At 45.6% G+C, this 56,490-nt stretch overlaps 1 protein-coding gene across 1 annotated transcript; it reads right to left on the bottom strand.

Moving 5' to 3' along the window:
* Window positions 1-12,218: 12,218 nt before the first annotated feature.
* On the bottom strand, window positions 12,219-49,990 carry LOC137353228 (homeodomain-interacting protein kinase 4-like). The gene is made up of 3 exons (XM_068019305.1): window positions 49,474-49,990; window positions 22,809-23,953; window positions 12,219-12,858 (listed from the first exon to the last, which is right to left on the bottom strand). The coding sequence occupies exons 1-3, from the start codon at window positions 49,988-49,990 to the stop codon at window positions 12,679-12,681; spliced, it is 1,842 nt and encodes a 613-aa protein (XP_067875406.1). The 3' UTR covers window positions 12,219-12,678.
* Window positions 49,991-56,490: the final 6,500 nt, after the last annotated feature.

Below are 56,490 nucleotides of genomic sequence, written 5' to 3'. Positions count from 1 at the left end.
TTTCAAATGGATGTATCCCATGGCAACTATCTGCAGAAGAGCAGGGGAGTTCTCCCTGGTGTCCTGGCCAATATTTATCTCCCAACCAACAGCTAAAAACAGATTATCTGGTAATTATCTCATGGTGGGATCTTCCTGTCTGTAAACTGGCTTCTGCATTTAACTGCATAGCAATTCTAACTTTGCATCAAAGCACTTTGGAGTGTCGGTGTTCGCCTTTCCAACCATTCTTTGTTCGAATCGCCTCAGTCTTTACTAGAATGGTACCGAGGATGAGGGACGTCGGTTATGTGCAAATACTAGTGAAGCTGGGGTTATTCTCCTTAGAGCCGAGAAGGCTAAGCGGAGAATTGAGAGAGGTGTTCGCAATCATGTGCTGTTTTAATAGAGCAAGTGGGGAGGAACCATTTCCTATGGCAGATGGTGAAAGGAAAAAGAACCAGTGGCTCCATGAGAAAACATTTTTTTACACAGCAAGTTGTCGTGATCTGGGATGCACTCTCTGAAAGGGTGGTGGAAGCAGATTCAATAGTAACTTTCAAAAGGGAATTGGATAAATGCTTGGAGGAGGAAAATTTGCTGGGCTAGAGGGGAAGAGGGCCGCATTAGATAGCTCCATCAAGAGAGCTGACATAAGCTTGATGGGCTGAAGGGCCTCCTGTGCTGCATCGTTCCATGATCTGATTTCCACCCTGCTCACAGTACAGAGATCACCCTGGTCAAAGTCACCCACGACATCATCCTGACTGTGACCTCTCATTGGATTTGACATAATCGAACATTTCATACTCCTCCACCACTTCTCTTCTGAGTTCACTTTCATGACACTGCACATAATTAATTCTATTTTTACCAATCCCAATATAACGCGCACATCACCTGCAATGGCTGCTCAACCTATCCCAAACGGTCATCTCAGGAAAAACTCAAGTTTTGGTCTTTGACCCTGTCATATTCCTCATTGTCCCCCAGTGACATTATCTGTAGGCATGGGGCCAGGTTCCCTGTCTATACCAATGATGTCCAACTCCATCTCCCCACTACCACTCTCAGCTCTACAACCAGCACTGTGCTGTCAGATTGCTTGTCTGGCATAAAGTCAAGGATGTAACATTGACAAGGCCAACCAAAAACTCACTGCCCTCAACCTAGCCCCACCTCCCTGTCCAGTTGCTCAGGCTGAATTTGATGTGTGCAGCCTCAGTGTCCTGTGTGACCCTGAGCTCAGACCTGTATCCTGTCACTTCTGTAACACTGCCATCCTCTGCTATTGTCTCACTTCCATTAGCATTGAAATCCTATCCATGCCTTCACCCTCTCCAAGCTTAATGTCTCCAACCTCACCCTTCTTTCAGTTTCTCCCGTCATGAACTCTGAATTGCCCAAAATTCTTCTGACACGTGCTGTTCTGCTCTAAACCTGCCCACTCATCGTCGCTGTCCTTTCCAATTTCCACTGTCTCCTGTCACTCAAAACGGTTTTGCAAAAGGGAAGTTGTGTTTGGCGCATTTATTAGAGTTTTTTGAGGGTAGGTTAGATAATGGGGAACCAGTAAATGTAGTGTATTTAGCTTTCTAAAAGGAATACAATAGGTTGCCTCACTAAAGGTTAAGATGCAAGATAAGGACTCATGGAGTTTGGGGTAATATATTAGCATGGATACAGTGTTGGTTAACAGACAGGAACTAGAGAGAAGGTATAAATGGAGCATTTTCAAGTTGGTAGGCTGTAACTAGTAGGGTGCTGCAAGGATCAGTGCTGTTTACAATCTATATTAATGACTGAGACGAAGAGACTGAGAGTAATGTATCTAGGTTTGTTTGATGATACGACGCTCGGTGGGAACGTAAGCTGTGAGGAGGACACAGAGGCTGCAAAGAGATATAGACGGGTTAAGTTAGTGGGCAAAAAGATGGCCGATATAGTATAATGTAGGGAAGTGTGAATTAATTCACTTTGATAGTAAGAATAGAAAAGCAAAATATTTTTGAAAAGCCCTTGCAACTTCTAAATGTTGATGTTCAAGGAGACCTGGATGTACTTGTACAAGGAACACAGAAAGTTAGCATGCAGGTACAACAAGCAATTAGGAAGGCAAATGGCCTGTTAGCCTTTATTGCAAGGGGATTGGAGTACAAGAATAAGGACATGTTGCTACAATTGTATAGGGCTTTGGTGAGACCACACCCGGAATACTGGGCTGAATTTAAGGAAGCCATGGAGGGCGGGTATGGTGGCGTGGGTGGACAGAGAATCTCAATGCAACCATCCACCTGGAAATCTGGCATTGTGACGTTGGTTGCGGATTTTGGCAGCGGCGGGAGAGCACAATGGCAGCATTGCCGTCGCAACACGACGAGAACCTATTTTCAATTGCTGAAATGCCGATTTACATGCATTAAAAGCGATTTAATGATGGGTGAGCAATTCTGTGAATGGTGGGTGGCACTGACGTGCCTTCAGGTTCACGACTAGTAAAACCTGGCAGCACTAAGGCGAGAGGGCATATTGCCACGATGGGTAGACAGCTTTGAGCATTGTGGAATAGGGGAAGAGGAGGGTTTAAAGGCCATTGTGGGACAGTGTTGCTGCAGGCTCTGCGGGGAGGCGGGGGGGGGGGGGGGTGGGGTGTCCAGAGCTCTGCAAGGGGGTCTGGGTTCTGAGAAACCAAAAAGTTGATAAAAAGGGAAAAAATAGAATTTGTGAGTAAACTAGCCATCAATATAAAAACAGATTGTAAGAGCTTTTATAAGTACATAAAAAGGAAGAGAGTAGCTAAAGTAGACATTGGTCCCTTAGAGGCAGAGACAGGAGAAATCATAATGGGGAATGAAGAAATGACAGAGGCATTGAACAAATATTTTGTGTCTGTCTTCACAGTAGAAGACACAAGTTCCATACCAGAAATAGGCAGTAACCTAGGGCCTAAAAAGAGTGAGGAAACTAAGGATGTTGATATCAGCCGAGGAAAAGTATTGGAGAAACTTGAGGGACTAAAATCTGACAAGTCCCCAGGACCAGATGGCCGACATCCTAGGGTTCTAAAAGAGATAGCTGCAGAGATAGGGGATTCACTGGCTATGATTTTCCATAATTCCTTAGATTCAGGAATGGTCCCATTAGATTGGAATTTGGCAAATGTTATACCGCTTTTCAAGAAAGGAGGTCGAGAGAAAACAGGGAACTACAGGCCAGTTAACCTAACATCAGTCGTTGGGAAGATGCTGGAAACTATTATTAAAGAAGTCTTAACATGGCACTTGGAAAAGCATAGTATGATTAGAACAAGTCAGCATGGTTTTACTAAAGAGAGATCCTGTTTGACAAATTTATTAGAGTTTTTTCAGGATGTAACTAGTAGGGTAGATAAAGGGGAACCAGTAGATGTGGTATACCTGGATTTTCAAAAGATATTCGATAAGGTGCCACATAAAAGATTAATAGGCAAGATAAGGGCTCATGGTGTTGGGGGTAATATTGTAATGTGGAGAGAGGATTGGTTAACAGACGGGAAGCAGAGAGTGGGCATAAATGGGGCATTTTCAAGTTGGCAGGCAGTGAATTTTATTTTTATTCATTCAGGGATGTGGGCATCGCTGGCTAGGCCAGCATTTATTGCCCATCCCTAATTTCCCTTGAGAAGGTGGTGGTGAGCTGCCTTCTTGAACTGCTGCAGCCCATTTGGGGTAGGTATACCCACAGTGCTGTTAGGAAGAGAGTTCCAGGAATTTGACCCAGCGACAGTGAAGGAACGGCGATATAGTTCCAAGTCAGGATGGTGTGTGACTTGGAGGGGAACTTGCAGGTGGTGGTGTTCCCATGTATTTGTTGCCCTTTTCCTTCGAGGTGGTAGAGGTCGCGGGTTTGGAAGGTGCTGTCTAAGGAGCCTTGATGCATTGCTGCAGTGCATCTTGTAGATGGTACACACTGCTGCCACTGTGCGTCGGTGGTGGAGGGAGTGAATGTTTGTGGATGGGGTGCCAATCAAGCGGGCTGCATTGTTTTGGATGGTGTTGAGCTTCTTGAGTGTTGTTAGAGCTGCACCCATCCAGGCAAGTGGAGAGTATTCCATCACACTCCTGACTTGTGCCTTGTAGTTGGTGGACAGGCTTTGGGGAGTCAGGAGGTGAGTTACTCGCCTCAGGATTCCTAGCCCATGACCTGCTGTTGTAGCCACGGTATTTATATGGCTACTCCAGTTCAGTTTCTGGTCAGTGCTAGCCCCTAGGATGTTGATAGTGGGGGATTCAGCGATGGTAATGCCATTGAATGTCAAGGGAAGATGGTTAGATTATCTCTTGTTGGAGATGGTCATTGCCTGGCACGTGTGTGGCACAAATGTTACTTGCCACTTATCAGCCCAAGCCTGGATATTGTCCAAGTCTTGCTGCATTTCTACTCAGACTGCTTCAGTATTTGAGGAGTCACGAATGGTGCTGAACATTGTGCAATCATCAGCGAACATCCCCACTTCTGACCTTATGATTGAAGGTAGGTCATTGATGAAGCAGCTGAAGATGGTTGGGCCTAGGACAGTACCCTGAGGAACTCCTGCAGTGATGTCCTGGAGCTCAAATGATTGACCTCCAACAACCACAACCATCTTCCTTTGCGCTAGGTATGACTCCAGCCAGCGGAGGGTTTTCCCCCTGATTCCCATTGACCTCAGTTTTGTTCGGGCTCCTTGATGCCATACTCGGGCAATTGTGGGGTGCCGCAAGGATCCGTGCTCAGCTATTTACACTCTATATTAATGACTTGGATGAAGAGACAGAGAGTAATGTATCTATGTCTGCTGATGATACAAAGCTCGGTGGAAAGGTAAGCTGCGGGCACAATGTTGAGAGGCTGCAAAGAGATATAGAAAGGTTAAGTGAGTGGGCAACAAGATGGCAAATGGAGTATAATGTAGGGAAGTGTGAAGTTGTTCACTTTGGTCATAAAAATAGAAAAGTAGAATTTTTTTAAAAGGACTGAAACTGGTCAGGGAATCTAGAACACGGGGGCACTGTCTCATGATAAGTAGTCGCTCATTCAGGACTGAGATGAGGAGAAATTACTTCACTCAAAGAGTTGTGAATATTTGGAATTCTCTACCCCAGAGGGTTGTGGGTGCTCCATCATTGAATATATTTAAGACTGGGATAGATTGATTTTTGGTCTCTCAGGGAATCAAGGGATATGGGGAGCAGGCAGGAAAGTGGAATTGAAGCCCAAGATCAGCCATGATCATATTGAATGGCGGAGCAGGCTCGATGGGCCATATGGTCTACTTCAGCTCCTATTTCTTGTGTTCTTGGCTCTGCAAAGCGGGGGTGGGGTAGGTGCTCATTGTGGGTGTGGTTGGGTGTTGGTCAGTATAGGTATGGCTAACTGATGCATTATGATCCAGAGCATTCCTAAATGATCACTGTAATAAAAAAAGTTTGCTCACACTGCTGGAACAGATGGTGGGCCAGTATCCAGGCTGGGCTCTGAGGTCCATCAGCGACTGTATCAGCAGAATTGGCACATCCTCAGATGCCAAGACAGGAGGCCAGACGGGTAGAGCAACACACGAAGGAGACAAGAGACAACCTCACAACGACTTGTTTGTGACCATCCTGGTGTCCATTCACAAAAAGTGAAATGAAAGCTTAGCTTAATGCCTGAACTCTGTCACCTCCATCCCATTTGTGGTCCCTATCTTGCGAGTGGCTGCAATGCACACTGATGATCATGGGAGCCCATGTGTTAACTCGGGCTCTCATCACATTGACGTGTTAATGAGGGCTGTGGTCACAGTGGCATAGCCCTAAGGGGGAAGGGGAAGTCATCAGCTCACAATTACAGCATAATGGCACATGGCTTTTAGACGATGAAACATATATGCTACACCCATGAGACCCAAAGTGTTGCTTTGTGCTCTTCTTAATACATTAGCAGGTACTGCAACAAGGTTTGATCCTTGCAGCAGCAGCTGGGCTGGAGACAGGCTGCTGATCAGGCTGCCCCTTGGCCTGTGATGATTCTGGTGGGCGTTCTCTGGCTGTCTGAGGCCTGGTCGGCCCCGGCTGCCTGGGGATGTCCCGGAATGGTGCCGGTCTCTCCTCATGTGCCGCAGCTGCTGGAGCTGGACTCTGTGGTGGAGGGGCTGAGGAGCTACTGTTCACACTCAGGGTGCCCTGAGGGGAGACCCCAGCTGTGGAGGATAGTCACTCTTCCTTTCTTAGAAGACTCTCTGGAGCCTCCTGCTCACCAGAGAAGCACCAGGAGCTGCAGAAACTGTGTCGGGCTCATGGCCAAGGCAGTGGTGTGCAGCTCTGCACACATCTGTGGCATCTGGCTCGTCATGAGAAAATAAAATTTAAAAAAGGGTCTGGCAGTGCTCAAGGGTTTCTATTTCAATGCAAGGAGGATAGCAAATAAAGCAGATGAGCTGAGGGCACAGATAGACACGTGGCAGTATGATATCATAGCTATTACAGAAACATGGCTTAAAGAGGGACAGGAATGGCAGTTCAACGTTCCTGGTTACAGGGTTTTCAGATGCGATAGGGAGGGGGTTAAGAAAGGAAGGGGAGTGGTAATTTTAGTCAAGGAAACTATTACAGCTGTGAGGATGGATGATATGTTGGAAGGTTCATCAAATGAGGCCATATGGATTGAGCTAAGGAACAAAAAAGGGGCAAACTGCTGGGAGTGTACTATAGACCCCCAAACAGTCAGCGGGAGATAGAAGAGCAGATATGTAGCCAAATCTCTGAGAAGTGCAAGAACAATAGGGCAGTAATAATAGGGGATTTTAATTACCCCATTATTAACTGGGATAATTTTAGTGTGAAAGGAATTAAGGGAGCAGAATTCTTGAGGTGCATTCAGGAGAACTTTTTGCCCAGTATGTAGCAAGTCCAACAAGAGAGGGTGCAGTTTTAAACTTAGTTTTAGGAAATGCAGATAGGCAGGTGGAAGGAGTGGCAGTGGGAGAGCATTTTGGTGGCAGTGATCATAATTCAGTCAGTTTTAACATAACTATGGAAAAGGACAGAGATAGAACAGGAATTCGAGTTCTCAATTGGGGCAAGGCCAATTTTATTAAACTGAGGAGTGATTTAGTGAAAGTGAACTGGAAACAGCTACTTGAAGGTAAATCAGTGTCAGAATAATGGAAGGCATTCAAAGGGGAGATTCAAGGGGTTCAGATGTTCCCACATGTTCCCACAAAGAAAAAGGCTGAGGCGGCCAAATCTAGAACCCCATGGATGTCAAGGAGCCTACAGGGCAAGAGAAGACAGAAAGGGAAAGCTTATGTCCGACACCGAGAATTCAATACTACAGAAAGCCGAGAGGAGTATAGAAAGTGGAGGGGTGAAATCAAAAAGGAAATTAGGAAAGCAAAGAGAGGGCATGAAAGAATATTGGCAAGCAAAATCAAGGTGAACACGAAGATATTTTATCAATACATTAAGAGTAAGAGGATAACTAAGGAGAGAGTAGGGCCCATAAAAGACCAGAAAGGTAACCTATGTTTAGGAGCGGAAGATATTTGTATGGTTCTTAATGAATACTTTACATCTGTCTTCACAAAAGAGAGGAACGTTGCAGATATTGTAGTTAAGGAGGAAGAGTGTGAAGTATTAGTTGTGATAAGCATAGGGAGAGAAGAAGTATCAATGGGGTTAGCATCCTTGAAAGTTGATAAGTCACCAGGACCAGATGAAATGTATCCTAGGCTGTTAAAAGAAGCAAGAGAGGAAATAGCAGAGGGTCTGACCATCATTTTCCAGTCCTCACTGGATACAGGTGTGGTGCTGGAGGATTGGAGAATTGCTAACGTTGTACCTCTGTTTAAAAAATGAGCAAAGGATAGACTGAATAATTACAGGCCAGTCAGTCTAACCTCAGTAGTGGGAAAAATATTGGAATCTATTCTGAGAGGCAGGATAAACTGTCACTCAGAAAGGCACAGGTTAATCAAGGATAGTCAGCATGGATTTGTTAATGGAAGATCTTGTTTGACCAACTTAATTGAATTTTTTTTGAAGAAGTAACAAGGAAGATAGATGAGGGTAGTGTAGTTGATGTGGATGTTAGCAAGGCTTTTGCCAAGTTCCACATGGCAGACTAGTCAAAAAAATAAAATCCCATGGGATCCAGAGAAATGCCCCAAGGTGGATACAAAATTGGCTCAGTAGCAGGAAGCAAAGGGTAATTGTTGATGGCTGTTTTAGCGACTGGAGGGCTGTTTCCAGTGGCGTTCCGCAGGGCTCTGTACTGGGTCACCTGCTTTTTGTGGTGCACATTAATGATTTGGACATAAATGTAGGGGGCATGATCAAGAACTTTGTGGATGACACAAGGATTGGCTGTGTGATAGATAGCAAGGAGGATAGCTATAGGCTGCAGGAAGATATTGATGGTCTGGTCAGATGGGCAGCAAAGTGGCAAATGGAATTCAACTTGGAGAAGTGTGAGGTGATGCATTTGAGGAGGTCAAACAAGGCAAAGGAATACACGATTAATGGTAAAATGCTGAGAAGTGTCGAGGAAGTAAGGAACTTTGGAGTGAATGTCCACAGACCCTTGAAGGTAGCAGGACAGGTAGATAAGGTGGTTAAGAAGGGATATGGAATTCTTTCCTTTATTAGCCGAGGTATAGAATACAAGAGCAGGGAGGTTATGCTGGAACTGTATAATTCATTGGTCGGCCACAACTTGAGTACTGTGTGCAGTTCTGGTCACCTCATTACAGAAAGGATGTAATTGCACTAGGGAGGGTACAGAGGAGATTGACGAGGATGTTGTCAGGACTGGAAAATGCAGCTATGGGGAAAGATTGGATAGGCTGAGATTGTCTACTTGGAACAGAGAAGGCTGAGGGGAGATCTGATTGAAATGTACAAAATTTTGAGGGGCCTGGATAGAGTGGAGGTGAAGGATCTATTCACCTTAGCAGAGAGGTCAGTGACAAGGGGGCATAGATTTAAAGTGATTGGTAGAAAAATTAGAGGGAGATGAGAAAAAACTTTTTCACCCAGAGGGTGCTGATGGTCTGAAACTCACTGCCTGAAAGGGTAGTTGAGGCAGAGACCCTCAACTCATTCAAAACAGAGTCTGGACGTGCACCTCAAGTGCCGTTAGCTGCAGGGCTATGAACCAAATGCTGGAAGGTGGGATTAGAATCGGTGGATTGTTTCTCAGCCGCCACAGACACGATGGGCCGTGGCCTCTTTCTGTGCCTTAAACTTTCTATGATTCTATGAGGATCACCAACCTCTCGATGGTGGAAACCACGCCGGAAACATGGCAGCACTCAGGGCATAGATGGTATCCTCCATCGGCCGCTCATGGCTGCGCATGACCGCTGGGCACCTCCCCCCCCCCCCCCCCCCCGCCAGATGTTGCCTTACGTCTCTCTGCAGCTCCAGCATGCCCTGTGCTGCCGACACCAAAGGCTCTCATAATCCTGGGGCTAAACACGGTCTTGGCCACCCACAATCCTCTGATATCAGATGCCTTGGCTGTCTCGGCCTCAGCCAGCTGCTCGGGCACTTGTGTGGTGCTCTCACAGCTTATGACCCTGATTCTAATGCCAAGCAGGTATCCACCAAGGTGAAAGTATCTGCACTGGTTGAAGGTGCAGGAGAGTCATGGGATGGTGCTGATCCTCCTCAGAGGTGGAGTTTTGTCCCCATTCCATTGGGGTTTCCTATGGACAGCGACCTGCATGAGAGAACACAAACATGTGTGGGTTAGGATGAACGAATCTCTATATGCCAACCATGCCGTTTGGGGGTTGCCAGAAGTGATCTGTACGCCAATGGAAGTCAATCCTCACTCTCTTGCGTGGAGACTCCAGTCTCACCATCTGCTACCGAGGGGCCGCCCTGGGTCCCCGCTACTTCAAGTGCCTCCTCCTCAGCCGTGGAGAGAGGCCTGATGTCTGGGATGCCTCCGCCAGTCTCCCTGCTGTTATGACCCCTCTTGTCCTGCAAATGGAAAGAGGGAGATAGTCATACTTCGCAGAGAGATCAACATGACAGCTCTGCTAGTGGCATCACCTTGTCCCCTACTGGGGTATCCTAAGTAGCTCATCCTCCCGTCAGCTCTCAGGGGAGCTAGTGGGGGTGAACTGTGAAAGAGTTGCCTGTGGCCGAGATGCAGCCACGCATCTGTCAGGGTGAGGGTGATGCTTAACTCCCTTTGCCAGCGTTTTTGTGGTGCCTCCTTCCCCATGTTCCGCTTCATCCGCATAGGCTCATGCAACCCTCAAATGGAGAGAGAAAAGGTACAATCACCTTGGCGGAATGACCCTCTTGCGGCACTGTACCTACGTTTGGAGGGATGGTGGGGGTGACCCCATGGCTGCTGACCTCCTCAGGGATCTCTGTCCAGGCTTGCTTGGTCAGACGGGAGGACCTCTTCTTGCCGTCGCTGAGGAAGAGGACCACCCCCCCCCCCCTTTCCCTTGCAGCCTGCAGGAGAATTTCGAGGGAGGCATCACTAAACTATGGGTCCACTCGATGTCTTCCTTCTGCCACGGTCGCTGCAGGCTCGGTTTCAGCTTCCTTGCCTATCAATATGATGCAGGGGTCCTGCAGCACCAGTGACAGCTGAAGTGTTCCTGGGGCAGCAGGTGCCACTGTGGAAAGAAGTTGTTTTCAAAAGGCAGAAGTGAATGCAGAGCCTGCAGGCCTTTAAATATGGTCCCACCACCTCCGCCGGGGTTATCTGGCGACGTGTCTCGCCTCCAGCCAGGTGACTATGTTAAACAGCAGTCCGCCGCATGATCGCGATGGGGCGGCCATCCACGTGACAAACGGGAACAGCGCCCATTTCTGGGCCTGCTCCGGTCACTAAATCCAGCCCTTACTGTGCAGAAGTTGGCCACCCGTGTTTCGGGGATTGTAAAAGTGACTACGCTTAAAAAAATACGTTGTGGGCTATAAAGCATTTTAGATGTCCTAAGGTTGTGACAGGTGCTACAAAAATGCAATTCTTTCTTTTCTTAATAATCTGGAGTCAAAGGAAAGGGAGTGTGAGGGATGGAGTCATAAGAATGAGGGGTGCGAAAGATGGGCAGATAACCAGAGGCAGAGGACAGGAGGATATATGGAAGGAGCTGCAAACAGGTGTTGAGGGGAAGGTATGGGTGGAAGGGGCTTTAATCTGGATTTGGAGGAGTGGAGGTTGTGCGTGGGAGGGCACAGTATAGTTGGTGCAGTACTTGACATGTTATAATTTGTGCAATAATAGGGAGGTTATAATTGGTGCTGGGATGGGCACAGTATAATTGGTGCAGTATTTGACACATCATAATTGGTGCTGTAATTGTCACATTATAGTTGGTGCAGTATTTGGCATGTTATAATTGGTGCAGTAATAGGGAGGTTATAATTGGTGCTGTGATGGGCACAGGATAATTGGTGCAGTAATTGGCACATTATAGTTGGTGCAGTAATTGGCACGTTATACTTGGTGCAGTAATTGGCATGGTATAATTGGTGCCGTATTTGGCACGGTATAATTGGTGCAGTATTGGCACGGTATAATGGGTGCCGTAATTGGCACGGTATAACTGGTGCTGTAATTGGCATGGTATAATTGGTGCAGTATTTGGCATGGTATAATTGGTGCTGTAATTGGTATGGTATAATTGGTGCAGTGTTTGGCACGGTATAATTGGTGCTGTAATTGGTATGGTATAATTGGTGCAGTGTTTGGCACGGTATAATTGTTGCTGTAATTGGTATGGTATAATTGGTGCAGTAATTGGCACGGTATAATTAGAGCAGTAATTGGCACAGTGTAATTGGTACTGTAATTGGCATGGTATAATTGGTACAGTATTTGGCACAATATATTTGGTGCTGTATTTGGCACAGTATAAATGGTGCTGTATTTGGCACAGTATAATTGGTGCTGCAATTGGCATGGTATAATTGGTGCTGTATTTGGCACGGTATAAATGGTGCTGTATTTGGCACAGTATAATTGGTGCTGCAATTGGTACAGTATAATTGGTTCCTGGTACATTCATTGCCAACATTCTCTCTCTGCTTTCCCACCCGTGGGTGAGGTACCAGGGAATCATCAGCCCTGGCTGCACCATTTGCCAGCAAGAGACACTGCTATCGAAACTGGCGAAACAAAATGTGTGACTCAGGTCGACACCAGGGAAGATTATTCAGCCCAACAAACCTGATTGATTTTCAAACAGTTTTATTAATAATACACAATACACAGAGTGCATTTCAGAGTATAACACTGAAAAACTGGATAACAGATCAAAGCTTTTTGTCCAAACCTCCCAAAGTTCCGGGGTATTGAGGTCGACTTCAGAAATGGATTTGATAAAACTCTTATACTCAATCGCTTTAAACTGGCCACTTTATTGACTGAAAGACCCCCAAATCTCCTGTCTGCTCCACTCCAACATTATCCGGCAACCCACCGTTTTGATTTCCGGCCTGGCATATTTTAGCACAATATATTTTAAATTGCTTTCATTGGATCGAGTTAGAGATGTACATTTTCACCATGCTTTATTATAAAGAAAATGATGCTTACAGTTGAGAATTTAATGACGGTTTATTTTGTGGCAAAGATGCAAGGCATTTGTCATATTGAAAAATCATTAGAAGTTTTTTTTTGATTGGCAGAGGGCGCTCTTTATGTTAGGCTATCTGGGCAAGGAACCTAATGCTGATTTTCCATGTGGACATAATTCTGGTAACTGTTACTTCGTGGCTGTATTTCGTCGTATTCAATCGAGACAGAATCTGTGCTGTCAGGACTCCAAGTCTCACTGTCGTTATTTAACCATTCATGGTCGTAACTATCGGAGTTTTCGGAATCCTGTCGGCTCGCTTGAGCTCTCTAGGAGGAATAATAAATATGTAGTGATCAATACATGTGGAAAGCACTCTTGTCTAACTGCTCGTCAAGTCTCACACCCGCTCTCGCCTCAACTAGACAGTTGGACAGTTTTGGGACGTGTTCAAATTGATTCCGTCCTTGTACCCGATTGACTTTGACGTCGTATTCATAAAACAGCCACATTTACTGCCCATCCTTAATTGCCCTTGACAACTGAGTGGCTTGCAAGGCCATTTCAGAAAGCAGTTAAGAGTCAACCATTGCTGTGGGTCTGGAGTCACATGTAGGCCAGACCAGGTAAGGATGGCAGATTTCCTTCTCTGAAGGACATTAGTGAACAAGATGGGTTTTTACAACAATCGGTGATAATTTCATGGCACCATTACTGAGACTAGCTTTCAATTCCAGACAAGCAATTGCTAGCTTCCATTGTCACAATTATCTCATTCAGAAAAGTGGAGCCAGCCTTGCAGACATCCCTGAATCACTCGAAGTGCAATCGCTTGGGCTCAATCAGAGTGCTCAGCACAGAGTGCTCATAAAAGGAGTACATCATAAACAGAGTGCAAAAGTTAGGAATTTGGTGCAAGTAGGAATTGCGTGCAGAAGGGGAAGGAGATGTTGCTTTTTGCCTTCAATACTTGTAGTGTAAGTTTTGAGGCAGTAAGCATTTTATAAAAGATTGCCCAGCGTTTTTGTGCTTAGTGCCAGTTAATGTGTAGGAAAAGAAAAGACATACAACAAGCTAAAAAATAGATGTAAAAAAGTTAGACTACGATATGGCAGAGAAGATTGTGAGTCGGGACTGCATTTCTGTGAGAGTTTGTAGACAGTGAGACTGTTCAGAGTGAACACATCTGCCGTATATGTCTCCATCTCGACTCTCTCCGGCTCGAAGTCATTGCACTGAAGTGTGGTGGAGACACTATATAAGTGAAGGGGAACAATATCTGGACAGTTTGTTCCAGACTTTGATAACATCTTGTAGAGAGGTGAAGGTTCAGAATAATAAGGAATAGCATGACTGAACACCTTGAAAATTTATATATTTTTAGATTTGCAAAGGGTAGGTCATGTCTGACGACCCTGATTGAATTTGTTGAGAACATGGCTATAGTAGTAGACAGTCAATGAATATTATTTATATGAACTTCCAGAAGGATTGGATAAGATTCCTCAGAAGAGACTGTTAACTAAAGTTGAAGCCCATGGAACTCAAGGCAAATTATTGACCTGGTTAGGAAGTTGGCTGAGTGGAAGGAGACGGTACTCTAGTTGACACAAGTTGGAGCCTCAACTATTCATCGTATATAGTAATGACTTAGATGATGGGTTAGGATGCCACCTATCCAAATGTTTTTCGATGACACAAAGATAAGTGGCATTGTAAGCAGTGTAGATGGAAGCATAAAGTTGCAAAAAGAAATTGAAAGTTTAAGTGAATGGGAAAAAGCGCAAATGAATTTCAATGCAGGCAAATGTGAGGTCATTCATTTTGGATCTACAAAAGGGTAGGACAGGGTACGTTTTAAATGAGGAAAAGTTAGAAACAGTGGAGGTCCAAAGAGACTTAGGGTCCACACACAAAGATCATTAAAATGTCATGAACTGATATGGAAAATAATCAAAAGGGCCAATGGAATGCAAGTCTTTATATCTAGAGACTGAGCTACAAGGTGATAGAAGTCATGCTTCAGCTCTACAAAGCCCTGGTTAGACAACACCTGGAGTTACTGTGAGTAATTCTGGGCACCACACCTTAAGAAGGATATATTGGCCTTGGAGGGAATGCAAAGTATATTTACCAGAATAGTACCTGGACTCCAAGGGTCAAATTACGAGGAGAGATTACATAAACAAGGGTTGTATTCCCCGGAATTTAGAAGGTTAAGGGCTGATTTGATTGCAATTTTCAAGATATTGTGGGGAAACGATAGGGTAGATAGGGAGAAACTAGTTCCACTGGTTGGGGAGTCTAGGATTAGAGGGATTGGTTTAAAAATTAGAGCCAGACGTTTCAGGAGTGAAATTCAGAAACACTTCTACACATAGTAGTAGAAATTTGGAACTCTCTTCCACTAGATTAATTGTTAATTTTAAATCTGAGATTGATAGATTTTTGTTATCTATAGGTATTAAGGGATATGGGGCTAAAATATATGAAGTTAAGTCGCAGATGAGACATGATCGCTTTGACTGTTGGAACAGACTCAAGGGGCTGAATGGCCTCCAGCTGTTCCTATGTTCCAATGTACCTATAATTGATGAGTCTATAATTGTGCATTGGCTGACTGTAGAAGGTTTAGGACATGCAGTATGGGAGCTTCTCAAAAGATAGTCAAACACTGTGCTAAAATTGTTGTCCACAATGCATCCATAATTGACATGAAGTCCAAACCCAAGAATCTCATTGCTATTGAGATAATGTCGAGCATTTCCAAAGTTCTAGATCTGCTGCAGCAGAATTATACAAATCCCATTCTTGGTGATGTAGCAGTTGCAATTCGGCCTTACTTTGAAAATCAACATGATCAGTGAGAGCTGCAGCATTTAATGTACTGGGGAAGCTTAATCTGATTTGGAACTGCGGAAATGAACCCTCCATTTATGGAGCACATTAACTCCACCTTGATCAGCTTGTTGCTGCCCCTCAACAATGAGAGCAATGAGGTCATCAAAATCTACAAATCAGCACTGAATTTCTTTGGCCCAATAATGAAGTCAGAAAATATATGCAAAATGTTTCAAGAGCTTCCATTGGAGGAGACGGCCCTGGATTATGAGGAATATTTAAGCAACATCTCCAGGCACATTGACAAAGGCTTGCTGAACCAGATCGCTTTCTACATAAGGAGCTGTGCCGTCTTCATCGGGAATGTGCTACCTGAGATCAGAGGAAACGCAGTCACGTTTCTTGGTTTTCTCATGGATAATGCACCACCAGATTATATACTGCACCGAAACATACCAATTAACCCAACCAGTCCATGCCAAAAATAATGTTTCTCTCAAGCCTGCACCCCCATCCTTCCTTATCTAACTCTATCAGTGTAACTCTCTACTCCCTTCTCCCTCATATACTTGTCTAGGTTCCCCTTAGTTGCATTGATGCCATTCGCCTCAGCTATCTCCTGCGGTAGTGAGTTCCACTGGGGAAAGAAGTTTCTTCTGAACTTCCCATTGGATTTCTTGTTGACTATTTTATATCGATGGCTCTAGTTTCACTCTTCTCCACAAGTGGGAACACTCTGGTCTGGGTTTTTACTTACTTAGGCCATTAGGAGTGGGGCGGTCAGTAACTTTAAGCTCCACGGTGTGTGCATGACATCACCAAGCAGTTGGGCAGGAAACTGGTTGTTGGAGGCCACGGAGCAAGGTAGATCTGCGCCCGGTGAGGAGTGGGGGGGGGGGCGCATGCTCATGGTGACGGGGGGTTGTTATTGGAGGTGGTGGTGCAGTGGGGGGGGGGCAATCATAGGAGTAGGAGGGGGGTGTGGATTGATCCCAGGTGGAGGGAGAGTGTCCTATCCTGGGTGGAGGGAGTGGGTCGATCCCGGGTTGGGGGAGCGGAGGAGGTTGATCTTGAGGGAAGGAGATTTTCAATCCTGGTGGGGGCAGGGAGGTCGCTCTCAGCTAACTGGGGTTGGGGCAGGGGGTATAGGTGAAGGAAGTCCATCTCAGCCAGGTATGGGGTGATCTCAGTGGTGGAGGAGGGAGGGGGGGGGATACTGCCAACCCCAGGGTCCCGGTGAGAGGGGCACTCAGAGGCCTGGGGATGGTGATTGGAGGCCTGGGGGTGGGGTGGAATAATCGGACACCTGGGGGGAGGGGAATTCTGAAGCTTGAGGCTGGGCCAGAGGTCTGGAGGGAAGAGGTTGAAGGTTTGGGGGCCAGGTGGGGAATGTGGAGGCCTGTATTTTATAATATGGCAACCAGAACTCTATACCATACTTCAAATGTAGTCCAATCAAGCTTCGATACGTTTAGCATAATTTATTACAGATCACCGTCTATAGCGCAGGTTTGTGATGAAAGTGTCAGAATCGAAACAGCCTATGGCAACGTGTTATCTCTACATCGATTGTGACCTATCAGAACAAAATTGTCGTCAGGGGACAGATGAGTTTGGAAAGAATGAGTTTGAAGTAGAGAGGTTCTGCTTTCAGAAATGATCAGGTGGAGGCAAATATCACCATGGAAACAGCGTGAGCCAATCCTACAGATGACATGAATGTGCCAAGGGGGGGAGATACAGGATTTTTGCCCTCTTGCACACTATTGGCTAAAGATTGGCCTACACTGTTTCTCAGGCGTGGGGGGTCGTGGTTTGTGACCTGTGCCCCCCAGTTCCGTAGGAGGTGGGCAGCACATAAATTTGATGCTGCCAAATCATTACCATGCTTGCAGCACAGGGCCTGCTCGCTGCCTCTGTGCTCAGCAGGGGGCCGAGCAGTATTGTGCAGACAGCAGCCGCCCTTCTGCTCTTAAATGCAGTCTGTCCCTCTTTAAGGGAAGCTGCACTGAATAATATTGCTGCAATTTAAAACAGGGAAAATGGAACACCAGGGTAGAAAGAGGGTGATGGATGCGGCACTGGAGGCATTAGCGGTGGAGGTGGGGGGGAGGAGAGACATCATGTTCCGCAAGGGGCCAGGAGATCCTCAAGGACCATACTCAGACGAAATGGCCAGGGAGGTGAATTTCCAGAGTCTGGACCTGAGTACCGACAGCAGTGCCACAAGAAGTCTAATGACCTCATATGGGTGGTCAAAGTCAGTCAATGCCTCATCACATGTCATCTCCTAATCCCCGCACCACCAATCTCTCACTCTCCTCGATGCCCCATCACTCACCCAGCAGCACTCCCTAGCACTCTGGCCTCACATCCAGATACTCCACCCCACCCTCATACATGTTCCAATGCTGCCAGCCTCACCCCCACTCCTCGCTGCCTCCACATACCTCCAGCTATTTATCGACGGTAGGAGCATCGCCCAAACACAGTGCAACACAATCACTGAAATTCTTCCCCCTCTCTTACAGGGCATGGTGGCCCGCAATAGAAAAGGAGCAGAGCAGAACCAGTGACAGAGGTGGGGGAAAACAAGGACACCCGCAACTCCTGAGCCCTAAGGAAGAGATAGTTCGGTGCCGCATGGGGCTGACAGCAGCAGAGCCAGTATCACCCGGCTTTGCTGAGAAGGTTAAGAATGATGGTGTATTCCTCCCTTCTCAACTCGCAGCTCACCCTCATCCTCTATCTGGCTGCTGATGGTGCGCAAATGGACCTCTTGCTTCCCACCCCACCCCCATCACCTCATCCAACTTTCCCCTTCTGATTCCTGCTTTCAGACACCCAAGAACTGCCAGCTGCTCAGGCACAGCAGCCCCAGGAAGAACAGAGAAAGCAACAGCACAGCGCTGATGAAGAGGCCCCGTCACTTGAACTCCGACACTCTCAGCCATCAGCTCAGACACTGGCGCTTATAGAGAGTTAGGATCATCAGCACATGGTCGGTCACCAGGCACAAGTGGGCTGCAGGGAGGCCAGGGATAAAGTTGGCTTGTTTGACCAACTCCCCAGAGGGCAAGGTCACAGACGAGTTCTGCTGCAGAGGACCGATGCAAAATGTCTGCTCAATTCATCTGCCATCTCCTTATTATCCATTATTAATTCCCTGTCGGAGGTGCCATGTTTTGGATAAGATGTTAACCGGGCTGAGGGCCAGGCATTCACAGTGGGCACTAATGAGTACACCTTTTATCTCCCAGGATGGAATTGAAGGATCTGGCCTGGAAATTGGTGCTGTCTTTCCGACGAGATGTTAAACCGAGACCTCCATTTGCCCTATCGGGTGCAAAAGATCCCATGACTCTATTTTGGAGAAGAGCAGGGGAGTTCTCCCCGGTGTTGTGGCCAATATTCATCACTCAATCAACATCACATCTCGTCATTATCGCATTGCTGTTTGTGGGAGCTTGCTGTGGGCAAATTGGCTGCAGTGTTTACGACAACACAACAGCAGCTTCACTTCCAAAGTACGTCATTGGCTGTAAAGCGCTTTGGGATGTCCAGTGGTCGTGAAAGGCACTATATAAATGCAAGTCTTTCTTTGCAGAGTGAATTCATTCAATTGACCAGCGTGGTCTGAATTAGGAAGCCTGGGGCTATATCAGCCAGTAGGGCTGTGTGACCTCAGGATACTCTTACTTCAAATGCTTCTAAGACAGGCAGGGGACACCCACGCAGGCCACTCTGGCAGCATTGCCCTCAACTCCAGGAGGGCACAAGGCTTAGGAGGCACCATTTACAGCAGGCAATCAAATTTGCACCGTATTTCCCTGTAACAGACAGCTCTAACTCATTGGAAAATGAAATCGTGAATAAAGAAAAGACTTTATTTAAAGAACTATCTGTCAGTACTTAAAAAAATATTAGTTACTGAAGAAACGCTTTTACTAACTGCTGCCCTCATTCCGTGCTGTACTCGTTCCTGCATCGCTGCAGGAGTTCCTCAGGGTGGCTGCAAGAGCATGGAGCATGGCCTGGGCGGAACCTCCCAGGCTGCTGCCGGGCTGAGCATGTTTGCAGCCTAGCCGAAACATTGCTGTAGACAGCCTGTGCCCTTCCATGTCATGTTGGGTGGCACATAAGGTTTCCAGAGCATGCTGGCATCTAACTTATGTCTCCTTCAGACTGATCGTGAGGTCAAGTTTCTGACTAGTACCTGAGAAACGGTCTACAATGACTTGGAGGTTCTCTTCTATGTGGCCAAGATGGTGCCAGTCAACTACAAGCAAGAGCTCCAGGACAAGTTCCCTCAGAGTTCTTAGTTTTGGATGACAGACCGGTGGATATTGTACAATTTGCCATCTGTCCTGAAGCAAATATTCACTCCTTTCTCCAAGTTCCTGGCAGCATAAGTGAGTGTAGATGCTAAACAAGGTGAGAGTGAGAACACCGCCCTGTTTAGAACATAAGATGTAGGAGCAGGAGTAGGCCATTCGGCTCTTCGAGCCTGCTCTGCCATTCAATAAGATCACAGCTGATCTGATTGTGGCTTTAACTTCACTTTCCTGCCAGCTCCCCGTAACCCTCGACTCCCTTATAGATCAAAAATCTGTCTAACTCAGCCTCGAATATATTCAATGATCCCGCCTCCAATGCTGTGTGGGGTAGAGAATTCCAAAGATTAACGACTCTCTGACAGAAAAAAAATTCTCCCCATTTCTGTTTTAAATGGGATCCCTTATTCTGAAACTGTGCCCCCTAGTTCTAGATTCCCCCACAAGGGGAAACATCCTCTCAGCATCTACCCTGTCAAGCACCCTCAGAATTTTATATTTCATTAAGATCACTCTTCATTCTACTAAGCTCCACTGAGTATAGGCCCAACCTGCTCAACTGTTCCTCATAAGACAACCCCATCATCCTTGGAATCAACCTAGTGAACCTTCACTGAATTGCCTCCAATGCCTCCTTAAATACGGAGCTCAAAACTGTACGCAGTACTCTAAGTGTGGTCTCACCAACGCCCTGTACAGATGAAGCAAGACTTCCCTACTTTTATGCTTCATCCCCCTTGCAATAAAAGCCAACGTTCCATTTGCCTTCCGAATTACTAGCTGTACCTGCATGCTAACTTTTTGTGATTCATGTACGAGCACATTCACATCCCTGTGTACTGCAGCATTCTGTAGTCTCCATTTAAATAATATCTTTTCTATTATTTACCAAAGTGCATAACCTCATATTTTCGCACATTATATTCCATCTGCCAAATTTTTGCCCACTCACTTAACCTATCTATATCCTTTTGCAGGCTCTCTGTCTCCTCCTCACAACTTGCTTTCCCATTGATCTTTGTATCATCAGGTAATTTGGCGACAATACATTCTGTCCCTTCATCCAAGTCATTAATATGGATGATAAATAGTTGAGGCCCCAGAACTGATCCCTGTGGCACTCCACTAGTTACAGTGTACCAACCTGAAAATGACCCATTTATCCCGACTCTCTGTTTCCTGTTAGTTAGCCAATCCTCTATCCATGCTAATATATAAGCCCCCAACACCATGAGCTCTTACGCAGTAATCTTTTATGTGGCAACTTATCGAATGCATCATAGAAGAGTTACAGTACAGAAGGCGGCCATTTGGCCCTTTGTCTCCCTGCCAGCTCTCTGCAACAGCAACTCAGCTAGTCCCACTCCCCCGCCTTTTCCCCATAGATTTGCAAAAATTTTTCTCTTCAAATTTCTTTTTGAAAGCCACGGTTGAATCTACCTCCACCATACTCTCAGACAGTGCATTCCAGATCCTAACCACTCGCTGTGTAAAAACAAAATGTTAAGAACAAGACTTGAACCTTCCTTGTGCCTTTGTTGTTCTCACAAGGGCCTTCAATACAGTCAGTGGAGAGGGCAACTGCAAACTACCAGCCAAAGTCCACTATCCCTAAAGTTTTATCTGCCAATTTCATGAAAGGCAGATTCATGAAGCTAAGTATCATTTTCCTGAAGTTGGCAGTGAAGACCATATCAATAGTGCCTCTGCCTTTTCTGAATTCACATTCAGGAAAGAAGCTTGGAAGTGTTGAAGTTGCAGAGATTTAAGATAGACTAAGGGAGCAAGGAAAACTGTGGCAGATGGAGTTCAGTGTGGAGAAGTGTGGGGTCATCCACTTTGGATTCAAGAAGGACAAATCAGAATATTTTCTTAATGGCGGAAAGGCTCGGACTGTGGAGAAACAAAAAGATTTGGCAGTCCATGTACACAAATCATTTAAATCTAGTGTATGGGTACAACACGCAATCAAAAGGGCTAATGAAATGTTGGCCTTTATTGCGAGGGAACAGAATACAAAGGGGAGGAACTGATGTTTAAGTTGTGCAGAGATTTGGTTAGGCAGCACCCGGATTACGATGTTCAGGTCTGGGCGCCACAAGTCAGAAAGGGCAGATTGGCTTTGGAAGGCGAACGGCACAGATTAACCAGAATGATACTGAGGCTTGAAGGGCTAAAATGTGAGGACAGGTTGCACATCCCTGAGTTCTGATCCCTTGAGTTTAGAGGATAAGTCAATTGAGGTGTTTAAAATAATGAAAAGATTCAATAGAGTAGATACAGAGGAGCTGTTGTGGGGGAATCCAGAAGAGGGTATAAAATATTATTAGAACTCGACCATTCAGGGTTTACACCAGGAAACAACTTTTCATACAAGGACTGGTGAAATCTCTCTCTCAGTGGATGCTGGGGCAGTTGGAAGTTTCAAGACTGAAAAGCGTTGGATAAAAGTGTGAAGGGATCTGGATCAAAGGTGGGAAAATGGGGTTGGGGTTAACCACAATCTAATTAAATAATGGGACCAGCCCTTTGAGCAGGAGAGCCTAGTCCTATTCCTATATCCATTACCCATTCTATTGGAGCCAGTGTGCTCAGCTGCACAGTAGTAGTCCTGTATTAATGTGGCTATGCTTAGCACCCTTATCAATACCTGTCCTGTCTTCATGCCAATGTATCAGTCCTATATTAGTTTCACTGTGTTTGCTATACACTCCAGTGTCAATCCTGTATTATGACAGTGTGTTCATTGCCCCCTCCAGCAGCAGTTCTGTATTGGTGCCAGTGTGCCCATTACCAGCTCTGGTACGTCTTGCACTAATATAGAGGCGTTCTGTACCCATTCCGGTATCATTCCTGTATTAATGCCAGCATGTTCACTACCCACTACTGTATTATTGGCAAACCCAGTGAAGGAGGCAAAAAAAACCTCCGGTAAGTCTTAGCCCTGGTTCATGATTCCCAAGCCCAAACATCCGCTCAGTTTTGCGGTATTTACCCGCTGCACCTGTGCCAATAAAGTACTCAATTAAAAGTGTGTAGAGTTGGATGCCACCCGAACACCCCGGCAACACCTCACAGCTGCCGCAGGCTTTCACCGGGTTTACCTCGGGGCCTGAAGCTTCTTTGGCGGCCAGGAGCTCCTCAGGCCTCTTTGCGTCTTGCGCCGAGGAAGAAGGTGCAGAAAAAATGGCCTCTGTGTCTTCCTCCTCCCAGTTAATGATATCCGTGGGAGGTTCCTGCCCGAGCAGGATCACGTTCCCAAAAGTAGGATCCGACTGGGAATGGTGAGGAGCCTTTCGCTGCTTCATTCCGCATCGGTTGGCGTAACAGCCCATGACTGGCTCTTTCCTGTGCCGGTGTGCAGGGTGGCTAGCCCTATAGCAAGCTCCCTGGTGGTATGAATGGGGAAGGCACGTGGAATTCCCGGCCTTTGAGGTCGAAGGCTGGTATCCCGCATTTCCTGCTCCCTCAGGCCACATGTTCAGGGCTCCCGGCTCCTCAATGGTCAAGCTGTCCATTTTATCAATGGCCCTCTGCATCGAGCTGATGCTGGGGATATGGTGGGCCTGTCGACACTCGTAGTAATCAGAGTTTGGATAGTAAGCCTCGTCGACCATGTTGTAGTAATGGCGGTCAGCCAAAACTCTTCTGTCACAGTTCAGAGCAGCGTTAAGGCCTTGGATTGACAGGTCGTAATACTTTGTGTGTTCGTGTGTCATTTTGAGCTGCTGTATGGTGACAAAAGGGTGCTTCAATGCCGCACTGGGCGTGATCCGCTCATGGGAGTCCAAGGTAAGCATCCTTTTGATGAGTTCCACCATATTTTTGCGATCGTGGAACTCAGCAATGACCTCATCATCTGGGAAGACAGTCTTAGTGATGTTGATCGTCTCCAGTTGGTCCAAGGACTTCAGGACGTACTTCCTCCTCTCCAGCGGCTGAACCATGGTCTCTGCCTGGTAATCGGTGGCACACTTGAGCTGCCACTGGTGGGCTGAATGCTGCCGGGGGGTCCTTCTGAAGAAGTGGTTGGCCTTGGTGGCCGCGTTGAGCAGGTGGTCCTTGGGCAGCCCTTGCGTCTCAACAATGTACCTGATCTGGTCGTACTCGCTGTTGCCGGGGTAGAGTGGCCAGCCCAGGTGCAGTTCAGCCATGACGCAGCCCAGGGACCACATGTCCACCTTCTCACAGAAGGGAAGGCCAAGGAGAATCTCCGGCGAGCGATAAAAGCGGGACTGGATGTATGGTTCTGCGGGGAAGGAGAAAGGGAACGGGTTAGTTCACAGAACTTAAACCGTAAGGAGTTGTGGATCAGAATCGGGTGTTTTTTTACAATGTTTTATATGGGGGGGTAAAACACTTCTACCAGACACAACAACAACAACAACAACTTGCATTTATACAGCACCTAAAATGTTCCAAGGTGCATCACAGAAGCATTATCAAACAAAATTTCACACTGAACTACACAAGGAGCTCTTAGGACTTAAAGCCTGGTCAAAGTCGTAGGTTTTAAGGAGGAGAGAGGCAGAGAGGCGGAGTGGTTTAGGGAGGAAATCCCGGAGCTTATGGCCTAGGCAGCTGAAGGCACGGCCACCATGGAGGAGCTGTGGAAATCGGGGATGTGCAAGCGGCCAAAATTGGAGGAGCACAGAGATCTCGGAGGGTTGTCGGGATGGGGGAGGCTACAGAGATAGGGAGGGACCCAAATATCAATCTCAGCAGTTGGATGAAAGCTTGCCTTCTGCTGGGTAACTCTGGAGAGGAGATAAGAAGGGAGAAGAATGAAACAGGAGGAGGATAGGGAAGGGAAAGCTAGTCTAATGATGACCATGAAACCATTGTTGTAAAAACCCATCTGGTTCACTAATTAGTCCAAAGGACTAAATGAAATTGCCATCATTTTCACAGTTGTCCTGTGTCCATTTGTATAGGTGAAATTATACAGGTGGAATTGCACAAGTGGAATAAAACAGGTGGATTTGCAGAGGTAGAATTTTACAGGTAAAATTGCACAGTTGGAATAATACAGGTGGAGTTTTACTGGTGGAATTGCACTGGTGAATATGCACAGGTTGAATTGCACAGGAGGAATTGCACAGGTGGATTTGTACAGGTGGAATTATACAGTGTGAAAGTTGCATGTGTGGAATTGCGCAGTTTCAATTGCATTGGTGGATATCCACAGGTGGAATCGCACTAATGGAATTGCACAGATGGAATAATACACGTGGAGTTGTACAGGTCAAGTTGTACAGGTGGAATAATTCAAGTGAAACTGCACTGGTGGGATTGTACGGGTCGAATAATACAGATGGGATTGCACAGGGTGGCTGTTTGGGTGATGACAGCTGTCAGATAGACTGCCACCTCAACAGCTACAAGATCCGTGCAGTCAGCTGAATAATCATCAAGTGCATGATCAGAATACCATCAGTTGTGTCCTGACTGTGCCTCATGGATCGTGGCGTTTACTTAATCACCCATTAAATGAACATTTTGCGATCAGCCAATGCTCTCTTCTGATACAGGGCATTGAACAGTTGCTGCAGAACAGGGGACCAACCAGCAGATGGGGCAGCTGACATTCTTGACGATTGCCCAGACTGGGTTACAAGTGATTGGCAGATCCAATGGCTTCAAGTGGTGACCTGAGCCTGGTACTACAGCAACCTTCTTGGTTTTACAGCGACAACACCGCCCGCATTTATTAGCACCTTTAACATAGTAATGTGTTCCCCAATGCTTCATACGGGTCGGTCCCAAGCAGGGATACATGGGAATATAGAAACAGGAGTAGGATATTGAACACCATGACCGTATTCAATTAAATCATTTACTTAGATCATGTCTGATCTGTACCTTAACTCCGTTTACCCGCCTGAGTTTCATATCCCTTAATCCCCTTGCCTAAAAAATATTTAGCAATCTCAGATCTGAAGTTTTCAATTGACCCCCAGCCTCAACTTCTTTGGGTGAGAGTTCCAGATTTCCACCACCCTTTGTGTGAAGAAGTGCTTCCTGACATCGCCCCTGAACGGCCTGGCTTTAATTTTAAGGTTATGCCCCCTTGTTCTGAACTCCCGCATCAATGGAAATTGTTTCTTGCTGTCTACCCTATCAAATTCTTTACTCATCTTAAACACCTCGATTAGATAACCCCTCAATTTTCAATACTCGAGGGAATACAGGCCTAGTCTATGCAGGCTGTCCTTATAATTTAACCATTTTAGCCCCAGTATCATTCTGGTGAATCTGCTCTGCACCCCGTCCTCCCTGACGTGAAAGCTGGACTGCACATGGGGTCTAACCAGAGCTCTGTGAGGCTGCTACATAAATTCCCATCCCTTTGTATTCCAGCACCCTTGAAATAAAGGCCGACCTTCCATTAAACTTTTAAATTATTTTTTGTACCTATCCATCAGTTTGTTTGTGATTTCCGAATGTCAATTCACAAAGGTCTCTGCTCCTCAACAGTTCTGAGGTTCTCTCCATTTAGAGAATACTCTGATCTATCTATCTTGTGTTCAAAGTGGATGACTTCACACAGCCTAGGGAGAATGGTTAGGGGAAGGTGCTGTGTGCAATTTGGGTTTGAGGCTTTTGAAAGTGGCTTTGAGAGGTAGTGAGGAGGAGGGATTTGGGAGGGAATTTCAGAGTGCGGGGATATGGTGGCCTGTTAGAGGGCGTAGAGAGGACACGCAATGAACCAGATTCAGAAGAATAAGACTCCACACGGAGGGCTCGTGGCATGGATGGGCTTTAGGGGTTGGGTGGGGTGAGAGATGGGGGTGGACTATCAAGGTTGGGTGAGGTAGAACCATGAAATGACTTGGAAACAATGGACAGAGGATGGGGAGCCGCCTCCCATACCCTGAGATCAGTGAGAAGAGGGGTAATGCCAGAGTGGAATTCCATGTTGGACAGAGGTCTGGATGAAATAGGGATTACATAGGGTGGAGCTCAGGAGGCCAATGGGGAGATATTTAGATAAATCAGGAGTTGAGGTGAAGAGTGAAGGTGTGATACAGATGAAGATGAGCAGTTTGAGCCTCAGCTCTGGGTCAAGCAGGGCACTAAGTTTGGGTATTGTTGGGTTCATCCCGAGTGAGCAGTCAGGAAGAGAGATAAAGATGAAAATGAAAATAGGTGCTGATTTTCCTCCCCACTGGGGAATGTCCACATACCTATCTCCATCTCTTTCACAACAAACTCCCTATGGATAGTGTAAATACTGGGATCTCACTCTCTGTATTACACCAAGCTTCACCTCGCAAGATTGAGTGTGATCAAAGCAGGGTCATGCCACAGGTGAAATGTATATTCAGCAGGAAACCACTCACTGAATCAGAAATTCCAGTTCTGAGTCATGAATGAACTAAATCTGTTTTTTGTTCTATGTATATTGAGTGTAGCAGAGCTAACAGTCAAGGTTGCACTATGGTAAATTGCACCATCGTTTTGCCATCATGTCAGGGGTCATAAAAAACTCATCACTAGGCTACTGTATGCAGGCTAAACAAACCACTGTCACAGTTTATTTAAAGATGTAAATGTACACAGAAGTGGAAAGATTAGCACAATACAATTATTCTTGTAAATTTACACCCTGCACAAACTGGGTTGAGCGATTATAAAATAAAGACACTCCTTAATTCCAGCGGTTCTTCTTAGAGTCATAAGGTCATTACAGCACAGAAGAGGCCATTCAGCCCATCGAGTCCATTCTTAGCTTGGTCTTAGACACTGAATCCTCTCCAGTCCTGCTCTACGGGACGAAGTGTGCCAGGCAAGACCACCCACCCATTGTTTGCAGTATTTAATCATTTGATTGGGTGCCAGGCCCTTATAATGCTGATGCAGCACCTGCTTTGATGGTATGGGTTGGTAAGGGGTTTGTGGAGCCACCTGTCTGAAGAATGTGGGCCAAGGGGTCTCAGAGCCACAGTTGCCTGTTTCCCCTTGTGCCAGTTTCAATAAAGCAACTGATTACAGATGGCTGAAACCAGATTTTCAAATTTAAATACCCCACCACCCAAGACCCTTAGCGATACAGGACACCAGGGAATGCACTGCCATCCCATGTTAACAGTGTTGCCCGGGCTTGAATGACAGCCAATCCATTGTGTGATGCATTTTCCTCATTGACTGATGGTTATCAAAGGTCAAACAGCCACATGTTAAACTGCCCATGTTAAACAGCTAACTGTCCCAGACAAATATATAACTGTCCCAGACAAACAGAAAACTGTCCCAGACAAACATTTAACTGTCCCAGACAGACATCTAATTGTCCCAGACAAACATAAAACAGTCCCAGACAAGCGTAAAACTGTCCCAGACAAACAAAAACTGTCCCAGACAAACATAGAACTGTCCCAGACAAACATAAAACTGTCACAGACAAATATAAAACTGCCCCAGACAAACATAAAACTCACAGATAAACATAAAATTGTCTACATTAAACATAAAACTGTCCCAGACAAACATTCAACTGTCCCACACAAACATAAAATTGTCTCAGAAAAACATCTAACTGTCCCAGGCAAACATAAAACTGTCCCAAACAAACACCAAACTGTCCCAGACAAACGTAAAACTGTCCCAGATAAACATAAAATTGTCTACATTAAACATAAAACTGTCCCAGACAAACATACAACTGTCCCAAACAAACATAAAACTGTCTCAGAAAAACATCTAACTGTCCCAGGCAAACATAAAACAGTCCCAGACAAATGTAAAACCGTCCCAGACAAACATAAAACTGCCCCAGACAAACGTAAAACTGTCCCAGACAAACATAAAACAGTCCCAGACAAATGTAAAACCGTCCCAGACAAACATAAAACAGTCCCAGACAAATGTAAAACCGTCCCAGACAAACATAAAACTGTCCCAGACAAACATAAAACTGTCCCAGACAAACATTCAACTGTCCCACACAAACATAAAATTGTCTCAGAAAAACATCTAACTGTCCCAGACAAACATAAAACTGTCCCAAACAAACACCAAACTGTCCCAGACAAACGTAAAACTGTCCCAGATAAACATAAAATTGTCTACATTAAACATAAAACTGTCCCAGACAAACATACAACTGTCCCAAACAAACATACAACTGTCTCAGAAAAACATCTAACTCTCCCAGGCAAACATAAAACAGTCCCAGTCAAATGTAAAACCGTCCCAGACAAACATAAAACTGTCCCACACAAACATAAAACTGTCTCAGAAAAACATCTAACTGTCCCAGGCAAACATAAAACAGTCCCAGACAAATGTAAAACTGTCCCAGACAAACATCAAACTGTCCCACACAGACATCTGTCCCAGACAAACATAAAACAGTCCCAGACAAATGTAAAACCGTCCCAGACAAACATAAAACAGTCCCAGACAAATGTAAAACCGTCCCAGACAAACATAAAACTGTCCCAGACAAACGTAAAACTGTCCCAGACAAACATCAAACTGTCCCACACAGACATCTGTCCCAGACAAACATCTACTTGTCCCAGACAAACATAAAACTGTCCACATTAACCATCTAACTGTCCCAGACAAACATAAAACTGTCACAGACAAATATAAAACTGCCCCAGACAAACATTCAACTGTCCCACACAAACATAAAACTGTCTCAGAAAAACATCTAACTGTCCCAGACAAACATAAAACTGTCCCAGACAAACGTAAAACTGTCCCAGACAAACATCAAACTGTCTCAGACAAACATCTGTCCCAGACAAACATAAAACTGTCCCAGACAAACATCTAATTGTCCCAGACAAACATAAAACTGTCCACATTAAACATCCAACAGTCACAGACAAACATAATACTGTCACAGACAAATAAAAAACTGTCCCAGACAAACAGAAAACTGTCTCAGAAAAACATCTAACTGTCCCAGACAAACATACAACTGTCCCAGACAAATGTAAAACTGTCCCACACAAACATAAAACTGTCCCAGACAAACATCAAACTGTCCCAGACAAATGTAAAACTGTCCCAGACAAACATCAAGCTGTCCCAGACAAACATAAAACTGTCCCAGACAAACTTCAAACTGTCCCAGACAAACATCTAATTGTCCCAGACAAACATAAAACTGTCCACATTAAACATAAAACTGTCCCAGCCAAACATCTAATTGTCCCAGACAAACAGAAAACTGTCCCAGACAAACATAAAACTGTCCCAGCCAAACATCTAATTGTCCCAGACAAACAGAAAACTGTCCCAGCCAAACATCTAATTGTCCCAGACAAACAGAAAACTGTCCCAGACAAACAGAAAACTGTCACAGACAAATATAAAACTGTCCCACACAAACATAAAACTGTCTCAGAAAAACATCTAACTGTCCCAGACAAACATAAAGCTGTCCACATTAAGCATCTAACTGTCCCAGACAAACATAAAACTGTCACAGACAAATATAAAACTGCCGCAGACAAACAGTCAACTGTCCCACACAAACATAAAACTGTCTCAGAAAAACATCTAACTGTCCCAGACAAACATAAAGCTGTCCACATTAAGCATCTAACTGTCCCAGACAAACATAAAACTGTCACAGACAAATATAAAACTGCCCCAGACAAACAGTCAACTGTCCCACACAAACATAAAACTGTCTCAGAAAAACATCTAACTGTCCCAGACAAACATAAAACTGTCCCACACAAATGTAAAACCGTCCCAGACAAACATAAAACTGTCCCAGACAAACATAAAACTGTCCCAGACAAACATCAAACTGTCCCAGACAAACATCTGTCCCAGACAAACATAAAACTGTCCCAGACAAACATCTAATTGTCCCAGACAAACATAAAACTGTCCACATTAAACATCTAACTGTCCCAGACAAACATAAAACTGTCACAGACAAATATAAAACTGCCCCAGACAAACATTCAACTGTCCCACACAAACATAAAACTGTCTCAGAAAAACACCTAACTGTCCCAGGCAAACATAAAACTGTCCCAGACAAATGTAAAACCATCCCAGACAAACATAAAACTGTCCACATTAAACATCTAACTGTCCCAGACAAACATTCAACTGTCCCACACAAACATCAAACTGTCTCAGAAAAACATCTAACTGTCCCAGACAAACATAAAACTGTCACAGACAAATATAAAACTGTCACAGACAAATATAAAACTGTCCCAGACAAACATAAAACTGTCTCAGAAAAACATCTAATTGTCCCAGACAAACATAAAACTGTCCACATTAAACATCTAACTGTCCCAGACAAACATAAAACTGTCACAGACAAATATAAAACTGCCCCAGACAAACATTCAACTGTCCCACACAAACATAAAACTGTCTCAGAAAAACACCTAACTGTCCCAGGCAAACATAAAACTGTCCCAGACAAATGTAAAACCATCCCAGACAAACATAAAACTGTCCACATTAAACATCTAACTGTCCCAGACAAACATTCAACTGTCCCACACAAACATCAAACTGTCTCAGAAAAACATCTAACTGTCCCAGACAAACATAAAACTGTCCCAGACAAATGTAAAACTGTCACAGACAAATATAAAACTGTCCCAGACAAACATAAAACTGTCTCAGAAAAACATCTAATTGTCCCAGACAAACATAAAACTGTCCACATTAAACATCTAACTGTCCCAGACAAACATAAAACTGTCCCAGACAAATATAAAACTGCCCCAGACAAACATTCAACTGTCCCACACAAACATAAAACTGTCCCAGACAAACATAAAACTGTCCCAGACAAATGTAAAACTGTCCCACACAAACATAAAACTGTCCCAGACAAATGTAAAACTGTCCCACACAAACATAAAACTGTCCCAGACAAACATCAAACTGTCCCAGACAAACATAAAACTGTCCCAGACAAATGTAAAACTGTCCCACACAAACATAAAACTGTCCCAGACAAACATCTAACTGTCCCAGACAAACATAAAACTGTCCCAGACAAATGTAAAACTGTCCCACACAAACATAAAACTGTCCCAGACAAATGTAAAACTGTCCCACACAAACATAAAACTGTCCCAGACAAACATCAAACTGTCCCAGACAAACGTAAAACTGTCCCAGACAAACATCAAGCTGTCCCAGACAAACATAAAATTGTCCCAGACAAACTTCAAACTGTCCCAGACAAACATCTGTCCCAGACAAACATAAAACTGTCCCAGACAAACATCTAATTGTCCCAGACAAACATAAAACTGTCCACATTAAACATAAAACTGTCCCAGACAAACATCTGTCCCAGACAAACATAAGACAGTCCCAGCCAAACATCTAACTGTCCCAGACAAACATAAAACTGTCACAGACAAATATAAAACTGCCACAGACAAACATTCAACTGTCCCACACAAACATAAAACTGTCTCAAAAAAACATCTAACTGTCCCAGACAAACATAAAACTGTCCACATTAAGCATCTAACTGTCCCAGACAAACATAAAACTGTCCCAGACAAATATAAAACTGCCCCAGACAAACATTCAACTGTCCCACACAAACATAAAACTGTCTCAGAAAAACATCTAACTGTCCCAGACAAACATAAAGCTGTCCACATTAAGCATCTAACTGTCCCAGACAAACATAAAACTGTCCCACACAAATGTAAAACCGTCCCAGACAAACATAAAACTGTCCCAGACAAACGTAAAACTGTCCCAGACAAACATCAAACTGTCCCAGACAAACATCTGTCCCAGACAAACATAAAACTGTCCCAGACAAACATCTAATTGTCCCAGACAAACATAAAACTGTCCACATTAAACATCTAACTGTCACAGACAAACATAAAACTGTCACAGACAAATATAAAACTGTCCCAGACAAACAGAAAACTGTCTCAGAAAAACATCTAACCGTCCCAGACAAACATAAAACTGTCCCAGACAAACGTAAAACTGTTCCAGACAAACATCTGTCCCAGACAAACATAAAACTGTCCCAGACAAACATCTAATTGTCCCAGACAAACATCAAACTGTCCCACACAAACATCTGTCCCAGACAAACATAAAACTGTCCCAGACAAACATCTAATTGTCCCAGACAAACATAAAACTGTCCACATTAACCATCTAACTGTCCTAGACAAACATAAAACTGTCACAGACAAATATAAAACTGCCCCAGACAAACATTCAACTGTCCCACACAAACATAAAACTGTCTCAGAAAAACATCTAACTGTCCCAGACAAACATAAAACTGTCCCAGACAAATGTAAAACCGTCCCAGACAAACATAAAACTGTCCCACACAAACATAAAACTGTTCCAGACAAACATCAAACTGTCCCACACAAACATCTGTCCCAGACAAACATAAAACTGTCCACATTAAACATTTAACTGTCCCAGACAAACATAAAACTGTCACAGACAAATAAAAATCTGCCCCAGACAAACATTCAACTGTCCCACACAAACATAAAACTGTCTCAGAAAAACATCTAACTGTCCCAGACAAACATAAAACTGTCTCAGACAAATGTAAAACCGTCCCAGACAAACATAAAACTGTCCCAGACAAACATCTAATTGTCCCAGACAGACATAAAACTGTCCACATTAAACATCTAACTGTCACAGACAAACATAAAACTGTCACAGACAAATATAAAACTGTTCCAGACAAACAGAAAACTGTCTCAGAAAAACATCTAACTGTCCGAGACAAACATAAAACTGTCCCAGACAAATGTAAAACCGTCCCAGACAAACATAAAACTGTCCCACACAAACATCAAACTGTCCCAGACAAACATCAAGCTGTCCCAGACAAACATAAAACTGTCCCAGACAAACAGAAAACTGTCCCAGACAAACAGAAAACTGTCCACATTAAACATAAAACTGTCCCAGACAAACATCTGTCCCAGACAAACATAAAACTGTCCCAGACAAATGTAAAACCGTCCCAGACAAACATAAAACTGTCCCAGACAAACGTAAAACGGTCCCAGACAAACATCAAACTGTCCCAGACAAACATCTGTCCCAGACAAACATAAAACTGTCCCAGACAAACATCTAATTGTCCCAGACAAACAGAAAACGGTCCACATTAAACATCTAACTGTCACAGACAAACATAAAACTGTCACAGACAAAATTAAAACTGTCCCAGACAAACAGAAAACTGTCTCAGAAAAACATCTAACTGTCCCAGACAAACATAAAACTGTCCAGATTAAGCATCTAACTGTCCCAGACAAACATAAAACTGTCACAGACAAATATAAAACTGCCCCAGACAAACATTCAACTGTCCCACACAAACATAAAACTGTCCCAGACAAACGTAAAACTGTCCCAGACAAACATAAAACTGTCCCAGACAAACATCTAATTGTCCCAGACAAACATAAAACTGTCCACATTAAACATCTAACTGTCACAGATAAACATAAAACTGTCACAGACAAATGTAAAACCGTCCCAGACAAACATCAAACTGTCCCAGACAAACGTCAAACTGTCCCAGACAAACAGAAAACTGTCTCAGACAAACATAAAACTGTCCCAGACAAACAGAAAACTGTCCCAAACAAACATAAAACTGTCCCAGACAAACACCAAACTGACTCAGACTAACATAAAACTGTCCAAGACAAACATAAAACTGCCCCAGACAAACATCAAACTGTTCCAGACAAACATAAAATTGTCCCAGACAAACATCAAACTGTCCCAGACAAACATAAAGCTGTCCCAGACAAACAGAAAACTGTCCCAGACAAACATAGAACTGTCCCAGATAAACATCCAACTGTCCCAGATAAATATTCCAACTGTCCCAGAAAAAGTAAAACTGTCCCAGACAAACATTTAACTGTCCCAGACAAACATAAAACTGTCCCAGACAAACGTAAAACTGTCCCAGATAAACATAAAATTGTCTACATTAAACATAAAGCTGTCCCAGACAAACAGAAAACTGTCACAGACAAATATAAAACTGCCCCAGACAAACATCCAACTGTCCCACACAAACATAAAACTGTCCCAGACAAACGTAAAACTGTCCCAGATAAACATAAAATTGTCTACATTAAACATAAAACTGTCCCAAACAAACATAAAACTGTCCCAGACAAACATAAAACTGTCCCAGATAAACATAAAATTGTCTACATTAAACATAAAACTGTCCCAAACAAACATAAAACTGTCCCAGACAAACAGAAAACTGTCCCAGACAAACAGAAAACTGTCCCAAACAAACATAAAACTGTCCCAGACAAACATAAAACTGTCACAGACAAATATAAAACTGCCCCAGACAAACATAAAACTGTCCCAAACAAACATAAAACTGTCCCAGACAAACAGAAAACTGTCCCAAACAAACATAAAACTGTCCCAGACAAACATAAAACTGTCACAGACAAATATAAAACTGCCCCAGACAAACATAAAACTGTCCCAGACAAACATAAAACTGTCCCAAACAAACATAAAACTGTCCCAGACAAACACCAAACTGACTCAGACAAACATAAAACTGTCCAAGACAAACATAAAACTGCCCCAGACAAACATCAAACTGTTCCAGACAAACATAAAATTGTCCCAGACAAACATAAAGCTGTCCCAGACAAACAGAAAACTGTCCCAGACAAACATAGAACTGTCCCAGACAAACATAAAACTGTCACAGACAAATATAAAACTGCCCCAGACAAACATCCAACTGTCCCACACAAACATAAAACTGTCCCAGACAAACGTAAAACTGTCCCAGATAAACAGAAAATTGTCTACATTAAAGATAAAACTGTCCCAGACAAACTTCAAATTGTCCCAGACAAACATAAAACTGTCCCAGACAAACGTAAAACTGTCCCAGACAAACATCAAACTGTCCCAGACAAACATAAAACTGCCCCAGACAAACGTCAAACTGTCCCAGACAAACATAAAACTGTCCCAGACAAACAGAAAACTGTCTCAGACAAACAGAAAACTGTCCCAGACAAACGTAAAACTGTCCCAGATAAACATAAAACTGTCCCAGACAAACATAAAACTGTCCCAGACAAACGTCAAACTGTCCCAGACAAACATAAAACTGTCCCAGACAAACAGAAAACTGTCCCAGAGAAACATAGAACTGTCCCAGACAAACATCTAACTGTCCCAGACAAACAGAAAACTGTCTCAGACAAACAGAAAACTGTCCCAGACAAACGTAAAACTGTCCCAGATAAACATAAAACTGTCCCAGACAAACATAAAACTGTCCCAGACAAACAGAAAACTGTCTCAGACAAACAGAAAACTGTCCCAGACAAACGTAAAACTGTCCCAGATAAACATAAAACTGTCCCAGACAAACATAAAACTGTCCCAGACAAACGTCAAACTGTCCCAGACAAACATAAAACTGTCCCAGACAAACAGAAAACTGTCTCAGACAAACAGAAAACTGTCCCAGACAAACGTAAAACTGTCCCAGATAAACATAAAACTGTCCCAGACAAACATAAAACTGTCCCAGACAAACACCAAACTGACTCAGACAAACATAAAACTGTCCCAGATAAACATAAAACTGTCCCAGACAAACATAAAACTGTCCCAGACAAACACCAAACTGACTCAGACAAACACCAAACTGACTCAGACAAACATCTAACTGTTCCAGACAAACATAAAACTGTCCCAGACAAACATCAAACTGTCCCAGACAAACATAAAGCTGTCCCAGACAAACAGAAAACTGTCCCAGAGAAACATAGAACTGTCCCAGACAAACATCTAACTGTCCCAGATAAACATCCAACTGTCCCAGACAAACGTAAAACTGTCACAGACAAACATTTAACTGTCCCAGACAAACATAAAACTGTCACAGACAAATATAAAACTGCCCCAGACAAACATCCAACTGTCCCACACAAACATAAAACTGTCTCAGAAAAACATCTAACTGTCCCAGGCAAACATAAAACTGTCCCAGACAAACGTAAAACTGTCCCAGATAAACATAAAATTGTCTACATTAAACATAAAACTGTCCCAGACAAACTTCAAATTGTCCCAGACAAACATAAAACTGTCTCAAACAAACACCAAACTGTCCCAGACAAACGTAAAACTGTCCCAGATAAACAGAAAACTGTCCACATTAAACATAAAACTGTCCCAGACAAACATCTGTCCCAGACAAACATAAAACTGTCCCAGACAAACATCTAATTGTTCCAGACAAACATAAAACTGTCCACAGTAAACATCTAACTGTCCCAGACAAACATAAAACTGTCACAGACAAATATAAAACTGCCCCAGACAAACATTCAACTGTCCCACACAAACATAAAACTATCTCAGAAAAACATCTAACTGTCCCAGACAAACATAAAACTGTCCCAGACAAATGTAAAACCGTCCCAGACACATATAAAACTGTCCCAGACAAACATCAAACTGTCCCAGACAAATGTAAAACTGTCCCAGACAAACATCAAACTGTCCCAGACAAACATCTTTCCCAGACAATCATAAAACTGTCCCAGACAAACATCTAATTGTCCCAGACAAACATAAAACTGTCACAGACAAATATAAAACTGCCCCAGACAAACATTCAACTGTCCCAAACAAACATAAAACTGTCTCAGAAAAACATCTAACTGTCCCAGACAAACATAAAACTGTCCTAGACAAACAGAAAACTGTCCCAGACAAACGTAAAACTGTCCCAGATAAACATCAAACTGTCCCAGACAAACAGAAAACTGTCCCAGGCAAACATCAAACTGTCCCAGACAAACAGAAAACTGTCCCAGACAAACGTAAAACTGTCCCAGATAAACATAAAACTGTCCCAGACAAACATAAAGCTGTCCCAGACAAACAGAAAACTGTCCCAAACAAACGTAAAACTGTCCCAAACAAACATAAAATTGTCCCAGACAAACACCAAACTGACTCAGACAAACATAAAACTGTCCCAGACAAACAGAAAACTGTCCCAGGCAAACATCAAACTGTCCCAAACAAACATAAAATTGTCCCAGACAAACAGAAAACTGTCCCAGACCACCATCTTGCAAAGAAAAACACACAAAAAAGCCATTAACTGGAGCCTTCACTTTATGAACACATTCTCCCAGCCCCCTCACATCATTCCTTTGACTGCCCACTTTGCTCCTCTGTGTAAGGAGCATATACTGAAATTTAGAACATATAATTGAGCCATATTTAAAGATCCAATCCACTCCCTTAGCCCGGATTCCCCACACCCTCCCCACCCCAGTCTGGCTCACCTGTACCTTCCAGAAGCTGATCACAACAACCCGCGGCTTAAATTTTTTTTCCTCATGTCGCCTCTGGTTCTTTTGCCAATCCCCTTAAATCTGTGTCCTAATGGTTAGGGGGGGCACCATAGTTTGGGCTTTAAAAGGCTGTAAATTGGAGGAGGAAGGGTTAGACAGGGTGAGGCGAGGACTGTAACAGTTGAAGTGCCAGGAAAGAATATGTTACCATGAAAGACAGTAGGTATAATATAACTACAGGTATCACAGTTCCAGAAGCTTTTTTACATTCTAGTAAAGATCTGTTTCTCTCATATTACTTACTTTATGTGTGGTATTTAGTTACTAACAGTGGGTACGGAAAATATATTGAGGGGGGGAAATTACTTAGGGCTATTTAGAGTTGAGGGGGCACAATGTGGATGATTACCCTCAAAGTGTGGGGTTAGATGGGGATTGGCGTCAGTGCCCTAATCCACAAAGTTTTGGACCCTAATTATACTGAGGCTATGTTTCAGCGTGTTCCCTGGCTGCCCTGAGATTCTAGTCAGCACGGCGTCCGATAGCTGAGCGTTGGGAGAGGGAAAGGCAATGCAACAACTTCCCATCTGATCCTCCTCAGAAGGATTCTGTCCGTTTCCCAGCGTAATCCAACAGGAAATCCAGTCCCCCAGCGTGCCAGAACAAATATATAAGGATCATTTCCTGCATGCACAAGACCAAGGAAGTACTTGAATTACAAAGCCAATTCCTCTTTAGTTCAAAAATGTGACTGCAGCAGACAGGTGATCAAAATGTTAACCGTTTTCACACTTCAGAAAACAAACATTGTAGTATAAGGGGACGAAGGGTTTAATCTTGAGAGAGTGTAAAGATTACCGCCTGCCATGATGATGAAAGAGATCATGTTGGAGAGACTCGAGACCAGGAGACCAGATACAACGTGGTTTTTGAAGGAGACAACAGGCTAGTGTGGAGTGTATGTAGTTGTTATGAAATAAATATTAATGTTCAAATACGACAGTCTAAGAACCTCTCTGGTAGACTCAATAAGGTGGTAGCACACAGAACCAAACATATAACAAACACGGGATTTACAGACACCTGTAATTCTTGGCTAGGAGTTCGAAATCTCCCATTTTTGGGCGCGGGAGTCGCGATCTGCAAGTAGCTCGTGTCCGGTCCTGTTGAGGTTGTCAGTACACCAACTTTGTGCTGCCTCCTTATTTCCCCGATTGTGGCGTTCAGCTAAGCACAAGCTACACTTCAGCTAGCCTGCCCCTCTTAAAGCAGAGCCACACTCGGTAGAAGGAAGCTGCTGCTGACTCTCAGTCCTGTCTGCAAGTAGAAGCTAAACAAATGGAGCACCAGGGAAGAGAGAGGGCTCCCAGGTTCACGTGTGCGGCACTGGAGGCCTTAGTGGTGGAGGCCAGCAGGAGGTGAGAGGCCATGTTTCCTTGGCGACCTTTGCGTGAAGTCTGGGTAGTGTGATGCCATTCAGAGGACGAATGCTGCCTTAACGCATTAAAAACAAGGTCAGTGATACCCACAGGGCATCTCCTACGCACCGCACCTCCAGCCTCTCACTCTGCTCACTGTACCACACCCCCATCACTCACCCATCACCAGTTCCTAGCACTCGGGACTCAGGCCGAACATTCAGATGCTCCGTCTCACCCTCACGCACCTTCCACTGATGCGAACCGCACACCCACCTCTCACAGCCTCCAAATATGTGCAACTATGACGGGCACATCAGCTAAACACAGCGCCACACAATCACATGACACTCTTCCCGCTCCCTTGCAGTACAAGGTCGCACGCAATCGCAGGGAATGGAACAGGACCAGCAGGGAAACAGGCACGCCTACATCTCCTGAGTCCTACGGAGGAGATAGTGCTCTGCATTATGGGCTGACTCCCGCACTAGCATCACTGAGAAGATTCAGGGTGATTGCTATGTTCCTGCCTCATTCCCCCTTCTCAGCTCCCACCTCCCATCCTACCATCTGGCATGATGGTGTTACCATGCACCTCTTGCTTTCCACAACCCTCTCCGCCCCTTCCTTCACCCCAACTCTCCCCTTCTGATTTTTTTGCCCTTCACATACCCAAGACCTGTCCCCTAAGGCAGCCTCAGGAGGAGGAGAGAAAGCAACACCACCACACAGATGAAGAAGCACCATCACTTGATTGGACATTCACAGCCACCAAGCTCAGATACTGGCACTACATGAACTTTACGAGGCTAGTATAGAGTCAGGATCAGCACATGGTGAGGTCCCTGGGTATGAGTGGGCTGCAGCCAGGCCATTAGAAAGGGATAGTTCATGTGCCAGCTCCCCGGAGTTCTAGTGCAGGGGAAATCGGGTGAGGACAGTGATGGAGCAGCCCACGGGAGAACGCTGAAGAGCATCCACACCGAGATGTTTGGTGCATTGGCAGGTCTGCCAGGCAACCTCCTGTCACTATCAACAAGCATGGAGGAGTCCGCCTCCAATGTGGCAGAGGGCATCGCGCAGAGCTTGGTGCCAATCCTTTCCAATGTGGGACTGGTGACCATCGCCATGGCAGCTCTTGCGGACCCAGTTGTGATGCAGTGCCTGGTAGCTGCTGTCTCAGCTTCCACTGCAGCACAGGGAGAAGCCACCCGACGTCTCAGTGCTGCAGTGGAAGCTCAGACGGGAGGTCAGGTGATCCATGCTTGCCGCCACGCAGGCTCAGACGGCTGCCACCATGATTGCCAGTCTCATTGCTCAAAGGGGCATGCAGGCTCTTGTGTTCAGAAATGTGTCCTCCAATAGACTGAGGATTGCTGAGGTGCCACCCCGTGGGAGTGGGCGTGGCCACTTGGAACACGAACCTGCTGTCCTCTCTCAGGATGACAGCATTCATGCTCCCACTCCTGCCACTCCACCCTTGCTGTTGCCCCTCAGCCAGTGAGCCCAGAGATGCTCGATGCCATCCTGCAAGGCCATCTGCAGTCTCCCCCAGGGAAAGTCAGCAGCCTTCCGCCAGCCGTGCTGCAGCCACCAGGGTAGCACTGCGTAGGAGAGCGAGGCCAGGCGCAGGACAGCTACTGTGGGGAACGCACAAGGGTGAATAGTTGAGTTATGTTTGTATAATTACAAAGCGAAGGGGTCCCCACATGCCTCCTGGCATATGCCTGCACCTCATAATCATGAGAGCACGGTAGACCACCACGAACTTGGAGACACATTCCGGTAAGTTTTGTAGGGATCCTCCCTCCAGCGGTCCTGGCAGCCGAACTGTTACTTTGCAACGCTAATGGCCTGTTCCGCAATATTTCTGGTGGCAGCAAGATTCTCGTTGTCTTTGTGCGGTCGGGTAGCTGAGGTCATGGGCCAGATGTACAGGGGGTATCCCTTGTCTCCAAGCAAGCAGCCTCTGGTACTTTGTGGTAGCCTGAAGATGGTGGGAACAGCTGACTGCCTCAGGATGAAAAGGCATCGTGCCTGCTGGCAGGACGGCGGGCATTCATCGCCAGGATGGGTTTTTTTCGTGGGATGTGGGCAAGCCCATCCCTAATTGCCCATCCCTAATTGCCCTTGACACTGAGTGGCTTGCTAGGCCATTTCAGAGGGCAGTTAAGAGTCAACCACATTGCTGTGGGTCTGGAGTCACATGTGGGCCAGAACATCAAGGGCCGCAGACCTCCGCCCCTAAAGGGCATTCGTGAATCAGGTGGACTTTTACAACGGTCGATGATAGTTTCACGGCCCCATTACTGCGTTCTGGCAGTAGAACTGAGTTTAAATTCCACCAGCTGCCTGGGCCTCTGGATTACTAGCTCAGCGATATTACCCACGATACCACTGTCTCCCCCAATTGTCTGGGCACGGTCACACACCAACCAATTGCCCTTGCGGTTCCTGTACCTCCCTCCCCATTGGCATGTGGGGCCTGCAGGGCCTCGTGTGTACAGGCGAGGGCTCACTGCATCATCAGGAACCCCCATCCGCTGTCCTGGTCTGTTCTTCCTGTTCCTTTCCTAGTGTAAACGATGATCCCGATTCTCCTCACATACAGGGCCTTTGCCATCTCCAGATGCAGCGATGGACAGCGTGGTGGGAGATGTCCGCTCCGCCCCCTGCTCCCACCTGGAATGATCTGGTCGTGTAGTAGTTTAGAGTGACGGTGATGTTAACAGCCACTGGCAGCGCGGTCCTCACCCCGGTGTGAGACCGCAGGTCCTGGAGAAAGAGGTGATACAGTTCTGCCACCACCTCCTTGGTGAACCTGAGATGGAGGTGGGAGAAGTGCTCCCTGAAAACCCGTGGCGGGCGGGGCTGTCCGTGCAGAGCCCTCCCCCTCCTCCTTCCTCTCTGCAGAGCTTCCCCTCTCTGTAGCCTCGGCTCCAGCTCCCCGTTGTGCCGCAGACCCGGAGGCACTGCCACAGCTGCCTCCATAGCCTTTGCAGCCTTTGTGTGGACAGGTCACCAAATCCTCTGCCCTCCCTGTGAGGATGCAGTAACATTCCCTGTCCAATTCAGCAAATCACCACGAAACATCTCCGAAGTCACTCCACGGTATTTCCACAAACCTTGCAATAGCAGGAGTAAGTCAAAAGCACCTCACCTGCCTGTTGGATGCCTGTCCCTTTAAATAGCACGAGTGGTGTCTCCCTCGTGCCGCTGAACGCATGTCCGGCTGCGAATGGTTAGCCCAGGCGTTCACCGGACCTGCATGGTCTAAGTTTCCAGAACGTGGGTGAAATCAGCCAGAATGGCTGTGCTGCACCACGATCTGCCGATGTCAAGAGCTTCTGGCGCATGTCCTGCGCGCCTGCACTAGTGCCCTTCCCAGTACACAGCGCTGCAACGTGTCATGCCGGAAATGGCTGCAAGCGCAGCATGCGCCACTCACTTTGGGCCTTCCATTGCACGGTCACAAATGGCATCACAGAGCCCAATTCTCCAGCCTCTCTGTCAAACTGCATCCTTTAGCAATTCAAAGGTGCCCATCAATTTATAGAACACTTAGGTGTTTAAGCATTTACAGCACAGAAGGAGATGGCTCGGCCTATTGTGGCTGGGCTGGCTGTTTGCAAGAACAATCCAAAACCAATGCCACTGCCTTTCTGCCTCCCCTAACCCTGTATCAGCCCCAAACTAATCTCACTGCCCCGCGCTCTCCCCATGGACCTGTATCAATCACAGTCTAATCTCACTGCCCCGCACTCTCCCCATGGACCTGTATCAATCACAGTCTAATCTCACTGCCCCGCGCTCTCCCCATGGACCTGTATCAATCACAGTCTAATCTCACTGCCCCGCACTCTCCCCGTGGCCCTGTATCAATCACAGTCTAATCTCACTGCCCCGCACTCTCCCCATGGACCTGTATCAATCACAGTCTAATCTCACTGCCCCGCGCTCTCCCCATGGACCTGTATCAATCACAGTCTAATCTCACTGCCCCGCACTCTCCCCATGGACCTGTATCAATCACAGTCTAATCTCACTGCCCCGCACTCTCCCCATGGACCTGTATCAATCACAGTCTAATCTCACTGCCCCGCACTCTCCCCATGGACCTGTATCAATCACAGTCTAATCTCACTGCCCCGCACTCTCCCCATGGACCTGTATCAATCACAGTCTAATCTCACTGCCCCGCACTCTCCCCATGGACCTGTATCAATCACAGTCTAATCTCACTGCCCCGCACTCTCCCCATGGACCTGTATCAATCACAGTCTAATCTCACTGCCCCGCACTCTCCCCATGGACCTGTATCAATCACAGTCTAATCTCACTGCCCCGCGCTCTCCCCGTGGCCCTGTATCAATCACAGTCTAATCTCACTGCCCCACTCTCTCCCCGTGGCCCTGTATCAATCACAGTCTAATCTCACTGCCCCACTCTCTCCCCGTGGCCCTGTATCAATCACAGTCTAATCTCACTGCCCCACTCTCTCCCCGTGGCCCTGTATCAATCACAGTCTAATCTCACTGCCCCGCGCTCTCCCCGTGGCCCTGTATCAATCACAGTCTAATCTCACTGCCCCACTCTCTCCCCGTGGCCCTGTATCAATCACAGTCTAATCTCACTGCCCCACTCTCTCCCCGTGGCCCTGTATCAATCACAGTCTAATCTCACTGCCCCGCGCTCTCCCCATGGACCTGTATCAATCACAGTCCAATCTCACTGCCCCGCACTCTCCCCATGGACCTGTATCAATCACAGTCCAATCTCACTGCCCCGCACTCTCCCCATGGACCTGTATCAATCACAGTCCAATCTCACTGCCCCGCACTCTCCCCATGGACCTGTATCAATCACAGTCTAATCTCACTGCCCCGCGCTCTCCCCATGGACCTGTATCAATCACAGTCCAATCTCACTGCCCCGCACTCTCCCCATGGACCTGTATCAATCACAGTCCAATCTCACTGCCCCGCACTCTCCCCATGGACCTGTATCAATCACAGTCCAATCTCACTGCCCCGCACTCTCCCCATGGACCTGTATCAATCACAGTCCAATCTCACTGCCCCGCACTCTCCCCATGGACCTGTATCAATCACAGTCTAATCTCACTGCCCTGCACTCTCCCCATGGACCTGTATCAATCACAGTCTAATCTCACTGCCCCGCACTCTCCCCATGGACCTGTATCAATCACAGTCTAATCTCACTGCCCCGCGCTCTCCCCGTGGCCCTGTATCAATCACAGTCTAATCTCACTGCCCCACTCTCTCCCCGTGGCCCTGTATCAATCACAGTCTAATCTCACTGCCCCACTCTCTCCCCGTGGCCCTGTATCAATCACAGTCTAATCTCACTGCCCCGCGCTCTCCCCATGGACCTGTATCAATCACAGTCCAATCTCACTGCCCCGCACTCTCCCCATGGACCTGTATCAATCACAGTCCAATCTCACTGCCCCGCACTCTCCCCATGGACCTGTATCAATCACAGTCCAATCTCACTGCCCCGCACTCTCCCCATGGACCTGTATCAATCACAGTCTAATCTCACTGCCCCGCGCTCTCCCCGTGGCCCTGTATCAATCACAGTCTAATCTCACTGCCCCGCGCTCTCCCCATGGACCTGTATCAATCACAGTCCAATCTCACTGCCCCGCACTCTCCCCATGGACCTGTATCAATCACAGTCTAATCTCACTGCCCCATTCTCTCCCCATGGACCTGTATCAATCACAGTCCAATCTCACTGCCCCGCACTCTCCCCATGGACCTGTATCAATCACAGTCCAATCTCACTGCCCCGCACTCTCCCCATGGACCTGTATCAATCACAGTCTAATCTCACTGCCCCGCACTCTCCCCATGGACCTGTATCAATCACAGTCTAATCTCACTGCCCCGCGTTCTCCCCGTGGCCCTGTATCAATCACAGTCTAATCTCACTGCCCCGCACTCTCCCCATGGACCTGTATCAATCACAGTCCAATCTCACTGCCCCGCACTCTCCCCATGGACCTGTATCAATCACAGTCCAATCTCACTGCCCCGCACTCTCCCCATGGACCTGTATCAATCACAGTCTAATCTCACTGCCCCGCACTCTCCCCATGGACCTGTATCAATCACAGTCTAATCTCACTGCCCCGCACTCTCCCCATGGACCTGTATCAATCACAGTCTAATCTCACTGCCCCGCGCTCTCCCCATGGACCTGTATCAATCACAGTCTAATCTCACTGCCCCACTCTCTCCCCGTGGCCCTGTATCAATCACAGTCTAATCTCACTGCCCCACTCTCTCCCCGTGGCCCTGTATCAATCACAGTCTAATCTCACTGCCCCGCGCTCTCCCCATGGACCTGTATCAATCACAGTCTAATCTCACTGCCCCATTCTCTCCCCGTGGCCCTGTATCAATCACATTCTAATCTCACTGCCCCATTCTCTCCCCGTGGCCCTGTATCAATCACAGTCTAATCTCACTGCCCCATTCTCTCCCCGTGGCCCTGTATCAATCACAGTCTAATCTCACTGCCCCATTCTCTCCCCGTGGCCCTGTATCAATCACAGTCTAATCTCACTGCCCCATTCTCTCCCCGTGGCCCTGTATCAATCACAGTCTAATCTCACTGCCCCATTCTCTCCCCGTGGCCCTGTATCAATCACAGTCTAATCTCAATGCCCCATTCTCTCCCCGTGGCCCTGTATCAATCACAGTCTAATCTCACTGCCCCATTCTCTCCCCGTGGCCCTGTATCAATCACAGTCTAATCTCACTGCCCCGCGCTCTCCCCATGGACCTGTATCAATCACAGTCTAATCTCACTGCCCCATTCTCTCCCCGTGGCCCTGTATCAATCACAGTCTAATCTCACTGCCCCATTCTCTCCCCGTGGCCCTGTATCAATCACAGTCTAATCTCACTGCCCCATTCTCTCCCCGTGGCCCTGTATCAATCACAGTCTAATCTCACTGCCCCATTCTCTCCCCGTGGCCCTGTATCAATCACAGTCTAATCTCACTGCCCCATTCTCTCCCCGTGGCCCTGTATCAATCACAGTCTAATCTCACTGCCCCATTCTCTCCCCGTGGCCCTGTATCAATCACAGTCTAATCTCACTGCCCCATTCTCTCCCCGTGGCCCTGTATCAATCACAGTCTAATCTCACTGCCCCATTCTCTCCCCGTGGCCCTGTATCAATCACAGTCTAATCTCACTGCCCCATTCTCTCCCCGTGGCCCTGTATCAATCACAGTCTAATCTCACTGCCCCATTCTCTCCCCGTGGCCCTGTATCAATCACAGTCTAATCTCACTGCCCCATTCTCTCCCCGTGGCCCTGTATCAATCACAGTCTAATCTCACTGCCCCATTCTCTCCCCGTGGCCCTGTATCAATCACAGTCTAATCTCACTGCCCCATTCTCTCCCCGTGGCCCTGTATCAATCACATTCTAATCTCACTGCCCCATTCTCTCCCCGTGGCCCTGTATCAATCACAGTCTAATCTCACTGCCCCATTCTCTCCCCGTGGCCCTGTATCAATCACAGTCTAATCTCACTGCCCCATTCTCTCCCCGTGGCCCTGTATCAATCACAGTCTAATCTCACTGCCCCATTCTCTCCCCGTGGCCCTGTATCAATCACAGTCTAATCTCAATGCCCCATTCTCTCCCCGTGGCCCTGTATCAATCACAGTCTAATCTCAATGCCCCATTCTCTCCCCGTGGCCCTGTATCAATCACAGTCTAATCTCACTGCCCCATTCTCTCCCCGTGGCCCTGTATCAATCACAGTCTAATCTCACTGCCCCGCGCTCTCCCCATGGACCTGTATCAATCACAGTCTAATCTCACTGCCCCATTCTCTCCCCGTGGCCCTGCATCAATCACAGTCTAATCTCACTGTCCCACTCTCTCCCCGTGGCCCTGTATCAATCACAGTCTAATCTCACTGCCCCATTCTCTCCCCGTGGCCCTGTATCAATCACAGTCTAATCTGACTGCCCCGTTCTCTCCCCGTGGACCTGTATCAATCACAGTCTAATCTCACTGCCCCATTCTCTCCCCGTGGCCCTGTATCAATCACAGTCTAATCTCACTGCCCCATTCTCTCCCCGTGGCCCTGTATCAATCACAGTCTAATCTCACTGCCCCGTTCTCTCCCCGTGGCCCTGTATCAACCACCGTCTAATCTCACTGCCCCGTTCTCTCCCCGTGGCCCTGTATCAATCACAGTCTAATCTCAATGCCCCATTCTCTCCCCGTGGCCATGTATCAATCACAGTCTAATCTCACTGCCCCATTCTCTCCCCGTGGCCCTGTATCAATCACAGTCTAATCTCACTGCCCCATTCTCTCCCCGTGGCCCTGTATCAATCACAGTCTAATCTCACTGCCCCATTCTCTCCCCGTGGCCCTGTATCAATCACAGTCTAATCTCACTGCCCCATTCTCTCCCCGTGGCCCTGTATCAATCACAGTCTAATCTCACTGCCCCATTCTCTCCCCGTGGACCTGTATCAATCACAGTCTAATCTCACTGCCCCGTTCTCTCCCCGTGGCCCTGTATCAATCACAGTCTAATCTCACTGCCTCATTCTCTCCCCGTGGCCCTGTATCAATCACAGTCTAATCTCACTGCCCCGTTCTCTCCCCGTGGCCCTGTATCAATCACCGTCTAATCTCACTGCCCCGTTCTCTCCCCGTGGCCCTGTATCAATCACAGTCTAATTTCACTGTCCCACTCTCTCCCCCTGGCCTTGGAGCTTCCTCTGATTTAAAGGATACAATGGTCATTATTGGTACTACCTGTGCGGAGTTTGCAAGTTCTCCCTGTGACCGATTTCCTCTGGGCGCTGCGGTTTCCTCCCACAGCCAAAGACCTACTTGATAGGTAAATTGGCCATTTGAAATTGCCCCTAGTGTAGGTTTGTGGTAGGAGAATGGTGGGGATGTGTTAGGGAATATGGAATTAACGTAGGATTAGTATAAATGGGTGGTTGTTGGTCGGCACCGACTCGGTGGGCCGAAGGGCCTGTTTCAGTGCTGTATCTCTCTATGACTCTATTCCCGTATCCTGTATTCCTGTAGCAAAGCATTCCAGGCTCCTGTGGAAATAAATTTCTCCTGGTCTCTGTGATAAATTTAAATTGATTTCTCATCAGTAACTCCCCAAGCAGAGAAAATAGTCTTTCACTATTCACTCAATCAAAACACTTCACCATTTAAAAAAAAATCTCTATTAAATCTCTAAGGTGCAAAATGCAGGATATAGCTCATCTTACGAGAGAAGATGAGGTAAATCAAACAGTAGTGGTTAGGTGCTGCCAAGGTTTGATTTTATCAGTCTGTGGGTGAAGGAGGAAGGGCAGACTGAGATGTTGGGAAAGAATGAGAGTGCGAGATGCAATGAATCTTGATTTTTACAGCGAGGATGCTTGAAGATGTTCAGCTTTAAAATTTTTAATTTATCATCCTTGTTTTCAAATCCCTCCACGGCCTCACCCCTCCCTATCTCTGCAATCTCCTCCAGACCTACAACCCTCTGAGATCTCTGCTGTCCTCAATTCTGGCCTCTTGAGCATTCCCGATTTTAATCACTGCACCATTGGCTGCCACGCTTTCAGCTGCCAAGACCCAAAGCTCCGGAATTCCATCCCTAAACCTCTCCTTCTTTAAGATATTCCTTACACCCTACCGCTTTGACTAACCTTTTGGTCACCTGTCCTGATATCTCCTTATGTGGCTCAGTGTCAAATTTTGTCTGATAACACTCCTGTGAAGGGGCCTTGGGATGGTTTACTACATTAAAGATGCTATATAAATGTTGTTGCTGTTGTTGTTGTAGTAAGGCATTTGGAAATTCTTTCCCAGATCTGTGCACAGTTGGCATGTCCCAGGCTGGCACTGCAGCCGTGATTACCATCATGTTGTGTGCCCACTCAAGCACTCTCTAAGGTCAGTAAAGTGGGAACGAGCACACACTCCTACCTTTAACGTACCGCACCTCATGAAATATGCTTGCGGATCCAAAATCAATCACTTTCACACGGAAAGGGAACCGCTTCTGATCAATGATCATAATATTCTCTGGTTTGAGGTCAGCGTGGATGATCGACAGGTCCTTCAGTTTCTGGAGTGCCCTCAGGACCTGGGTGGTAATAGTCCGAATGTGTCTGGCTGGGAGGAGGGCAAAGTTGTTCTCCTTCTGAAACTCAAATATGTTCTGCTCCATGAGCTCAAACACCAAGTAGGACTTGACATCATCGTGGAAACACTCAAAGAATCGGATGAAGTGGTATTGATCAGGGTCCACTGATCCCAGCACTCTCAACATTTTTAATTCGTTTTTGATGATCCGAGCGCGGTACGAATCACTTTTGAGGATCTTGATGGCAACGAAATGGCCGGTGCTCCTCTTCCAGCACTTTGCCACCTCACCGAATGTCCCTTTGCCCAAAATCTGAATAATGTCGTAAGTGTCTGTTTCAGAATGGATGACAGACATTTTCAGGGGTCTTCTGGCCTTCGCCCTCTTGCCTGAGTGGAAGATCAGCCAACTGGTATCCAACAATAGAAGCTTTAGGGTGTAATAATGGGCCATTGTTACCAGACCAGGTTCTAGGGGCTGATGTATGAGGATCCCAGAGCCTGAGGAACACCTACATAGGGTACGGACCAACAATGCAACGATGCCACTTCCAACAATATCTCTAGCCAGAGCTCCCCCCCTCACCTCACAAAGTATCTGGAAAGAGCAACACGTTTCTGAAACCATCACTAATGAGTTTCAATTATACTCGATACCAGTTAGCACAAAGCAGGTCCTTTAACTGGGCAATCTCGTGCATCAGTGCTGTGTTCACCAGGTCATTCCTGCTGTCACTGAGCAAGGCTGCAGAGGATTTTGGGAGCGTGTTCGTTGTACTCAGGTAAGAATGTTGATCCACTTATTGGCCCATATTTTGCTGAAGAACGAACAGCTTCTGCATGATGCATGCTGTTATTAATGCCCATCTTCTCAAGGGAAATTAGGGATGGGCAACAGATGCTGGCCATGCCAACGATGCCCACGTCCTATGAAAGAATATAAAAAAAAAATCAGCCAGCAACTTGAGGCGAGGAAGAGATATGATGTGAATTGTCAACAACCACAATTTGTTGGGCAATTTGCACCACATCAGTTTCATGAAAATGGCATCTCGTTCTTAACCGCCCCTGTTTTCATGAAATTGCTGTATTTGCAAATGATTTGCCCATTAAACTTACCACAGCAAATTGAGTCCCGTAATTAATAACGTAAGTACCCTTTTAACAGGGTGATAATTGTTTCACCTCCATATCCTTTTGATAATATGGTGACCAGAACTGTAAACAGTATTCCAAGCATGGTCTAACCAAGGTTCAATACAAGTTTAGCATAACTTCTCAATTTTTTATTTCTCTCCCTCTAGGAATAAACCTCAGTGCTTGATCTGCTTTTTTAAATGGCTTACTAACCTATGTCGCTACTTTTAGTGATTTGTGTATTTGTAATTCCAGATCCCTTTCTTTCTCTACCCAATTTAGATTCTTATTTTCCAAGTAATACGTGTCCTCCTTATTTTTTGTATCAAAATATAATACCTCACACTTAATCTGAAAGTTTATCGATGCATTCTTGCAATTTGTTGCAGTCTTCCTCGGTATTGACTCTTCCCTCCAAATTTGTGTCATCTGCAAATTTGGAAATTGTGTTTGTGATTCCAAAATCTAAATGGTTAATAGAAATTGTGGACAACAGTGGCCCCAGCACTGATTCTTGTGGGACCCCACTTTCCACCTTCTTCCACACTGAATATACACCCTTTAACCCTACTCTCTTGCCTTCTGCTTTTCAGCCAGCTAGCTATCCATTCTGCTGCTTGTCCCTTGAGTCCACATTCTCTGACCTTATTCGATAGTCTAGTATGTGTCCTTATTGAAGACCTTTGGAAATCTAGATATATTACATCTATTGCATTACCCTTGTCTACTTTCTCCGTTAACTCTTCAAAGAAGTCAATGGGATTGCTCAAGCAAGACTTTCCCTTTTGAAATCCATGTTGCCTGTTCATTATTACATTTTTGCTTCCTAGATGTTTTTCTATCTTCTCCTTTAGTAGCGATTCCATTATTTTTCCTACTACTGATGTTAAGCTCACTGTTCTATAGTTCCCTGAACATGTTCTATATCCCTTCTTAAGTATCGGTATAACATTAGTTATCTGCCAGTCTTCTGGCACTGCACCTTTTCCTAATGAATTACTAAATATGTGTAATAAGAACTCCTGCTATCTCTTCCCTAGATTCTTTAAAAATACACAGATGCGATCTGTTTACACTAAGGGTTTTATCTTCTTTGAGTTTGATTAGTTTATTAAATATTTCTCCTCTTTTTGTTTAAATGCAGTTATATCCTTTCTAATCTCATCTTTCAACGCCATGTCTACCTGATCAGTCTCCCCAGTAAATACTGGAGCAAAGTAATTATTAGGTATTTCTGTCATTTCACTATTGCTGCCTGTGATTTTGTCCTGTCCATCCCTTAGTTGGCATTATTCCTATCCTGACTTTTCCTTTATTTGTGTGCCTGTAATATTTTACTGTTTTGTTTTATGTTCCTTGATAATTTGGCTCTTCTTTGCTGTCCTAATCGTTTTTATGGATCCTCTCTTAATCTCTTTGTTATCTCCCCTGTCATGCTCTCCCCTGCTGTCTATGTACTTTATGTATGCCTCTTTCCTTCTCCTCAATTTTTTTCCTTATGTCTTTACTCATCCATGGTGTCTCATTAGTGCTTAGTTTGTTCTTGTCTTTTATTGGAATATACTTTTATTGAACACCACTTTAAATGTTTCCCATTGCTGTTCTACCTCGTTGTTTGCCAATATTGTTGTCCATTTTATTTTCCCAAGTTCTATTCTCAGCCCCTCAATATCAACTTTTTTTCTAATCTTTTACCTTGGTTTTTATAGTGCGTATGTACTTCTCAATTATTATCTTATACCATGTTATATTATGGTCACTATTGCCTAGATGTTCCCCTTCTTTTACTTCTCTTACCTGCTCTTCTTCCCTTATTGCTAGATCTTGTGAACCTTGTTGGACTTCTTACATACTGGGTTAGAAAGGAGTCCTGTATACATTGTAGGAACCATATTCCCTTATCCCCTTTACTGACCTCTTCTGGTCAATTAAATTTGAGGTAGTCGAAATTGTCCATGATTATTATTCTATGTTTTTATTCATTTTCCTAATTTGTTTGTATATTTTTCCTTCCTCCGCCCTTGCACTATTAGGTGGTCTGTAGATGACACTTATTAGTGTGATTGATCCTTTATTATTTTGTGCCTCTATCCAAATGTCTTACTGTTATCTGCATCACTTATTTTTAACACCATGTTCTCTCTAACAAGTACAGCTACTCCACCTCCTTTTTAAAAATCTTTTCTATCCCAATTTTTCTCTAGCATTGTCTCAATAATCTGGTTCCTCACAATGTAAACGTAGAAACATAGAAATGGGAGCAAGAGTAGGCCATTCGGCCCTTCAAGCCTGCTCTGCCATTCATTATGATCATGGCTGATCATCCATCTCAGTAACCTGTTCCTGCTTTCCCCCCATATCCTTTGATCCCTTTCGCCCCAAAAATGTATGATTGCCTCCAGCTGCCCTTTTTTATTACAGATACTGTGTGCATTGCTGTAGAGACAGATTAATTCATTTTTAATAGTAGTTCCTCTCACTTTATTTTTAACGTCTTTTTACACTCCTGTTCTATAACTCTGTGCAGCCCAGGACACAAACTCTCAGTCAACTGATAGAATTAACATTTGGTTCAAATATAAATAGCATGTTCTCAGACCTAAAAACAAGAAATACTGGAACCACTCAGCAGGTCTGGCAGCATCTGTGGAAAGAGAAGCAGAGTTAACGTTTCGGGTCAGTGACCCTTCTTCACTGACCCAAAACGTTAACTCTGCTTCTCCTTTCACAGATGCTGCCAGACCTGCTGAGTGGTTCCAGCATTTCTTGTTTTTATTTCAGATTTCCAGCATCTGCAGTATTTTGCTTTTATTTTAATGTTCTCAGACCTGTTGGACAGGGTTTGCTATCAGAATACTTCTCAGCTTCAGAGTGTATCACAAATTACGAGCCGATGGCAGCTCACCTTTATATAACCCTTTTAATGTAGAGAAATCTCCCAAGGCACTTCATAGAGATACAAGAAAGAAACAGGCACTGAGCAAAACGAGGAGTGATTAGGAGGGACGACCAAAAACTTGGTGAAGGAAGTGTTTTTTAAGGTGACCCTTAAAGGAGGAGAGGCAGGAGGAGAAGCAGAGAGGTTTAGGGAATTCCAAGGAATCTAGTTGACTGGAGACACGTCAATGGCGGGGTGAAGGGAAGGGATGGAAGAGGAGGTTGTGCACGGGGCTGAAGACAGAGGAAGAGAGTTTGAAGGGGTCTGTAATACTGATCTTAGGGACCCCACAGAGGTTCAGGCTGGCAGCCAATGCAGGGTAATGAAGACCGAGGTGATGGACAAACAGAACCAGATACAGGCAGCAGAATTCCATTATGGAGCAGCTAAGCCATACGGACAGGAAAGTACCAGGATTGATTCCTAGTCTGTGCTGAATTGGTTGATTCTCAGGTGGTGGGGGGGGGGGGGGGGGGGGTGGAGGGGGGGAGATAATTGGCCTCAGTTCCCCTGAGCTAGTAAGACGAAGACAAAAATCAGTCAGGATTCCGACAGCTGATCATCATTCACTAACCTCTGCCTCGCAGTTCATGCATGTCGACACTGGGTGAGAACAGGATTGGGCTTGGGTGTGATGCTGCTATGGTGGAATAGCCTTAAGGGATTCTTTATCCAGACTCATGATATGAAGATTGGCCAGCTGCATGAGGTACCGAATGGCTCCAGTGTCCGTGGAACCTGTAACTCAACAACAATCAGCATTCCAAGTCAAGGGGTGAGAAACAATGTTGATATACAGATTGGTATCAAGCGTTTGAGGGAAGGTTTACACCCTGGATGGTGCGCGTTTCATAATCTCTGGTCGAAATGTTTGCTCCGTCAAATCCTGCTGTGATTAAACATCAGTGACTGGAGCTAATTATAGACACACTGGTATTGTCAGAGCCTTTCCTGCCTGATCTCAGGAGTGATAAACCACTCTCGAGAATAGGCAGGATGGAAGCTCCTCAACAATGACTTCACTTTAAATCTGACCTTAACTCCTGGTTCACAGATCCCAAAATCAAAATAATTCATTGTGTCTCCGTGAGAGACTGGCTTTTGAATTTTGCTTTCCTTGTGTCGACACAGTTCAGACAACTTGGCAAGATCTCTACTCAGCCCGAGGCACTGAAACATCATTGAAGACAGTTTTCAGTTAATTTTGTGTGGCTCCAGCTGTCTCTTTAGGAATTACTAGCTAGGCCACTGAACAGTGGTACAAATACAGCCCATAATTGGAATGAACTACAGTTTATGGAGGTGGAACTTGGCAGTCTTGGTGATATAGAGGATCATGATGTTGGAAGCTCAGCTCAGGGTCAAATAGGTTAGAAACAGTCTGGTTCGGCCTGAGAGAGTTGTTGGGGAGGCACGGAATCAATGGCTAAGGAACAGAGGTAGTGGCAGGGACTAAAGTCAATGGCTTCGGTCTTCCCAATATTTAGCCCGCGGAAATTTCCGCTCATCCAGGACTGGATGTCGGACAAGGAACGTGACGAATCATAGACGTCAAGAGAGGCGTTAGTGAGGAAGAGCTGGGTGTCGTCAGCATACATGGGGAACTTGATGTGTTTTCAGATGATGCCACAGAGGGCCAGCATGTAGGTGAAAAATAGTAGAGGGAAATGGATAGATCCTTGAGGGACTTCAGAAGTGACGGGAAGAGAAGCCATTGCTGCATATGCACTGACTACGATCAGGACAACAGAGGAAAGATGCTTAAAGATTTAAACAAAGTTCAAAATTCAAATATATACATATTTTGTAATTATCTGATTTGGTCTATGCATGTCTCAACTGTGTGATGCACCTCACAGAATCAGAATTATTACAGTGCAGAAGGAGGCCATTCAACCCATTGTGTCTGCACTGGCTCTCCTAATGAGCATTTCACCTAGTGCCATTCCCCTGTCTTCTCCCCTAACCCTGCACATTCTTCCTTTTCATAGAACTGTTTAATTCCCTTTTGAATGCTTCAATTGAAGCTGCCTCCACCACACTCTCAGGCAGCACATTCCAGACCTTAACAACTTACTGCGTGAAAAAGCTTTTCCTCTTGTCACCTTTGCATCTCTTACTAAATGCTTTAAATCTGTGCCCTCATTCTTGATCCTTTCAGGAGTGGGAAAGTTTCTCCCTATCTACTCTCATGATTTTGAATACCTCTATCAAATCTCCTCGCAGCCTTCTCTTCTCCAAGGAAAACAGCCCTAACTTCTCCAAACTATCTTCATAACTGAAATTCTTCATCCCTGGAACCATTTCGTGAATCTCTTCTGTACTCTCTTCAATGCCCTCACGTCTTTCCTCAAGTGCGACGCCCAGAACTGGACGCAATACTCCAGCTGAGGCCGAACTAGTGTCTTATACAAGTTCAACATAACTTTCTTGCTCTTGTACTCTATGTCCCTATTAATAAAGACCAGGATACTGTATGCTTTCTTAACCGTGCTCTCAACCTGTCCTGCCACTTTCAATGACTAATGCACAGATACACCTAGTTCCCTCTGCTCCTGCACTCCCTTTAGAATTGTACCCTTTATTTTATATTGTCTCTCCATGTTCTTCCTACCAAAATGAATCACTTCACATTTCTCTAGATTGAACTTCATCTGCCACCTGTCTGCCCATTCCACCAACTTGTCTATGTCCTTTTGAAGTTCGACACTATCCTCCTCACAGTTCACAATGCTTCCAAGTTTTGTATCATCTGCAAACTTTAAAATTGTGCCCTGTACACC

Source organism: Heterodontus francisci, chromosome 40 (genome assembly GCF_036365525.1).
Source record: "Heterodontus francisci isolate sHetFra1 chromosome 40, sHetFra1.hap1, whole genome shotgun sequence".
Taxonomy (NCBI): domain Eukaryota; kingdom Metazoa; phylum Chordata; class Chondrichthyes; order Heterodontiformes; family Heterodontidae; genus Heterodontus; species Heterodontus francisci.
This window is presented reverse-complemented; position numbering and strand designations above follow the sequence as displayed.

What these genes read in the sequence shown, in the direction of transcription:
- LOC137353228 (XM_068019305.1), bottom strand. Translation starts at nt 49,990, where the DNA reads ATGTCTGTCATCCATTCTGAAACAGACACTTACGACATTATTCAGATT. An exon ending in TGAGGTGCGGTACGTTAAAG is followed by an intron (nt 23,954 to 49,473) that starts GTAGGAGTGTGT and finishes CCTTCCCCGCAG; the next exon opens with AACCATACATCCAGTCCCGC. An exon ending in AAGAAGCTTCAGGCCCCGAG is followed by an intron (nt 12,859 to 22,808) that starts GTAAACCCGGTG and finishes TATTCCTCCTAG; the next exon opens with AGAGCTCAAGCGAGCCGACA.